Raw genomic sequence first — 72,089 nt, 5'->3', positions numbered from 1 at the left:
GCTCGGATGAGGGGGCCCTTCAGGTGGTGTCGAGGCCTTTGTGCGAGCGGGCACCGCCGGGGTTCCCGCTTCCATTGTACGCCCATGTCGAGGGCCCTGAAGGAGCTGATGCTGACCGCCACGGGCGGCGCCGCCGTTGGCGCCGGTGGGTCACGAAGGTGTGGGTCGTCCCCCCTGGGGTCCACGCCGAGGGCTCCTCCCGAGAGTTCGTGCTTCACGTCGCCATTCCTCTTCAGTCTTGGATCCGCCTTCCTCCCTTCTTCGCCTCCGTCATCCCGCAGGGGGAGCCCCTAGAGCTCTGGCTGCAGCACGCCGACTGCAGCACCCTCGCGACCGAGGCAGAGATCGCGGTTTTTGCCCCGGGAGAGGTCTACATGACTCGGGGCTGGAGAGAGATCGCCCGGGTTTGCAGGGTAAGGGGCGTCTTCGAGGTCCACTTGAATTACGATGGTGCTTCGGTGATGCTCTTCAAGGTCTTTGATGCGAGCGGGCGCCGGCTATAGTGCTGCCCCGGGGAAGGTGGCCAGGACCCTGCCGCGACGAGGACTGGGCCCGCCAACCGCTCCCTTGGCGGCTCCTCAGGTGGTGGAGGTGTCGGAGGTTCCAGCGACTCCGACGAGCTCTTCGCGACTCCGGAGACGAGCGACGATAGTTACGAGCCCCCGAGCCGGTGCCGCTCCTGGAGCAGGGCGGGCTCGTCAGGCTGCCGCCAACTCTAATCTGGATGGGGTTGGCGTCGGTGCTTGACGGCCCACTGTTGATGATGGCGTCTTTTGCAGGGACACGCGTAGTTTGTGTCCCTTTAGGATCTGTTCCCTTTAAGATGCCTGTGATCCTATTTTGTTAATATAACCCCTGTCATAGAATTGTGCGAGTTGCTCATTCCGTCTTAGCTCAGTCCTCCCTTTCGAACCTCACGAGGGCTTGGTGCTCTGCGCCGACCGGTCCCAGTCCCAAGGCGGCTTCAGCCGTCGCTGGTATGCTAGGTCGCGATGCCGTGGTCAAGGCCACGAGGTGAGCAACCTGGAGTCCGGTAAGAGCCCCTGAGTCGCGATGCTCAGGAGGTCCCCTTTGGCGCCCAAGCAGCTTTTGCTTGGTGAGAAAGGAGAGTGGCGTCGCTAACACAGGATGGCATTAGGTGTGGGGATGGTGCCACGGTAGCTGGCGCTTCCGGGTGATGACTTATCTCGAGGATCAGGGGCCGCTCTCTGGTGTGTCGCCGGGTCCGTGTATCGGCAGGCGCGAGGTTGCTCGGCGAGGTCCTCCTGTGTCTCTCCGCCCTCGCCTTTGCTCCCCTTTCTGCTCTACGTCCTCGGGTCCCGGCCCTCGAGCGAGTCTCAGCCGTCGTTGGTATGCCAGGTCGCGATGCCATGGTCAAGGCCAGAGGGTGAGGGCTGGAGAGCCAGTAGGAGCCCTGAGTCGTGATGCTCAGGCACCCCCCCTTTAACGTGCAAGCGGTTCGCGCGGACGAGAGCGAAGGAGACACCGCAAGGGCCTCGCCTGACGTAGCCCCTTCAGGAGGTCCTGTAGGTCCATCATAGAAAAAACAAGGGATTGCCATGACAATTGACAGTCAGCCGTTGGTTGCTTCCGAGGGGTAGTGAGGCACTGAAGGCTTGACGAGGTGACGCTATGCGGGGCTGCCGCAGCCAGAGCTCAGCCATCCAGGTTTGTCGGCGTTACAGCGACGGACCCATGCGCAAGCGTCATGCCGTTTGGGAGTAGCTCCGTTAGTTGGCGTCAGCTGAGCAGGCAACTGGGTAAAACACATTAGCCGCGAAGGAGTGGATTCGTTCAAATAGATGCTGGGAATGCGCACAACACTGGGTCAGGCCCGAGCAACTTGGGGATCATGCAGCCCGAGGGGCGCCCCCAACAAGGTAAGCTAACAACATGGAATAAAAAAGGGATACACGCCGCAGGGACGGACCCACGTGGCCTGGGAATAATGCAGCCCTGGGGGGGCGCTCCCAGCTGGAAGTAAAACTAGAAAGGTGTTACCCGATGATGTTGAGGACGAAGGAGCGTTGATGTAGTAGGCTCGGTGGGCTGCGGGAGCCGATCCTCACGAGCCCCCAGGCCCAGGGGCCTCGGGAGGCTCTGGAGGCGCTGGTGGCTCCTCGCGGGCCATCTCCATCCCTGCCAGGGCAGCGAAACGCCTGGCCTCTCGTGCCTCCGTGATGCCCCTCATGAGGCACTGGTACGCGTCAGCCGCGCTCGGCAAGCCGTAAGGCATGCGAATGTAGCTGTGGGGTGGGCCTCCGGAGCGCCCCACTCGCGAGGGCCAGAGGCGCTCCAGAGAGGCGACTCGGTTGAGCCCTGGTATGTCGATGCAGACGCGCAGCCCACCATCCTCGCCTAGATGGGGGGCCACTGCTGGTAGGCGGCGGCCGCCTTTCATGACTCTTGACTCCTGTAGCTCCTGAATGGCCTTGTTGACGAACTCCTGAGGGTCTGGATCTCCTTGCCTTGCTCCTTCCTGAGGGGAACGTGCTTCGAAAAACGCCTCCATGTGGTGCCCAAGCGCCTCCCTCGTGACCCTAGCTAGGTCGGTGGCCCTCCAGGGGAGAGCCCCCGAGCCCTGCCTGAGGAGGGCGCCGGGCGTGCTTTCCTATGCGATGGAAGGAGGCACCCCCTGGGCAGGCGCGGGCCCAGAGGGGCCTGCCTCCTGAGTGGTCGGGCTGGACGATGTCTTCTTCTTCTTAGGGGCTGTCTCGGGAGGCCTCCTGCTTCCACGATCCGGGTCTTCCAGTGACGCGGCCTGAAAGGCTCGTTCCAGGGAACACACCGCGTCCTTCTCTTCACAGGGCACCGTGATGACTCCGCCACTTCCTGGCATCTTGAGGACATTGTAGCCGTGGTGAGTTACGGCCATGAACTTGGCCAGCGCTGGGTACCCAAGGATGGCATTGTACGGCAGGCGAATGTGAGCGACGTCGAAGTCGATGAGCTCGGTGCGGTAGTTGTCGCGTGCCCCGAAGGTGACAGGGAGGCGGACCTGCCCAATCGGGACCGTGGAGCCGTCGGTGATATCGGAGAAAGGCTTGGTTGGCTGAAGCTGGCTATAGGGCACTTGGAGGTTGTTGAATGTTTCCACGGACAGGACGTTGAGCCCTGCCCCGCCATCGATGAGGGTCTTGGTGACCACCACGTTGCTGATGATTGGGGAACAAAGCATCGGGAGGACTCCGGCTATAGCCGCACACTTGAGCTGATCTGCCGAGCTGAACGTGATGGCGCATGCCGACCACCTGAGAGGGCGCGTGGCTTCGAGCCTGGGGAGGACTGCGTTCACTTCGCGGGCGAACTGCTTGAAGATGCGCTGAGAGGCTGGGGCTTGTGCCCCGCCTAGGATGCAGGCGATCATGCGCGGCTCCTGGAAGCCCCCAGCCCCCTCGTCCTGGTGGCGGTCCTCGTTCCTCCTTGGCTGCGGCGGCAGCGGTGGGAGGCCTGCGTTGCCTTGCGGGCGATCCTCGCGAGGCTGATCCCTCCAGTCCCCTCGCGAGGCTGATCTCTCCAGCCTCCCTCGCGAGGCGGGTCTTGCCAGCGATCCTCGCGTGGTTGGTCGCGCCACCCTTGGCGCGGGCCACAGTCTTCCCAGCGTCGTGCGTTCCTTCCTCCTCTTCGGCCGTAGCCCCGGTCACTGCAGTCAGGGCGACGGCTGATCCTTCCTTCTCGCACGGCTCGGAGCTCTTGACATTCGTTCGTGTTGTGGGTGCGGAGGTCATGGTACACACAGTACCGGCCGCCCTTGGAAGGTTCGGGCTGATCTCTGCCTCGCTTGGTGTCTGGTTCTGCCGCGAGCACGGCAGCCCCCTTGCGCTTCACATCCTTGGCCTTGGGCTTCTTCTCTTCTAGGTCCGCGGCAAGCAGCTCGAGGAGGGAGAGACGCCCTTCCTCGGCCCTGGCGCACTTGGTTGCCAGGTTGAACAGCTCCAAGGAAGTGCACAGGTCTTCATGCATCGCCAGCTCCTCCTTCATCTTGACGTCGCGCACGCCGTTGGAGAAGGCCGAGATGATGGCCTCCTCGGTCACCTTGGGAATCTTGAGGCGCGCGTTGTTGAAGCGCCTGATGTACTTCTGCAGGGTCTCCCCGGGCTATTGCTTGATGCGGCGCATGTCGCTTACGGCGGGTAGCCGGTCGCGAGTGCCTTGGAAGTTGGCGATGAAGCGGGTGCGCATCTCGTCCCAGGAGGAGATTGTGCCTGGAGCCAGGTTCAAGAGCCAGGTGCAGGCCCCGTCCTTGAGTGCCATGGGGAACCAGTTCGCCATGACCTTCTCGTCTCCGTTGGCAGCTTCGATGCCCAACTCGTAGAGCTAGAGGAACTCCGCAGGGTTAGCCGTGCCGTCGTAGCGAGGAGGCAAGTCCGACTTGAACTTGCCGGGCCACGCGACGCTGCGCAGCTCGGCAGTGAAGGCGCGGCAGCCTGCTGTGGCCACGGGAGGTCTTGGATGCCGGGGAGCTTGGTCTTGCATGTCCCCACGCGCTGCAGCCGGGAGCAGTGTGGGGTCTTGACGCGCGGGAGCAGGAGCATGGTCGCGACGTGCAGGAGCAGGGAGCGCCCGAGCAGCGTCTTGCGGGCGAGGGACTTCTTGACAGCTCTGCTCTTGCCGCACAGGCACCTGATGGAGCGGGTTCCGCCCAGGGGCCATGCGCCTTAGAGCCATGGCGCCTTCCTGAGGAGGAGGCGGTCGGGGCACCGCCGGAGCTTCATTGCCCGCGCGGGGTGGGGTGCGGTGCAGCGAAACGGACGGTGCAGGAGAGCCCCCTGCGGCGCGGACGAGCTCGGCGACGCGGTCGAGCCATTCTTCGTTGACGTCGTCGACGGGGCGGTAGCGCAGGAGCTCATTCGCCGTGATGAGTGCAGCTCGAGCCTCCATGGGCGCGTGGAGCGCGCGGGACGAAGAACCAGCTGGGGTGAGCGAGGGAGTTGCGGTGCGTCCGTCTTGCCGCACAGAGGGATGCTGGGACGATGCTTGCTGCTCGTCCCCCGCCGGGCCGGTGGCGGCATTGACGGCAGGTGACGGGGAACGGCGAGGACGCCCGCCGACAGGGGCCGTCTGGGCGATGCGGGAAGCGAGCGCGGCCGGGCGCTCGGCGCGCGCCCGACGAGCGTCAGACATGGGCATGATGGTCAGAGGAGAACGGGGTGGTGGAAGACGAATCCCGGCGCACCCCTACCTGGCATGCCAAATGTCGGATTTCGGGTTCCGGCAGACCCTTGAGGTTCGAACACTGGGGTGCGCGCGGAGATTTCGCCTCCTACCTGCCTGCACCCCTCCGCCTTGCTAGGATCTAAATTAAGGAAAGAACAACACAAGAGACACAGGATTTATACTGGTTCGGGCCACCGTTGTGGTGTAATACCCTACTCCAGTGTGTGGTGTGGTGGATTGCCTCTTGGGCTGATGATGATGAACAATACAAGGAAGAACAGCCTCGCGAGGGTCTGTTCTTGGCTGGGGCGATGAACTGCTGGGAGGAGCTCAGTCACCTTTCTCTCTCTCTCTATCTGATCTAAACCTCTCTCTCAAGAGCCTCCTTCTCTGAACCCTTCAGCTCTCTGTCCCTGTGTGTCTGTGTGGTCGTCGTCGTCCGTGTGTCTTGCGGGTGGCTGATCCTATTTATAGAGGCCCTGGTCCTCTTCCCAAATATCGAGCGGGAAGGGAGCCAACAATGGCGGGCTAATTTGAAAGGGGACAACTAGTACTAGCTACCCTGACAAAAGTAGTCTTCGCCTGCGCAAAGCTCTGGTGATGACGCCGTCTTGGGCTCCACGGTGACCTCCATCTCGTAGTCCTCCTGGTCTTGGTCTCGCTGCACTGAAATGGCAACCTTTGCCTGATGCCTCGGTACTCCGCGGCTGCGCTTGCCCCCTTTGCACCAAAGAGGAAAGGAGGACACTACGCGGGCTGGCACCCGCCTGGTGCCCTTGGCCGTCATGGCTTGTGTCACGGGCACCTCGCGAGGTACCCCGCCTTGATCTCTCCGCCTCTTCATGAGCTAGCCTGACGAGGCCGTGCCTGAGGAAGCTCCGCGTCATCCGCCCCGCGAGTCTTGGCCCCTCGCGAGGGTCTTGGGTTTGTGTTGGTGAAGATGGGCCGCGCTGGGCCCCCCTTTTGAGCCACGCCGCAGGCCACAGGCAGGCAAGTCTAGGGACCCCCGTTCCCAGAACACCGACAGAATGTGCCCTCGCAGTTGAGGAGGTGCTGCTAGTCCTTGTTGCCGAGCCCTAGGCTCCAACTTGGGCAAGGCACATAGTCCACTTCCTCCAAACCGGAGAACTTCCCGGCGACCAAGATGAAGCTAAAAGAGTAGCCCGGAGGGCTAGTATGTATCAGTTTGTCGATGACACTCTGTACAGAAGGAGGCTCAACGGTGTAAACTTGAAGTGCATCTGCCAGGAAGAAGGAAAGGAACTGCTGGCTGAGATACACAAAGGCATGTGCGGCTCCCACATTGGATCGAGGGCATTGGTTGGGAAAGCATTCCGACAAGGATTCTATTGGCCCACAGCCCACCAAGATGCGGTTGAGCAAGTCACCAGATGTGAAGCCTTCCAGTTCCATTCCAAGAATATCCACCTGACTACCCAAGCTCTTCACACAATCCCTTTATCATGGCCATGTTTGGTGTGGGGGCTCGATATCCTCGGCCCTTTCCCCTGATCAATCGGGGGCTTTGAATTCTTGTTTGTTGCTATCGACAAGTTTACAAAGTGGCCGGAAGTGACTGTCATCAGAAATGTGACTGCTCAGTCAGCTATCAAATTCTTGAAAGAATTGGTGTGTCATTTTAAAGTCCCGACAAGGATCATTACTGATAACAACACCCAGTTCATGAGCCGTGCCTTCATGCAATACGTTCATACCATTGGAAGCAAGATCACATTTGCCTTTGTTGCACATCCCAGAAGCAATGGACAAGCTGAGAGGGCGAATGCTAAAGTACTGTGGGGACTCAAACAAGAACCTTTGATATGTTGCAGAAGCACGGCAGGCGGTGGATCATTGAGCTGCTGGTGGTTTTGTGATCCCTCAGAACGACACCAAATCAAGCTACCAAGCAGACTCCCTTCTTCCAAGTCTATGGGGCAGAAGCAGTTATCCCCGCGGAACTCATTTACAGGTCGTCTCAGGTGGTTGCCTAAGATGACGTAGCGCAAGATCAGCACCGGCGTGATGAAACTGTGCTAGTCGAGGAGAACCGTCTTCGTGCTGCTATGCGTGTTGCACGCTATCAGCGGGCCCTGCGTCGCTACCATAGCGGCAGGGTTCATACGCGGTGTTTTGAGGAAGGTGATCTTGTCCTAGGCGCGTTCAGTCCGCCAAGGGTACAAACAAGTTAACACCAAAGTGGGAAGGCCCTTACCGGTAGTACGAGTCACCAGACCTGGCACAGTCCGTCTGGAGACCGAAGATGGCATTAAACTGCAAAACTCATGGAATATTGAGCATCTCCGCAAGTTCTACCCATAAGGCGTGGTTGTTGGGCCCTGCCCGGCAGCCACCCTTTTGTATAGGCCTTGCCTCAGTTGCATGTAACCCCTTGTACAAAGCCAGGCGATGACCCTGAGCACTAGAGAAATAAAGGAAGTGCCGGGGAGCCCCAACCAAGTTGCATGCATGCATAAGCATTCCAAGAGCATTGCATAAGCATTTCATAAGCATTTGCATATTCATATAGATAGGATCGCATCTTGCATCATTCCCATCTGCAGGAAGCTGCATGTTCCTGCCGTGAACTTGGCCTCTACAAGGAGTTGGGAAGATGGACCAGCACTACGATCCCCGGCAAGCCAAATAGATAAGTTCTACCTCCTGTCCATAAAATGTTCTGTAAACTGAAACTTGTGCATGGGAAAACCTTGACGCTCTTTAAAACTTAGGTGCTCCCATCCTTGACTCGAACATTGCTTCGGTCAGGATGGTCGCAAGGGCCTTTGGTGAAAAGAGGTTAGCGGGGGCTGGTCCCTTTATTTTCTGCCCGGTAGGCTCAGTTCTCCGGCAAACAAAATCAAAAGCGTAGTAGCAGGATAGCATGTCGGGGGAAGACTCCTTTATTTAACTAAAGAGGCACCCCACCTCTGCATGGACATATACATGCACGAGTTCCCCGCAAGGTTCATCTTTTTCATTAATATGCTTATATTACAAGTACAAATCTTACACAACACAAACATGGACTTGAGGGATTGCATTATTTGAATCAAGATTTAGCAAGTGCCGACAAGTTTAAGATTGAAAAAAGATAGGCACCCCGTAATGCCTTTGCCCTTGTCCATCTCCTTTAGGAAGAGGTCAAGGAGGCAGGAGGTGGACCTGGCTAGGATTCGGCGTCTCCCTAGGATCAGGATGGCGCCACTCCTCGGCAAGGAGGAAGAAACCATACGGCAGGCACAGATGGTGATGCTGCCGAATGACCAAATGGGTGACGCAAACTCACCGGCAAACATGACTCGTCGGAATGGTCACCCTTGTTCTTGGCGTGTCATGGGTTGCCGCCGCCGTCCACATCACTACCACCCGAAGACCTCAGCACGACAGCCGCGCTGGATGCCATGCGCTCTGGTACATCCCACAAAGAGCATCGTCGCCCCCGACTGTCCTAACATCAGAAGCCATCGCATGTTCCAAGGACGTGTATGAGAGCAAGAATCCCTCCCACATGGCGAGGGGACGACACCCATGGGGAATCAGGTTCACCTTTGCTAGCGGCGACCCTCTTTCATGACCCCTCCCCAGCATCGTGAAAGTAAGAAGAATGGGGAGTGACCGACTACCGCGCGCCATGCCTACCACGGGCTTCGACCCGATGTCGGTCGCGTCCCCTCCCACTAGAGTCATGGCCACGGGCGGCCCGGCGATGAGCGCGCCGGAGTCGCCATCTCCGGCGTTGTTGACACACCGCCTAAGTACCCCCATCGGGTCCGCATGAAGCTTTGAACTAGAGCCCGGGGCCTGGCCCCAGGCCCTCCTCTCTAACATGACCAGGAGAAGTAGAAAGCGGAAGAAAGGGGATGCAAGGGTGAATGACTCCACCCTCCCTACACCCCTCCTTTTATAGGCGGGCCAAGGAGGGGAGCCGCTCCCTCAACAGCGACCACTGTCCTCCTCCCCCAGTTCAAGAAGACCGAGCCCTCGCCTTGACGCTCTCCCGCGCCACGCGCCTCCGTTACCTACCCTGCACAATGCAAGCTACATACGTGGCTAAGAATAAGGGCATGGTGGGAAGAGTGAATTGGTAGTTTCTACCCTATGCACACACAAGTCATTCACGAGCCATTACAAGGACGGCCCCACCACTATTGGCTTTACATGACATGCGGAGAAACCAGAAACTGTCCAAGATTCAAGATTAATGAAGAAGCAAAGAAGACCTCAAGAAGACGAGTCTCTTCCGCGCCCTGCCTGTGCACTTATTAGGACCTACCCCGACGATGCTCGGCAACACGTTCGGAGTAGGCCCGAGGGCTTCTGTCAGTGCAACAAACCCTGGGTCTGTTGCCCAGACTGTGCACATGCACGGGAATGAGATTACGGCACCAGGCCATACTAGTGTACCAGAGACCAAGATTTTCAAAGGACCAACATGCAGATCAAGAGGACCAAGTTCAAGCCAGAGAAATAAGATGTCACCAGGAGAAAGCCTCCCTTGCTGGGTAGACGGGCTCGGCGAGGGCGGGGTTGACCCCGGAAGAGAATGTCTAAGGCATCCTGGCAGCGCCTGCTGGGACTCGCGGAGGCAAAACCATCCCACCCAACTACTCCGCCATGACCCATGTCGTCAATCGATATGGTGTCAAGCCGCAAAGTGACTAAGTGGCAGCCATTCGCCACATGGCAGCCTCTTCCTACAGGGGATACCTACAAGCGACACCCGTCCTGCGACGTGTCATGTAGACAGGTGTGAAGCTGGCAAGATAGCCCGACAAGGCATGCCGGGCAAGCGACGATATGACATTGAGCGGTGCATTTAATGCACCCTGTCAGCCTGCAGGGTTAGGTATGGTAACACTGTTGCTATCTTATCAGTGCATAATGACTACTTTGCCATTGTGGTGACCCCTTAACCTATAAAAGGAGGCCCATGGCAACCATAACAGGGGTTAGAAGGTTCAATCCCCACACATTCATACGCGCGTAGCCACTTCTGCCCCGAGGCAACCCTGCCGGGTAAGTGTACTACGCTCTACCACCATTCTTCCACCATCAATCCAACAAAGTGGGAGTAGGGTTTTACGCCTCACAGTGGGCCAAACCTGGGTAAAATTGCCCGTGTGACCTCTTCCGTGCTACCCCACACTCTTCTGTTCATTGTGCAATGTGGCATCCCCCCTGCCGAACCAGCAAGGGACCCTTAGTCCCATAGGTGGCCGTGGTTCCCCATGAGACGAGAACTTCATCATCATCTACTCCAACCTATGAGACCGACAAGACAAGTTCCATCAAGTGTTTTACTTGCCAAGGCCGAGGACACAAGACATACCAATGTCCCACCAGGCGCACCATGATCGCCAACGATGATGGAACCTATGACTCAACGAGTGAGGAAGAAATGGGAGCCCTTGAGCACGTGGCCTTGCAGCAACACGTGAATGACGATGACCAATTCTTTTGTGACCATGATTCGAGCCTCGCTTTCATTGTCTCCAAGGTCTTGACATTTGAACACGAGCAAGACGAAGACCAACGATGCAACATCTTCCACACCCAAGCGGGCATAAATGGGCGTTCCATGAAGGTCATCTTTGACGGAGGAAGTTGCCACAATCTGGCAAGTGAATAGCTATGTTCCAAGCTACAATTGATTAAGATGAAGCATCCTAGTCCTTACAAGGTCCAATGGCTTAGCGACTCTAGCACAATTCAAGTGGAGCACACCATGCAAGTTTATTTTAGGATTGGCGCCTACGAGGACACCATGTAGTGTGATGTGGTTCCTATGTCGGCGTGCCATCTCCTTTTAGGGATACCTTGGCAATTTGATCGCGGCATCATCCACAACAGAAGAACAAACCACTATGGCTTCAAGATGAAGGGAAAGGAGTACATGCCATGACCTATGTCACCAAGCAAGCATCCACCCATAGTGGAGAGAATAGTGAGAGAGTAAACCACCAAAGCGAGAGTGAGCGCCACAAGCCAAAAATGAGTGCCTCCACGATGAGTGACAAGAAAAACTTAGTGCGTTTAGCTACCAAAAGAGACATGAGAGAAGTGTGTGAGAACCCATCTAGTGTCACACACTATGCCCTAGTGTGCAAAGACGAAGTGGCAAGGCCTAACACCTCTAACCATCTTACTCTAGTGTTGCCTAATTTGTTGCAGGAATTCAGGGACGTCTTCCCCAACTAGCTACCTCCCGGCCTTCCCCAACTATGAGGCATCGAGCACCGGATCGACCTCATCCTCAGTGCACCCATACCAAACAAGGGTCTGTATCGCATTAACCCCGAAGAAACTAAGGAGACACAAAGGCAAGTAAAACAACTCATCAACAACGGCCATGTACGTGAAAGCTTAAGCCCTTGTGCCATTCCGATTATACTTGTGCCTAAGAAAGATGGTAGTTTTCGCATGTGCTTAGATTGTAGACCCATAAATGCTATCACCGTTCACTATAGGCATCCCATTCCTCGCCTAGATGATATGTTAGATGAGCTTAGCGGTGCCACCATTTTCTCAAAAATTGATCTTAAAAGTGGCTATTAGCAAATTCGCATTCAAGAAGGTATTGTGTGGAAAACCGCTTTTAAAAACCAAATTTGGCTTGTACGAGTAGTTAGTTATGCCTATGGGTTTATCGGAAGCACCCAGTACTTTCATGCGTGTCATGCATTATGTTCTTCGCCCATACATTGGCGTATTTGTTGTGGTCTACTTCATGATATAGTCGTGTTTAGCAAATCTCTAGCTCATGTCACTCATCTTAGGACCGTTTTGCAAACTCTTAGAAACGAGCGTCTTTATGCTAATATGGAGAAATTTACATTTGGTGTTGATAAGCTTGTTTTCTTGGGTCTTGTTGTGTCTTCTAAGAGCGTTCATGTAGATGAAGGTAAAATTGATGCTATTAAAACTTGTCCACAACCAACCAACTTGCAACAAGGGCATAGTTTCCTTGGGTTAGCCAGATTCTATCATCTATTCGTTAAGGACTTTAGCGCTATTGCATCACCTTTGCATGCCTTGAGTAAGAAGAATGCACCTTTTGTTTGGGGACCATCCCAAGATACCCATTTCATGAGCTTAAGAATTTGCTTACTCGTGCCCCGTTGCTTGCCTTACCCAATTTTGATAAAACTTTTGAAGTCCATTGTGATGCTAGTGGTAATGGTATTAGTGGGGTTTTAATGCAAGAAAAGCAACCCATTGCATACTTTAGTGAAAACAAATTCGGCGCTCAACTTAACTATCCCATATATGACAAAGAATTATATGCATTAGTGCAAGTATTGCATGTTTGGGAGCATTACCTTCGCCCACATGAAATTTTCATACACACCGATCATGAAACACTTAAATACCTTAAAGGTCAAACCAAGTTAAACAAACGACATGTTAAATGATGTGAATTTATTGAATCTTTTCCTTATGTGATCAAGTACATTAAGGGTAAATAAAATATTGTGGCGGATGATCTTTCCCGCAAGTGCATGTTAGTTACTCAACTTGAATTGATTGTTATTGGCTTTGAGCATGTTAAAGATATTTATGCACATGATTCTTCATTTGCACTTCCTTATGCCAATTGTATTGCTAATACTTGTTGGGAGAACTATTATCTCAATAATGGCTATCTAATGCATGCTAACAAACTTTGTATACCCGAGTCTTCGCTTCGTTTGTTACTTTTGCAACAGGCTCACGGCGGAGGCCTTATGGGAAATTTCGGGCGTGACAAGACCTTCCCCACACTCTCATTCAATTCCCTTTGGTCAAACATGTTCCATGACATTGCACGCTTCACCACTCGATGCTCTACATGCCGCAAAGCTAAGTCAAAAGCTCAATCTCATGGTTTACATATGCCACTTCCTATTCCGTATCAACCATGGGAAGATATTATCATGGATTTCATACTTGGATTGCCTAGGACTCAAAATGGAAAAGATTATGTATTTGTTGTCGTGGACCGATTCTCTAAAATGGCACATTTCATCCCATGCAATAAGATAGACGATGCTTCACATGTTGAAAATCTTTTTTCTAGGGAAATCTTGAGGTTACATGGTGTGCCATGGACAATTATGTCGGACCAAGATGTCAAGTTCCTAAGCTACATTTAGAAGACAGTATGCACCAAGCTCAGCATCAAGGTACTATTCTTGATGGCCTATGACCATCAAACTGATGGCCAAATGGAAGTCACCAACCGGACACTATGTAATGTCCTACATGTATTGAGCAAGAAGAATATCAAGGAGTGGGAGGAGCGCTTACCCATCGCCGAGTACGCCTACAACCGCGCAAGGCACTCTACTACCAGCAATTCCCCCTTCAAGGTCGTCTACGACTTCAACCCTTTGTTTACCATGGACATCCTCGCTCTATCGCTTCAAGCATGAGCAAACATGGACGCAAGTGCAAGAGCAAGTTATCTCAAAAAGGTGCATGAAGATACAAGGGCCACAATCAAGCGTCAAGTACACCGCCCCGCCACCAAGGTCAACATCAATAAGACACCCATGGTGTTCCAACTTGGAGATGTTGTATGGCTACATCTTTGCATGGACCGTTTGCCCAACGAGCGCAAGTCCAAGTTACTCCCACAAGCTGATGTCCCATTCAAGGTGCTTGTCGGCGTCCTAGGAACGGGGGTACCTATACTTGCCTGCCTACGGCCCAGGGCATGGCTCCACCAACGGACTGGTACAACTCGTCTTCACCAGCAACCACTCAAGACCCTCGCGAGGGGCCAAGCCTCGCGAGGCAAACGACACCAAGACCTCCTCCGGGGCGACCTCGCTAGGCTGGCTCCTGAGGAGAGGAGATATCTATGCAAGGTGCACCTCGCGAGGTCCGCGTGACATGAGCCATGACGACCAAGGCCAGGTGGGCGCGGAGTACTTCTTTCCTCTTTGATGCTAAAGGGGCAAGCACAGGCAAGGAGTCCTGAGGCAGTAGGCAAAGGTTTCCATATCAGTGCAACAAGACCAAGACCAGCAGGACGGCAGGACGGAGGTCATCATGGAGCCCACGACGGCGTCACCACTAGAGCCTTTGGAAGGCGAAGACCACCTTTTGTCAGGATAGCTTGTACTAGTTGCCCCCCTTTGAAATTGGCCGTTGTGGGATCCCTTCCGGCCTAAACATTTGGGAAGAGGACCAGGGACTCTATAAATAGGACTATCCACCACCTTAGCAAAGGACGGATCATTGAGACCATTCTCACACACACACAAGCTCACAGAGCTAAACAACACCTCTCCTCAGGAGGTTGTTCATCCCTCGTACTAGTTCATCCTCATCCTATGAGGAAATTGATGACCCACAAGTATAGGGGATCTATCGTAGTCCTTCGATAAGTAAGAGTGTCGAACCCAATGAGGAGCAGAACAAAATGGTAAGCGGTTTTCAGCAAGGTATTCTCTTCAAGCACTGAAGTAATAGGTAACAGATAGTTTTGTGATAAGATAATTGGTAACGAGCAACAAGTAACAAAAGTAAATAAAGTGCAGCAAGGTGGCCCAATCCTTTTTGTAGCAAAGGACAAGCCTGGACAAACTCTTATATGATGTAAAGTGCCCCCGAGGACACATGGGAATATCGTCAAGCTAGTTTTCATCACGTTCATATGATTTGTGTTCGGTACTTTGATAATTTGGTATGTGGGTGGACCGGTGCTTGGGTGCTGCCCTTACTTGGACAAGCATGCCACTTATGATTAACCTCTATTGCAAGCATCCTAAACTACAAAAAAGTATTAAGGTAAACCTAACCATAGCATGAAACATATGGATCCAAATCAGCCCCTTACAAAGCAACGCACAAACTAGGGTTTAAGCTTCTGTCACTCTAGCAACCCATCATCTACTTATTACTTCCCAATGCCTGCCTCTAGGCGCAAATAATGGTGAAGTGTCAGGTAGTCGACATTCACATAACACCACTAGAGGAGAGACAACATACATCTCATCAAAATATCGAACGAATACCAAATTCACATGACTACTAATAGCAAGACTTCTCACATGTCCTGAGGAACAAACGTAACTACTCACAAAGCATATTCATGTTCATAATCAGAGGGGTATTAATGTGCATATAGGATCTGAACATATAATCTTCCACCACATAAACCAACTAGCATTAACTACAAGGAGTAATCAACACTACTAGCAACCCACAGGTACCAATCCCGGACTTGGAGACAAGAATTGGATACAAGAGATGAACTAGGGTTTTGAGAGGAGATGGTGCTGGTGAAGATGTTGATGGAGATTGCCCTCTCCCGATGAGAGGAGCGTTGGTGATGACGATGGCGATGATTTCCCCCTCCCGGAGGGAAGTTTCCCTGACAGAACAGCTCCGCCAGAGCCCTAGATTGGTTCCGCCAAGGTTACGCCTCGTGGCGGCGGAGTCTCGTCCGGAAAGATGGCTTATGATTTTTTCCTCATCGAAAGACTCCATATAGCAGAAGATGGCCATTGGAGGGCCACCAGGGGGCCCATGAGGTAGGGGGGCAAGCCCATGGGGGTAGGGCGCGCCCCCCACCCTCGTGGGTAGGGTGTGTCCCCCCTGGTGAACTTCTTGCGCTCGGTATTTTTTATATATTTTGAAAATGACTTCCGTGAAGTTTCAGGACTTTTGGAGCTGTGCAGAATACATCTCTAATATTGCTCCTTTTCCAGCCCAGAATCCCAGTTGCCGGCATTCTCCCTCTTTATGTAAACCTTGTAAAGTAAAAGAGAATAGGCATAAGTTTTGTGGCATAATGTGTAATAACAGCCCATAATGCAATCTATATCAATATAAAAGAATGATGCAAAATGGACGTATCAACTCCCCCAAGCTTAGACCTCGCTTGTCTTCAAGCGAAAGCCAAAATCGAAAAATATGTCCACACGTTTAGAGATAGAGGTGTCGATAAAAATGAAATACGGACATGAGGGCATCATGATCATTCTTAGAACAACAACTTATATAATTCTTCTCATATGATCTCTTATGCTAGAGTAACAATTAAATCACAATTTCAAGTATGAATCATAAACTTCATTGAAAACTAACAAACTATAATCTCAGTCATTGGAGCAATTGCAATTTATCATATCATAGGAAAGAGTCAATATAAGAGCTTTTCAGCAAGTCCACATACTCAACTATCATATAGTCTTCCACAATTGCTAACACTCACGCAATACTTATGGGTATGGAGTTTTAATCGGACACAGAGAAAGATAGGGGCTTATAGTTTTGCCTCCCAACATTTTACCTCAAGGGTAATGTCAACAATACTAGTTCATGAAAACTCACATCTGATTAGACATATATACCAGGATCTTTCCAACATGTTGTGCTTGCCAAAAGATAAAATTTAAAAAGGAAAGGTGAAGATCACCATGACTCATATGTAAGGTAGGAGATAAAAGTAAAAGATAGGCCCTTCCCAGAGGGAAGCAGAGGTTGTCATGCGCTTTTATTGTTGGATGCACAAAATCTTAATGCGAAAGAACGTCACTTTATATTGCCACTTGTGATATGGACCTTTATTATGCAGTCCATCGCTTTTATTTCTTCCATATCACACGATCGTATAAAGCTTATTTTCTCCCACACTAATAAGTCATACATATTTAGAGAGACATTTTTATTGCTTGCACCAATGACAACTTACTTGAAGGATCTTAGTCAATCCATAGGTAGATATGGTGGACTCTCATGGCAAAACTGGTTTAAGGGTATTTGGAAGCACAAGTAGTATCTCTACTTGGTGCAAAGAATTTGGCTAGCATGAGGGGGAAAGGCAAGCTCAACCATGTTGGGTGATCCATGACAATATAATTTATCTCAGATGTAAGAAAACATAGCCCATTACGTTGTCTACCTTGTCCAACGTCAACTCTTTAGCATGTCATATTCTAATGAGTGCTCACAATCATAAAAGATGTCCAAGATAGTGTATTTATATGTGAAGACCTCTCTTTATTTATTACTTCCTATTAATTGCAACGATGACCAAAACTATGTTTGTCAACTCTCCACAACTTTTATTCATCATACTCTTTCTATGTGAGCTCATTACTCTCCATAAGATCCATATGATCTCTTTTATTCTTTCTCTTTTCTTTTATTCACTCAAGATCATGGCAAAATAATCAAGCCCTTGACTCAACACTAATATTTATTATATAGCTCATGGACTCGATTACATAGAAGGATCATAAAGCAAAAATCACAACTAGATCATACTAAAAACTTTATGCTACTAGATCAAGATATTATCAAAAGGATCGAACTAAGAAAAATGGTGAAGATAAAAGTGATGGTGATACGATACCGGGGCACTCCCCCAAGCTTGGTAGTTGCCAAGGGGAGTGCCCATACCCATGTGATTATATCTCTCTTTTTGGGGATGGTGATGTGATATTCTGGGCGATGATGCCCCTCAGGATACAATTTTCCTCCTCGAGCTTATTGACTTGCTGCTTGAGGTCCATTATTTACTTTCGAAGCTTTCCTGTAACAGCCAAAGCTCCCTGCACCCAAGGGTGCTGCATAGCTGCGGGAGATCCAGTGACACTCTTTTTCATATTCTCATAAGAAAGAAATCTAACATTGGAAGGGCTAACTGAGTTTGGAATAGCCGAGCTCTGCAGTTCTCCCATTCTGAATCCACCTCGGAAGCGAGAAGTGACTTCTTGATTCTCCTCCATGGCATCTATTCTCTTCAAATCAGCCTCCATCTCTTCCTCCGTTGCTGGCCCAAAGTGGTCAACATTGTTGTTTGTCATTGATCTAGGTGCCGGATGAGACACCCGGCTCTCCCCGACTGACTCTTGCGAAGACATCTTGCTCTAATCTGCAGCAGCAATAGCTCGAAACACAAACAGAGGATAATTGCGTGATACGGGAGTCAAAACCTCCGGGAGATTATATAATGAATTTTTACCGACCAAAATACGTGTCGTGTAAGAAAAATGAGTTCGGAGAGCACACGAGGTGCCCACAAGGTAGGGGGTGCGCCCTCCACCCTCGTGGAGCCCTCGTGTCCTTACCGGACTACTTCTTATTTTTCTATTTTTCTAAATATTCCAAAACGGAGAAATATTGCCATAAAAACTGTTTTGTAGTCGGTTTACTTACCGTACCACATACCTATTCCTTTTCGGAGTCTGAGACGTTCCGGAAAGTGTCCCTTATGTATTCCTCCGGGGTTATGGTTTCAATAACATAGGTTTCAACATTTATGGGATTACCTGAGATATAATGTTTTGATTCTTTGACCGATCACCACCTTCGGATTTGTGCCTTCAAAATTGTTGATTTTTATGGCACCGGAACGGTAGACCTCCTCGATAATGTAAGGACCTTCCCATTTAGAGAGAAGTTTTCCTGCAAAAAATCTTAAACGAGAGTTGTATATCAGTACATAATCACCTACATTAAACTCACGCTTTTGTATCCTTTTGTCATGCCATCTTTTAACTTTTTCTTTAAACAACTTGGCATTTTCGTAGGCTTGGGTTCTCCATTCATCAATTGAGCTAATGTCAAATAACCTTTTATCACCAGCAAGTTTGAAACCATAGTTGAGCTCTTTAATAGCCCAATAAGCCTTATGTTCTAGTTCGAGAGGTAAGTGACATGCTTTTCCATAAACCATTTTATACGGAGACATACCGATAGGATTTTTATATGCAGTTCTATAGGCCCATAATGCATCATCAAGTTTCTTGGACCAATTCTTTCTAGATCTATTAACAGTCTTTTGCAAAATTAATTTGAGTTCTCTATTACTCAATTCTACTTGACCACTAGACTGTGGGTGATAAGGAGATGCAATTCTATGATTAACATCATACTTAGCAAGCATTTTATGGAAAGGACCATGAATAAAATGTGAACCACCATCAGTCATTAGATATCTAGGGAATCCAAACCTTGGAAAAATAACTTCTTTAAGAATCTTAATAGAGGTGTTATGATCAGCACTACTAGTTGGAATAGCTTCTACCCACTTAGTAATGTAATCAACATCAACGAAAATATGTGTATATCCATTAGAAGCAGGAAAAGGTTCCATATAATCAAAGCCCCAAACATCAAATGGTTCAATTACAAGTGAATAATTCATAGGCATTTCCCGACGTCTACTAATATTACCAATTCTTTGACATTCATCACAAGACAAGACAAACTTATGGGCATCCTTCAAGAGAGTAGGCCAATAAAAACCGGATTGCAATACCTTATGTGCAGTTCTATCTCCAGCGTGGTGTCCTCCATACGCCTCGGAGTGACACTTGCGTAGGATCTGTTCCTGTTCATGCTTAGGTACACAACGTCTAATAACACCATCTACTCCTTCTTTATAAAGATGTGGGTCATCCCAAAAGTAATGTCTCAAATCATAGAAGAACCTTTTCTTTTGCTGGTATGTGAAACTAGGTGGTATTAATTTAGCAACAATGTAATTAGCAAAATCAGCATACCATGGAGCAGTATGATAAGCATTTATGACATTTAATTGTTCATCAGGAAAGCTATCATCAATAGGTAGTGGGTCATCAGGAACATTCTCTAGCCTAGACAAGTTGTCTACAACTGGGTTCTCAGCTCCCATTCTATCAACAATATGCAAATCAAATTCTTGTAGCAGGAGAACCCATCTAATAAGTCTAGGTTTAGAATCTTTCTTTTCCATAAGATATTTAATAGCAGCATGATCAGTGTGAATAGTTACTTTAGAATCAACAATATAAGGTCTGAACTTATCACAAGCAAATACAACTGTTAGGAATTCCTTTTCAGTAGTAGCATAATTTCTCTAAGCATTGTCTAGAGTTTTACTAGCATATTGAATAACATTTAATTTCTTATCAACTCTTTGCCCTAGAACAACACCTACAGCATAATCACTAGCATCACACATAATTTCAAAGGGTAAATTCCAATCAGGTGGCTGAACAATAGGTGCAAAGATTAATGCTTTCTTAAGTATTTCAAATGCTTCTACAGAATCGTCATCAAAGACAAATTATTTTTGTAATAAATTAGTCAGAGGCCGAGAAATCTTTTAGAAGTCCTTAATGAACCTCCTATAAAAACCGGCATGACCAAGGAAACTTCTTATACCTTTGATGTCCTTGGGACATGGCATCTTTTCAATAGCATCAACCTTGGCTTTATCAACTTCAATACCTCTTTCAGAAACTTTATGCCCAAGACAATACCTTCATTAACCATAAAGTGGCACTTTTCCCAATTCAAGACAAGATTAGTTTCTTCACATCTCTGAAAAACTCGATCAAGGTTCCTCAAGAAATCATCAAAAGAGGATCCATAAACGAAGAAATCGTCCATGAAAACCTTACAAATCTGTTCACAAAAGTCAGAGAATATAGCCATCATGCATCTTTGAAAGGTAGCAGGTGCATTACATAAACCAAAAGGCATACGTCTATAAGCAAAAGTACCAAAAGGGCAAGTAAAAGTAGTCTTTGATTGATCATTGGCTGACACAGGTATTTGAGAGAAACCAGAATAACCATCTAGAAAGCAAAAATGTGTATGTTTGGATGATCTTTCTAGCATTTGATCGATAAAAGGTAAGGGGTAATGATCTTTTTTAGTAGCTTTATTTAATTTGCGGAAATAAATTACCATCCTATAACCTGTAATAATTCTTTGCGGGATCAACTCATATTTATGATTAGGAACGAAAGTAATACCTCCCTTCTTAGGGACACAATGGATAGGACTTACCCACTGACTATCAGCAACGGGATAAATTATACCTGCCTCATGAAGCTTTACTATTTCCTTGCTACCTCTTGAGCACTACGTTGGTTTTCCCCGAAGAGGAAGGGATGATGCAGCAAAGTAGCGTAAGTATTTCCCTTAGTTTTTGAGAACCAATGTATCAATCCAGTAGGAGGCTACGCACGAGTCCCTCGCACCTGCACAAAACAAATAAATCCTCGCAACCAACGCAAATAGGGGTTGTCAATCCCTATAGGGCCACTTACGAGAGTGAGATCTGATAGATATGATAAGATAATATTTTTGGTATTTTTATGATAAAGATGCAAAGTAAAATAAAGGCAAAGTAAATAGCAAAGGAAATAACTAAGTAGTAGGAGATTCATATGATGAAGATAGACCAGGGGGCCATAGGTTTCACTAGTGGCTTCTATCGAGAGCATAAGTATTCTACGGTGCGTGAACAAATTACTGTTGAGCAATTGACAGAATTGAGCATAGATATGAGAATATCTAGGTATGATCATGTATATAGGCATCACGTCCGAGACAAGTAGACCGACTCCTGCCTGCATCTACTACTATTACTCCACTCATCGACCCCTATCCAGCATGCATCTGGAGTATTAGGTTAAAAACAGAGTAATGCCTTAAGCAAGATGACATGATGTAGAGGGATAGACTCATGCAATATGAGGAAAACCCCATCTTGTTATCCTCGATGGCAACAATACAATATGTGCCTTGCTGCCCTTACTATCACCGGGAAAGGACACCGCAAGATTGAACCCAAAGCTAAGCACTTCTCCCATTGCAAGAAAGATCAATATAGTAGGCCAAACCAAACTGATAATTCAAAGAAACTTGCAAAGATAACCAATCATACATAAAAGAATTCAGAGAAGATTCAAATATTATTCATAGATAGACTTGATCATAAACCCACAATTCATCGGTCTCAACAAACACACCGCAAAAAGAAGATCACATGAAATAGATCTCCACAAAAGAGGGGGAGAACATTGTATTGAGATCCAAAAAGAGAGAAGAAGCCATCTACCTACTAACTATGGACCCGTAGGTCTGAGGTAAACTACTCACACTTCATCGGAGAGGCTATGGTGTTGATGTAGAAGCCCTCCGTGATCGATGCCCCCTCCGGCGGAGCTCCGGAACAGGCCCCAATATGGGATCTCGTGGATAATGAAAGTTACAGTGGTGGAATTAGGGTTTTGGCTCTGTATCTGATCATTTGGGGGTACGTAGGTATATATAGGAGGAAGGAGTACATCGGTGGAGCAACAGGGGCCCCACGAGGGCGGAGGGCGCGCCTGGTGGGGGTGGGCGTGCCCCCCTACCTCGTGCCCTCCTATTTTCTTTCTTGACGTAGGGTCCAACTCTCCCGGATCATAATCTTCCTAAAAATCACGTTCCCGAAGGTTTCATTCTGTTTGGACTCCGTTTGACATTCCTTTTCTTTGATACCCTAAAACAAGCAAAAAACAACAATTCTGGGCTGGGCCTCCGGTTAATAGGTTAGTCCCAAAAATAATATAAAAGTGGATAATAATGCCCAATAATGTCCAAAACAGTAGATAATATAGCATGGAGCAATCAAAAGTTATAGATACGTTGGAGACGTATCATTCCTTTCTTACCACTTCATTCATCTTAGGATTCAGCCGTCGTTGATGATCACGAACTGGTTTGGCATCTTCCTCCAAATTTATTTTGTGTTGACACAGAGTGGGACTAATGCCCTTAAGATCATCAAGAGTATATACAATAGCAGCACGGTGCTTCTTCAGAGTTTTCAATAATCTCTCTTCTTCATGCTCTGAAAGGTTAGCACTAATAATAACAGGATATATCTTTTTCTCATCAAGATAAGCATATTTAAGAGTATCAGGTAACGGTTTGAGCTCAAACACGGGATCACCCTTGGGTGGAGGAGGACCCCCTAGGATCTCAATAGGCAAACTGTCTTTCAAGATGTGCTCCTATTTAAAGAATACTTCATCTATTTCCCTTCTTTCATTCATAAACATATCATTTTCATGGTCTAGCAAATATTGTTCTAAAGGATCACTAGGAGGTACGACAATAGAAGCAAGACCAATAATTTCATCTTTACTAGGCAATTCCTCTTCACGGTGTTGTCTACGAAATTTAGAGAAATTAAATTCATGAGACACATCACCTAAACCAATAGTAACAACATCCTTTTTCCAATCTATCTTAGCATTAACTTTGTTTAAGAAGGGTCTACCAAAAATAATGGGACAAAAGCTATCTTGTGGGGAGCCAAGAACAAGAAAATCACCAGGATATTTAGTTTTCCCACACAAGACTTCAACATCTCTAACAATTCCCATTGGTGAAATAGTATCTCTATTGGCAACTTTAATTGTGACATCAATATCTTCTAACTCAGCAGGTGGAATATCCTGCATAATTTCTTTGTATAAGTCAAAAGGTATTGCACTAGCACTAGCACCCATATCACATAAGCCATGATAACAATGATCTCCTATTTTAACAGAAATAACAGTCATGCCTACCAAAGTTCTAGGTTTATCTTTAGCACAAGGTTTAGCAATTCTAGCAGTTTCATCACAGAAATAAATAACATGCCCATCAATATTATCAGACAAGAGATCTTTAACAATAGCAATATTAGGTTCAACTTTAATTTTCTCATGAGGTGTATAGGTTCTAATATTGCTTTCACAAACCACAGTTGAAGCTTCAGCATGATCTTTTATCCTAACAGGAAAAGGTGGTTTCTCAACATAAGAAGTAGGAATAATAGGATCATTATTATGACACTCCAAAATTTTTATTTGGTTTTTCAGCAAAAACTTTGTTGGTTTTTGAAAAGAGGCCATTTAATTTTTTTTTTCAGAAAACCTTCCTCTTAAAAACTTCTTTGGCAAGGGTTTTTATTTTTGTATCTTCTTCAAACTATGGTGTTTGATCATTTAAAACTCTTTCTCTGATGGTTCCCTTCTCAAAGTATATTTTTGGAAATTATTCTTTTTCTTATAAAAAGAACTCTATGAATTTTGAGGTTTTTCTTATCTTGAAAACAACCCATGGTTTTACCATGTCTCCTATAGTAAATCTTCTCAAAATCCCTCCCTCCACCTTTGAACAATCTAAATTCTCTGTCTCAACAAGTCCAAACAAGTTTTGGATTTTATTTCAATTATTTTATCTCTCAAATCATTTCGGCCAATTATTTTGAGCCTGAGTGATTTTCAAAGCAAGTACCAAGATACAATTGATTTTTGACCTCAAACCAACTTCTCTGGATTGTCCTTAGCATCCACAACCTAGAACCATCCTGATCCACTCTTCTTCTTTTCAAAAATTTCAAATTTCACTCTCTGCAAGTTTGGACCAGATTTGCCAAATTTGGTGAAATTCATATCTCCTATTCTCCAAAAATTCTACCAAAATTCAGGCAGCCTCCTAGTGCAATGAGAGGCCACCCCACCAAGTTTTAGCTCAAGGAAAAATCCCTACATGCCTAGATCATTTTGTCGAACACCTTGCATGCACTGTTTCTGTTCATCTTCAGTTAAGTTCAGAGTTTCAGCGTCGATCTTCGTCAGAAATTCAGTCACATGCTCACAGTGCACTTGGCACGTTGCTCACGGCCTAGCTTGCTTGTCCGGAGCCTCACACGCGCGCTTGGTGCCTTCCTGGCGTCGGTGGCACCCTGGCCCGCCTGCGCCGGCGTGTCTTGCGGTGGCCGAACCATCGTAGCGGCCGACAGGGAGCAGAACGGCGGCTCAACGCCGTTCGGCGCCGCCCAAACCCCCTGGTGGCTCCGCGTGGCCATTTCCTCGCCAGCGCACGCATGCAACACCGTCACCATGGCGCGGCACGCACAAAGCGCGCTCCCTGCCGCCGACGGGCCTGCGCCGCCCCGTTCCGTCAAGCTCCCCCTAAGCAACCAAATCCCGCTGCGGTTAGCACCTAAATGGAACCAAGGAACATCCACGACGACGCTCAACCTCTGAACCTTCCCGACCAAGCACTGCACCGCCGTAATCCATCGCCGGAGAACTCCGTTCTCGGCCACCGCCTCGGATCGCCTATAAAAGGGGACCCCGAGCTCACCCTCGAGCACGCACCACCACTGCACCTCACCAACGCCCGCCAGGCCACTAGGAGGACCTCGAGGAGGTCTCCTCCCCCGACTCCAGCCGCCCCGTTCCGCCTCGGCCTCCGTTTCGATTCGCTCCGGTGAGGCCGTCCCCGGCGCCCAAACTTCGTCAGTACCCTCCTCGAGCAACCAGAGAGCTAACCCCCACTTCAATTCGATCCTTGCAGCCCTTCTCGGTGAGCTCCATCAACGCCCGAACCACCGTCCGCCGGAGCAAGGGCCGCCGGCGACCACCACCACCACCAACCGATGCGGAATGACGCCCTGAACACGGAGGTACCCTCCGATCCCCCTGCCTCGCCGTGGATCGCCGCCGGCGACCACCGCGGCTCTCGGGCACCGTCGAGCTCTGCCGCCCCGTTTGAAAATTCAAACCTGACGGGTGGGACCCGCCCGTCAGCCTCCTAGTTCTTTTTAAACGAACCGTTTTCTGAAGGCGTCTTCTGCCAAATGCGTTTTCCCGCTGGGCCGGCATATTCTTTATCGAATCGTTTTCTGTTTTTATAAGTTAGCCCCTGGGAACTTTCTCTTTCATTATAGATGAGTCCCTGGACTAAAACCCTTATAACTTTTTAACATAAAAGTATTTTTGATTGATTCTTTTTCTGTTCTCCTTAAAATTTTGTCTAGTTTTTTATCAGATTTATTTGAAAAATATTTGGAATAATTTTGTGCACCTCACGGTATTTACGTTAGCGCGTATGTTTCTTTATACCATAGATACTGAAGGAGGTGACGGGACCGCGAACTTCACCGAGCTAGGCTCCGACTACTCTGAACCAGGCAAGCATGTTTGAACTTTTGATATGATGATTGTTTTGGCATGTTTGCATTAAGTAGTTTCATGGCATGTTGATGAGCATACCGACGAGTGTCATGTTACATGCAATGATGAGGCAAGTGAGTTTCGAAAATCCATAAGTGGATGGATGTGAGTATGCATGGCCATGTGTTGGCATGAGGATGGGTAAGATGGCAGTGTTGCAGCATGCCAGTCTTATGCCAGACTATATGACTTCAGTGTCAACCCGTATCGATCCAGTTCCTTCCATTTTTCCTTCCCTGTACTACCACATGTTTTCCGCAAGGAGTATGGCTTAGTAAGTTGCAAACCGCTTTCTTGGTACACACCAAAAGGAGAGGCCGTGATGATGGTTCCATGGCCCTGGATTAAAGCCAGTCATCCGGTCAGGGGGCATGGGTGTTTCCGGTTGGGACCGAGAGGGGGCACCCCTTAGAGCGCGCGTATATAAATTTTATCCCATGCTATTCGAGATTGTGATCTCCCCGTCTCAAAAGTTTTTCTTGGACGATGTCTAGGGTGATTCCTGGCATCAAGAGGTAGGATGGGTGTGTACTGGTTAGCTGTGTTTTCTTCCGAAATACCGTAAACGGAACTAGTCCTTCGTGACTACGGAAATCCGTTGGCTGTGGGAAAAAATTTCGTACAAACTCTGCAGAGTCATATATTCCTTTGAATCATCTATTCCATGTCCAAGTTCGGTATTATCTTATCCTGACAAATGTCAGTTTTGATGACAGAGACTCCGGTGAATCACATGAGTGCTAAGTCCGGTTAAATGTTTATTCCTGTGGATGGACTAACCCGTTTATTTTCATGAATTGAATATTTATTATGAGTATTATTTACTTGTGAATAAAAGCCCCTTCTGTGATGTCGCTCAGACGTCCGACTGTGGCATTGTTATTATTTACTTTCAATAAAAGCCCTTTCTGTGATGTCGCTCAGACGTCCGACTGTGGCATTGTTATATTTTACTTTCAATAAAAGCCCTTTCTGCGATGTCGCTCAGACGTCCGACTGTGGCATTTCTTTTAAAGCCCTTTATGTGGTGTCGCTCAGACGCCCGACTGTGGCACTTCTTTTAAAGCCCTTTATGTGGCGTCGCTCAGACGCCCGACTGTGGCATTTCTTTAAAAAGCCCTTTATGTGGCGTCGCTCAGACACCCGACTGTGGCATTTCTTTTAAAGCCCTTTATGTGGTGTCGCCTAGATGCCCGACTGCGGCGTGCTTTATTTATTTATCTTCCTATCAAGGTGTCGCTTCAGACACCCGATTGGGTTTATAGTTATTTTGTTGGGTTTTCGAGCGGACCACCGCCGACCCCCTTTTTACCTGTCTTGTTTTTATGAATTAATGTGACACTGTTAAAATACTCATGACGTATCCATGCATGCATTTGTTATATCTTACGTCCGAACTGTCTTGCGAGTACTTTCAAAGTACTCACCTGGCTTGTTCATTTGGCCAGATGCTGACGAAGGCGATCTCATGGATGAAGAATTTGATAGCGAGTCCGACGCCTAGAGGAGTCCCAGTCAGCCTCGTGCGACCCTGGATTTGGTCCTGTATTATATCCGCTTCCGCTACCAAATAAATTCATCGAGCCTCGCCTCGACGCTCGATGAGGTGCCAGTTTTAGAGTCATGTATCACACTCCCCACTGTGATTTTTCACCACCACCCTATCCTCGAGTCAGTAGTATGCCTCCACACCACTGTGTCATTTCCGCCATTATGTATAATTATTGGCGTGCTTGTAATAATTTGGTTGAGCAACCGTAGCTCGACCCTGTAATATATTTTATGCTACTGGCTTAATGTATCAAGGATTTGTCTACCAGTGAGGAGGATTTTACTCATCCTGGACTCAAAAGATTGGTTTCTCAATAAACATTTTTATTGGAAAACCGGTCGTGACAAGCTTGGTACCAGAGCCAGGCTGACTGTAGGAAGCCACTAGATGCGATCGCTAATTGGTTATTAGCATGCTAGAGCTAAATCATATTTTTGCAATTGCAGTCATTTTCTGACAGTCAGCATAAATTTTATGATCTGACCATTCAGAATTTTTGCCTACTTTTGTAGATGGCCGATAACAGCTGCGAGTCTCAGACCTTCGCCAACGTGCCCGATGGGTTCGTCAAGCTTCTCTCCTTCATCGTTCAGGTCGCGATGGGGCCATCTGTGCGCCCAGTCTTCACACTCTGCCAGCACAAAGTCAACGACAGTCTGACCATGCACCAGGCCGCGGTGCAGTTCAAGGGAGGGCGTGGTGAGTTACGCCGCTTCCGGTTCTTGGGAAGAGCCATGCCTACGGAGAGGCATGCTATGCAGATGGCAGCCCGCGAGGCGATAGCTCGTCTCAGGGATGTCCTCCCTGTGATGAAGACTCGTCATTACCGTTATCTTCCATGCCATGTGCCTTACACCTATCACTACGCATTCTCCTGCCCCAGAGGAGAACAAGACGAGGCTTTTGAGATGCTTATTGAGTATCTCCGGGCCCTGGAGGCAGCCTTCGACAACCTGGTGGACGACTTCGTGGCTGCCCGCATGGACTCAGTCCATGGCTGTGCCGCCAACAGGAGGGAACTCCTGCCCACCGCACTGCCACTGACTTTTATCTCGTCCTCAGCATCTTATGCACCTACTCATCGCCTGCCTTCTACCGAAGAGTTCAACGAAGTCATTGCGCCCACTCCAGAGCGCACTGCACCACCCTTCGCGCCCACTCCTATTCGTGTTGTTCCGCCCCTGGCGCCTGCTCCGTCCAACCAGCGCAGCTCTACACGTATGGAGCCTATCAGTGAGGAGGAAGTCGATTCCCCAGCCTCACTACGCCTCACCCTCGGCAGGGCAAAGGAGATCGTCAACATCTCCGCCTGAGTACGCTTAGCTGCCATGCAATGTACCGCTTTGTACGATATGTTTATATGTACATAGGTTGTGAGAAGTATCCTGTTTGCGCATCATGTAGGAACTGGGAGAAGTGCACTAGCCTAAATAACATGTTAGGATTATGTACGCATATCCTGAGTGATGTATTGTATAATTACCGCCTACGTGTAAGATATGTAATGAGCAGTCCTTCTCCGTGCGCAAATCGATTTGTTTTTCTTAAGTAAGCTTGGTTATTTAATTTATTTGCCAGCTTTGTGCATTTATGGAATTGTTTTTGCGACCCTTTTCGCTTTTCTTATGGGTTTTACAAAATATATCCCCAGAGTGAAAAATGTCTCGTCCTTGGACTCACTCCATGCCAACTCCGCCAGAGGAAAATTATGATACACAACCCAGCAACAAGTTCACACAGGAACAGTCGAGCCAACAGGGCAGTGAAATGGCACTTTCCCAAATGTGCCGCCTTTATGAGCAGAGTCAGCAACAACATCGGGAAATGATGAACCAAGTCATCAACATGGGAAATCACCATGGACAGTATCAGCAGCATTCCAAGTTATCTGAGCTACAGAAGACACGTCCCCAAACATTTTCTCATACTGACAAGCCACTTGAAGCCGAGGATTGGCTTCGAGATATGGAGAGAAAATTAGTTATTGCAAAATGTTCAGACCCCGAGAAGGTACTATATGCCCTGCACTATCTCACAGGAGCAGCTGCATCATGGTGGGAGAATTTTCTGCACATGCACCCCAATGAAAGTGATATAACTTGGGACAATTTCAAGGAAGGTTTTCGTGGGGCGCATATTCCTAAAAGCCTTATGAAAATCAAGAAGAGAGAGTTCGATGATCTCAAACAAAGGACCATGACAGTGTCAGAATACAACGGACAATTTACACTGTTATCTCACTACGCCAATGAGGAGCGTATGACTGAAAGCAAGAAGATGGAGAAATTCCTTGACGGTCTGGCGCCTGCGCTTAAATGCCAACTGGTTGTACACACTTTTCCAGATTTCAAGACACTAGTGGATAAGGCCATTACCTTGGAAAATGAAAGGCGCAGCCTGGAAGATTTCTGCAAGCGAAAAAGGGACCAGAAAAATCATGCTCGCAATCCCCGAAGTAGGGCGGATTTTCAGAAAGGTGGCACACACAAAACCCCGAAAAATGTCTCACGACCAGTCAAGAATTTCCATGCCAGAGACAAGGAGTTCACATATCACCCAGGCGTGACCTGCTACGCTTGTGGAGAAGAAGGGCACTATGCCAAACAGTGCCTCAAGCCAAGGAACTTGACCCCGAAGCCAAACAACGGTGGAAATAATTCAGCGCCCAAGCGCAATAATTTCAATCCCAACAACAACCACAGGAAGGGTCATCTGAACCACGTGACCAAAGAAGAAGCACAGAACGCCCCGGATATCGTACTCGGTACGTTTCCTGTCAACACAATACCTGCCATGGTTTTGATTGATTCTGGAGCTTCTCACTCATTCATCTCGAAAAGTTTTGCTTTGCAAAATAATTTTTCAATGTTCCCCTTGGAAAAATCCATGATCATCAAGTCCCCTAGGATTGAGCAAGTTACTCAGAGTTACTGTCAAGATGTGGTTACTGAGTTCGAAGAATTGGAGTTTCACGCAAATCTTATTGTATTGGAAAATAAAGGACTGGATGTCATCCTAGGGATGGACTGGTTAACCACCAACAAAGGTTTTATTGACTGTTTCAACCGGACCGTAATTCTCACACACCACCACGGGAAGACAATAAGAGTGTCAGCCAAAGAAAGAAAAATACCTCGGCAACCGAGATTGAATAAGGTGGACGTTTCTGAGCTAAACAAGGTTCCAGTAGTGTGTGAATTTCCAGACATATTCCCCGAAGAACTACCAGGCATGCCACCAGACCGAGAGATAGAATTTAGCATTGAGCTAGCCCCAGGAACCACCCCCATATACAAGAAACCATACCGAATGGCACCATCCGAATTGATTGAGTTGAAGAAACAAATAAAGGAATTGCTGGACAAGGGATACATTCGAGCCAGCTCCTCACCTTGGGGATCACCAATTTTATTTGCCAAAAAGAAGGATGGAACACTGAGATTGTGCATAGACTACCGAGCACTTAACATGGTCACAGTCAAGAACAAATACCCGATGCCACAGATAAATGATTTATTTGATCAGCTCGCTCAGGCCAAGGTATTCTCAAAGATTAACTTAAGGTCGGGATACCATCAATTAAAAGTGCGAACAGAAGATATCGCCAAAACAGCCTTCACCTCCAGATATGGACTATATGAGTTCACAGTAATGCCTTTTGGATTAACGAACGCCCCCGCATATTTTGTTCACCTCATGAACAAAGTATTTATGAAGTTTATGGACAAATTCGTTGTGGTATTCATCGACGATATTCTGGTATACTCCAAGACAGCTAAAGAGCACGCGGAACATCTCAGGATTGTGCTAGGAGAACTCAGGAAACACCAATTGTATGCCAAGTTCAGCAAGTGCGAATTTTGGCTAAGACAAGTAGGTTTTCTAGGCCACGTGCTGACCCAAGACGGTATCGCAGTGGACCCGGAGAAAGTCAAGGCCGTACTTGGCTGGAAGTCACCAGCCAGCATAACGGACATACGAAGCTTCTTGGGAATGGCAGGATATTACCGCAGATTTATTGAAGGATTCCCCACCATAGCCAAGCCAATGACGCAGTTACTCAAGAAGGACAAGAAGTTTGAATGGACAGAAGCCTGCGAGAAAAGTTTCCAAGAGCTAAAACGGAAATTAACGACAGCACCGGTATTAATTGTGCCAGACATACACAAGAATTTTGAAGTGTATTGTGACGCATCCTGAAAGGGCCTCGGGTGCGTGTTGATGCAAGAAGGCAAGGTTGTCGCATACGCTTCAAGGCAACTTCGCAAGCATGAGGAAAATTATCCCACTCATGACTTAGAAATGGCAGCAGTCATTCATGCACTCAAGGAATGGAGGCATTTCTTACTTGGAAATCGATGTGAAATATACACGGACCATAAAAGTCTCAAATATATTTTCACACAGCCAGAACTAAACTTACGGCAACGACGCTGGTTGGAATTGGTAAAGGATTATGATGTTGGTATCCACTATCATCCAGGAAAAGCCAATGTAGTGGCCGATGCTCTTAGTCGGAACCCCAGCTCTGACGAAAACAGTCTGCAAAGCTTGAGACCGGAATTCCAACAAGAATTTGCCAAACTCAACTTGTTAATGATCGCGGAAGGCACCATGTCAAACTTGGAAATACAGCCCGACCTTGTGGAGAGAATTAAAGAAGCTCAGCCGGGTCACCCCAGCATCGAAGGAATTAAAAGAAAGGTGAATATGGGCAAGGCCTCGGAGTTCATCATAGACGATGGAGGAATATTATGGTACGGAGAAAGACTCTGCGTGCCAAATATAGAGGACCTCAAACAGCAAATTCTAGCTGAAGCCCACACCGCCCCATATTCGATCCACCCTGGAGGAACCAAAATGTATAAGGATATTCAGGAAAGATTTTGGTGGCACGGAATGAAGAGGGACATAGCCACATTCGTTGCATGTTGCGATTCTTGTCAACGCATAAAAGTTGAGCATCAAAGACCAGCCGGACTGCTGCAACCAAACAAAATACCTGAGTGGAAATGGGATGAAATAGGGATGGATTTCATTGTCGGACTACCTCGGTCACGACACGGGAATGATGCCATATGGGTCATCACCGATAGATTAACTAAGGTGGCACATTTCATTCCAGTGAAGACAACCTACAACACTCAGAGGCTTTCCAGGATTTACCTCTCCCGTATAGTTTGTCTGCATGGAGTCCCGAAGACTATAGTATCCGACAGAGGCACTCAGTTCGTCTCGAGATTCTGGGATCATTTACAACAGGCTCTGGGAACTCAACTGGCCTTCAGTATAGCCTACCATCCCCAGACTGATGGACAGACTGAACGCGTAAACCAAATTTTAGAAGACATGCTGAGAGCATGTGTCCTCACCTATGGAACCAGTTGGGAAGAAAGCCTGCCATATGCCGAGTTCGCATACAACAACAGTTACCAGGCCAGCCTGCAGATGGCACCTTTTGAAGCCCTATACGGACGAAGATGTCGTACCCCGCTAAATTGGTCAGAGACCGGAGATAGCCGCATCTTCGGCCCAGACATGCTCAAAGAGGCCGAGGAAAAGGTCAAGCTAATCAGGGACCGACTTAAGACAGCTCAGAGCCGACAGAAAAGTTATTACGATCAAAAACATCGTGGGGTCAATTTTGAACCCGGTGAATTTGTGTACCTACGAGTATCACCTATGAGGGGACTGCAACGGTTTAAGATTAAAGGAAAGCTAGCGCCAAGATTCATTGGACCATTCTGTATAGTGGCACGAAGAGGCACGGTAGCCTACCAGCTAGACTTACCCAAAGAATTATCCGATGTCCACGACGTGTTCCACGTCTCGCAATTGAGGAAGTGCGTAAGCAACCCAGAGAAACAAGTACCCCATGAGAACATTGACGTGCAGCCAGACCTCACCTATCGGGAACGTCCAGTAAAAATATTAGAGGAGTCTGAAAGGAGGACCCGACAGAAAACCATCAAGTTTTTCAAAGTTCAGTGGAGCAATCACGCCGAAAGTGAAGCAACTTGGGAAAGAGAGGATTTTCTTCGGACAGAGCACCCACACTTATTTAAGGATCAGCTGAAATCTCGGGGACGAGATTTTTCCTAAGGGGGTAGGTGTTGTGACACTCCAAAATTTTTATTTGGTTTTTCAGCAAAAACTTTGTTGGTTTTTGAAAAGAGGCCATTTAATTTTTTTTTCAGAAAACCTTCCTCTTAAAAACTTCTTTGGCAAGGGTTTTTATTTTTGTATCTTCTTCAAACTATGGTGTTTGATCATTTAAAACTCTTTCTCTGATGGTTCCCTTCTCAAAGTATATTTTTGGAAATTATTATTTTTCTTATAAAAAGAACTTTATGAATTTTGAGGTTTTTCTTATCTTGAAAACAACCCATGGTTTTACCATGTCTCCTATAGTAAATCTTCTCAAAATCCCTCCCTCCACCTTTGAACAATCTAAATTCTCTGTCTCAACAAGTCCAAACAAGTTTTGGATTTTATTTCAATTATTTTATCTCTCAAATCATTTTTGCCAATTATTTTGAGCCTGAGTGATTTTCAAAGCAAGTACCAAGATACAATTGATTTTTGACCTCAAACCAACTTCTCTGGATTGTCCTTAGCATCCACAACCTAGAACCATCCTGATCCACTCTTCTTCTTTTCAAAAATTTCAAATTTCACTCTCTGCAAGTTTGGACCAGATTTGCCAAATTTGGTGAAATTCATATCTCCTATTCTCCAAAAATTCTACCAAAATTCAGGCAGCCTCCTGGTGTAATGAGAGGCGACCCCACCAAGTTTCAGCTCAAGGAAAAATCCCTACATGCCTAGATCATTCTGTCGAACACCTTGCATGCACTGTTTCTGTTCATCTTTAGTTAAGTTCAGAGTTTCAGCGTCGATCTTCATCAGAAATTCAGTCACATGCTCATAGTGCACTTGGCACGTTGCTCACGGCCTAGCTTGCTTGTCCGGAGCCTCACACGCGCGCTTGGCGCCTTCCTGGCGTCGGTGGCACCCTGGCCCGCCTACGCCGGCGTGTCTTGCGGCGGCCGAACCACCATAGCGGCCGACAGGGAGCAGAACGGCGGCTCAACGCCGTTCGGCGCCGCCCAAACCCCCTGGTGGCTCCGCGTGGCCATTTCCTCGCCAGCGCACGCATGCAGCACCGTCGCCGTGGCACGGCACGCACAGAGCGTGCTCCCTGCCGCCGACGGGCCTGCGCCGCCCCGTTCCGTCGAGCTCCCCCTAAGCAACCAAATCCCACTGCGGTTAGCACCTAAATGGAACCAGGGAACATCCACGACGACGCTCAACCTCTGAACCTTCCCGACCAAGCACTGCACCGCCGTAATCCATCGCCGGAGAACTCCGTTCTCGGCCACCGCCTCGGATCGCCTATAAAAGGGGACCCCGAGCTCACCCTCGAGCACACACCACCACTGCACCTCACCGATGCCCCGCCAGGCCACTAGGAGGACCTCGAGGAGGTCTCCTCCCCCGACTCCGGCCGCCCCGTTCTGCCTCGGCCTCCATCTCGATTTGCTCCGGAGAGGCCGTCCCCGGCGCCCAAACTTCGTCAGTACCCTCCTCGAGCAACCAGAGAGCTAACCCCCACTTCAATTCGATCCTTGCAGCCCTCCTCGGCGAGCTCCATCAACGCCCGAACCACCGTCCGCCGGAGCAAGGGCCGCCGTCGACGTAGTGCTCGCCGGCGACCACCACCACCACCAACCGACACGGAATGACGCCCTGAACACGGAGGTACCCTACGATCCCCCTGCCTCGCCGTGGATCGCCGCCGGCGACCACCGCGGCTCTCGAGCACCGTCGAGCTCTGCCGCCCCGTTTGAAAATTCAAACCTGACGGGTGGGACCCACCCGTCAGCCTCCCAGTTCTTTTTAAACGAACCGTTTTCTGAAGGCGTCTTCTGCCAAATGCGTTTTCCCGCTGGGCCGGTGTATTATTTGTCGAATCGTTTTCTATTTTTATAAGTTAGCCCCTGGGAACTTTCTGTTTCATTACAGATGAGTCCCTGGACTAAAACCCTTATAACTTTTTAACAAAAAAGTATTTTTGATTGATTCTTTTTCTGTTCTCCTTAAAATTTTGTCTAGTTTTTTATCAGATTTATTTGAAAAATATTTGGAATAATTTTGTGCACCTCACGGTATTTACGTTAGCGCGTATGTTTCTTTATACCGTAGATACCGAAGGAGGTGACGGGACCGCGAACTTCACCGAGCTAGGCTCCGACTACTCTGAACCAGGCAAGCATGTTTGAACTTTTGATATGATGATTGTTTTGGCATGTTTGCATTAAGTAGTTTCATGGCATGTTGACGAGCATACCGACGAGTGTCATGTTACATGCAATGATGAGGCAAGTGAGTTTCGAAAATCCATAAGTGGATGGATGTGAGTATGCATGGCCATGTGTTGGCATGAGGATGGGTAATATGGCACTGTTGCAGCATGCCAGTCTTATGCCAGACTATATGACTTCAGTGTCAACCCGTATCGATCCAGTTCCTTCCACTTTTCCTTCCCTGTACTACCACATGTTTTCCGCAAGGAGTATGGCTTAGTAAGTTGCAAACCGCTTTCTTGGTACACACCAAAAGGAGAGGCCGTGATGATGGTTCCATGGCCCTGGATTAAAGCCAGTCATCCGGTCAGGGGGCATGGGTGTTTCCGGTTGGGACCGAGAGGGGGGCACCCCTTAGAGCGCGCGTATATAAATTTGATCCCATGCTATTCGAGATTGTGATCTCCCCGTCTCAAAAGTTTTTCTTGGACGATGTCTAGGGTGATTCCTGGCATCAAGAGGTAGGATGGGTGTGTACTGGTTAGCTGTGTTTTCTTCCGAAATACCGTAAACGGAACTAGTCCTTCGTGACTACGGAAATCCATTGGCTGTGGGAAAAAATTTCGTACAAACTCTGCAGAGTCATATATTCCTTTGAATCATCTATTCCATGTCCATGTTCAGTATTATCTTATCCTGACAAATGTCAGTTTTGATGACAGAGACTCCAGTGAATCACATGAGTGCTAAGTCCGGTTAAATGTTTATTCCTGTGGATGGACTAACCCATTTATTTTCATGAATTGAATATTTATTATGAGTATTATTTACTTGTGAATAAAAGCCCCTTCTGTGATGTTGCTCAGACGTCCGACTGTGGCATTGTTATTATTTACTTTCAATAAAAGCCCTTTCTGTGATGTCGCTCAGATGTCCGACTGTGGCATTGTTATATTTTACTTTCAATGAAAGCCCTTTCTGCGATGTCGCTCAGATGTCCGACTGTGGCATTTCTTTTAAAGCCCTTTATGTGGCGTCGCTCAGACGCCCGACTGTGGCACTTCTTTTAAAGCCCTTTATGTGGCGTCGCTCAGACGCCCGACTATGGCATTTCTTTAAAAAGCCCTTTATGTGGCGTCGCTCAGACGCCCGACTGTGGCATTTCTTTTAAAGCCCTTTATGTGGTGTCGCCTAGACGCCCGACTGCGGCGTGCTTTATTTATTTATCTTCCTATCGAGGTGTCGCTTCAGACACCCGATTGGGTTTACATTTATTTTGTTGGGTTTTCGAGCGGACCACCTCTGACCCCCTTTTTACCTGTCTTGTTTTTACGAATTAATGTGACACTGTTAAAATACTCATGATGTATCCATGCATGCATTTGTTATATCTTACGTCCGAACTGTCTTGCGAGTACTTTCAAAGTACTCACCTGGCTTGTTGATTTGGCCAGATGCTGACGAAGGCGATCTGATGGATGAAGAATTTGATAGCGAGTCCGACGCCTAGAGGAGTCCCAGTCAGTCTCGTGCGACCCTGGATTTGGTCACTGTATTATATCCGCTTCTGCTACCAAATAAATTCATCGAGCCTCGCCTCGACGCTCGATGAGGTGCCAGTTTTAGAGTCATGTATCACACTCCCCACTGTGATTTTTCACCACCACCCTATCCTCGAGTCAGTAGTATGCCTCCACACCACTGTGTCATTTTCGCCATTATGTATAATTATTGGCGTGCTTGTAATAATTTGGTTGAGCAACCGCAGCTCGACCCTATAATATATTTTATGCTACTGGCTTAATGTATCAAGGATTTGTCTACCAGTGAGGAGGATTTTACTCATCCTGGACTCAAAAGATTGGTTTCTCAATAAACATTTTTATTGGAAAACCGGTCGTGACAATTATAAGTGATAGTCCTTTCTTCAACTTCAATAGGTGCAGCTACTTTTACTTCTATGGGAGGATGATATTTAAACCACTTCTCCCTAGGGAGATCAACATGAGTAGCAAAAGATTCACAAAAAGAAGCTACTATCTCAGAGTCAAGTCCATACTTAGTGCTAAATTTACGGAAAACATCGGTATCCATAAAAGATTTAACACAATCATACTTAGGTGTCATACCTGACTCCTTACCTTTGTCGAGGTCCCACTCTTCAGAGTTGCGTTTAACCCTTTCCAATAAATCCCATTTGAATTCAATAGTCTTCATCATAAAAGAGCCAGCACAAGAAGTATCGAGCATGGTGCGATTGTTATCAGAAAGCCAAGCATATTTTTTTTGAATAATCATTTCTCTTGAGAGCTAATGATTGGAGCATGAATATAACATTTATTTAAGACACCCCCCCCCAAGATTGAGCGATGCTTTCTCCTTCGCGAGGCCAGAAATTATATATATAATTGCGATCATGATAAACAAGATGCATAGGATAAAACTTCTGATGAAATTCCAATTTCAATCGTCTGTAGTTCCATGACCCCGTATCACCACATAGCCTATACCATGTCGATGCATCTCCCTTCAAAGATAAAGGGAAGACCTTCTTCTTAATAACATCTCCGGGCACACCTGTAAGCTTAAATAATCCACAAACTTCATCCACATATATTAGGTGCTCATCAGGATGCATTGTTCTCCTGCAAAAGGATTAGCTAGCAGTTTTTCTATCATACCCGAAGGAATTTCAAAGCAGACATTTTCATTTTCAGTAGGTTGAGGAGAAACTCTTTGCTCTACTTGTCGGGGTGAAGATACCCCGAACAAGCCCCTCAGAGGATTACTTTCCATAGTAACAAGTGACAGAAAATTTCAGCACACTATATAAATTTTTCCTTACCAAATTCCACCTACCAAAGGCGCTTCACTCCTCGGCAACGGCGCCATAAAAGAGTCTTGATGAACCACAAGTATAGGGGATCTATCATAGTCCTTTCGATAAGTAAGAGTGTCGATCCCAACGAGGAGCATAAGGAAATGATAAGCGGTTTTCAGCAAGGTATTCTCTGCAAGCACTTAAATAATAGGTAACAAATAGTTTTGTGATAAGATAATTGGTAACAAGCAAGAAGTAACAAAAGTAAATAAAGTGCAGCAACATGGCCCAGTCCTTTTTGTAGCAAAGGAAAAGCCTGGACAAACTCTTATATGATGTAAAGCGCTCCCTAGGACACATGGGAATATCGTCAAGCTAGTTTTCATCACGTTCATATGATTCACGTTCGGTACTTTGATAATTTGGTATGTGGGTGGACCGGTGCTTGGGTGCTGCCCTTACTTGGACAAGCATCCCACTTATGATTAACCTCTATTGCAAGCATCCGCAACTACAAAAAAGTATTAAGGTAAACCTAACCATAGCATGAAACATATGGATCCAAATCAGCCCCTTACAAAGCAACACATAAACTAGGGTTTAAGCTTCTGTCACTCTAGCAACCCATCATCTACTTATTACATCCCAATGCCTTCCTCTAGGCCCAAATAATGGTGAAGTTTCATGTAGTCGACATTCACATAACACCACTAGAGGAGAGACAACATACATCTCATCAAAATATCGAACGAATACCAAATTAACATCACTACTAATAGCAAGACTTCTCCCATGTCCTCAGGAACAAACGTAACTACTCACAAAAGATATTCATGTTCATAATTAGAGGGGTATTAATGTGCATATAGGATCTGAACATATAATATTCCACCAAATAAACCTACTAGCATCAACTACAAGGAGTAATCAACACTACTAGCAACCCAGAGGTACCAATCCTGGACTTGGAGACAAGAATTGGATACAAGAGATGAACTAGGGTTTTGAGAGGAGATAGTGCTGGTGAAGATGTTGATGGAGATTGCCCTCTCCCGATGAGAGGAGCGTTGTTGATGACGATGGCGATGATTTCCCCCTCCCAGAGGGAAGTTTCCCCGGCAGAACAGCTCCGCCAGAGCCCTAGATTGGTTCCGCCAAGGTTCCGCCTCGTGGTGGCGGAGTCTCGTCCGGAAAGATGGCTTATGATTTTTATCCTCATCGAAAGATTCCATATACCAGAAGTTGGCCATCGGAGGGCCACCAGGGGGCCCACAAGGTAGGGGGCGCGCCCAGGGGGTAGGTCGCGCCCCCACCCTCGTGGGCAGGGTGTGCCCCCCTGGTGAACTTCTTGCGCTCGGTATTTTTTTTATATTCTGAAAATGATTTCCGTGAAGTTTCAGGACTTTTGAAGCTGTGCAGAATAGGTCTCTAATATTGCTCCTTTTCTAGCCCAGAATCCCAGCTGCCGGCATTCTCCCTCTTTATGTAAACCTTGTAAAATAAGAGAGAATAGGCATAAGTATTGTGACATAATGTGTAATAACAACCCATAATGCAATAAATATCGATATAAAAGCATGATGCAAAATGGACGTATCAGCAATCCACCACACCACAATGGACTAGGGTATTACAGCACAATGGTGGCCCGAACCAGTATAAACTCTCGTGTCACTTGTTCCTCGGGTTCAGTGAGCAAGGCCTAGAGATCATTGCGAGAGTGAGCGAGGAAGAGAGAGATCTTCATGCGCACCCCATTGCTCGAACCGCAAGGGTTTATCGGAACCCACAATCCGACATTTAGCGCGATAGGTAGGGGTGCGCTAAAGCTGGTCTTCTGTTGATTCGCGCTCCACTGCTCCACTTCATCCATGTTTGATGCTCGCCCAGCCTGTGCTGAGCGCCCCGAGGCTCTCACGACCCATGTCGCTCAGACAGCGCCCATTGCAGGACCTCCCCATCGTTGTCCATCACCTGCTGCCAACACTGCCACCGGCCCGGCAGCAAATGAGTAGAAGGCCTCACCGTTGCACCCCTCAGTGCGGCGGGACAGATGCACTGCCACCCCATCGCCGATTCCAGCCGGCTTCTCATCCCATGCTTGTCGCGCTCCCACAAATGCGCAGGATGCGCCGCTCATGGCACATGAGCTCCTGCGTTACCGCCCAGTCGACGACCTCTACGACTACTGGCTGGACCGCATCACCGAGCTTGTTAGCACTGTCGGGGGCTCTCCCGCGCCATCCCTCTTGCTGCATCGCCCACCTCCAGCCGCAGGCGACGTAGCTCATGGAGCGCCTCCGCCGCCTCTGCATCAAGACGGCGCCCTTGCACCGAAACGCATAACTCACAGAGCGCCCCAGCTGCCTCCGCATCAAGATGGTGTCCTTGCCCCAAGACGCGCAGTCCCAGGAGGTGAACCGCCACGCCGAGCTCCCGCGCATGAAGAAGGAAGCTGCCAAGAAGTCGCGAGGCCACAGGAAAACGCTCCTGCACTCCCTGCGCCACCACGTCAAGGCCGTGCGCTGCGCGTGGTGGTAGCGCACGGGTACCAAGACCAGGCTCCACCACCACGACGAGCTCCGGCGACTATTGCAGGCTGCCGTGCCTTCACTCCTGAGCTGCACAGCGTCGTCTGGCCATGCAAGTTCAAGCTGGACCTGCCTCCACGCTAGGACGGCACCCCCGACCCTGTGGAGTTCTTGGAGCTCTACGAGCTGAGCATCGAGGTAGCCAACGGAGACCAGAAGGTCATGGAAAACTGGTTTGCCATGGCCCTCAAGGATGGCGCGCGCTCGTGGCTCCAGAACCTGCCCACAGAATTGATCTCCTCCTGGGGTGAGATGCGTGAGCGCTTCGTCACCAACTTCCAGGGCACTCACGACCGACCGCCAGCCACAGGCGACCTGCGGCGCATCAAGCAGCATCCAGGGGAAACCCTGCAAAAGTACATCCAGTGCTTCAACAACATCCGCCTCAAGATCCCCAAGGTGACGGACGAGGCTATCATCTTCGCGTTCTCCGATGGCGTCCGCGACATCAAGATGAAAGAGGAGCTTGCCATCCATGAGGAGCTATGCTCGGCCCTGGAGATGTTCAACATGGCAACCAAGTGCGCAAGGGCTGAGGAAGGGTGCCCCGCCCTCCTCGAGCTCCCAACTGCTGACCAGGAGGACAAGAAGGCAAAGATCAAGGACGTGAAGTGCAAGGGGGATGCCATGGTCGCGGCGGAGCCAGAGATGATGGACAACCGCGACCACCCCGAATCGTCCAGGGCCAACCGCCCCTTCTACGGCTTCCACAATGTTCACAGCCACAACACCAACGATTCTCAGGAGCTCAGGGCCATCCGAGGTGGGTGCTTTGGTCGACGCCACGAGTGCGGCGACTGGGGCTACGGCCGAGGAGGAGGACGAATTGGAGGACGCTAGGACAACCGCGGCCCTCACCAGGAGTGGCACGACCGGCCTCGTGAGGACTGCTGGCAGGACCCGCCTCGAGAGGGCGCCTGGAGGATCAGCCTCGGGAGGATCGTCCTCAGGGAAACACAGGCCTCCCTCCGCTGCCACCACCGCCAAGGAGAAATGACGACCACCATCAGGACGAGGAGGCTAGGGGCTTCCAAGAACCACGTGCCATCGCCTGTATCTTGGGTGGTGCTCAGGCCCTAGCCTCTCAGCGCGTCTTCAAGCAGTTTTCTCGGGAAGTGAATGCGGTCCTTCCCAGGCTCAAGGCCACGCGCCCACTCCGGTGGTCCAAGGGCGCCATCACCTTTAGCTCGGTGGATCAGCTCAAGTGCAAAGTGACGACTGGCACTCTCCCAATGCTCTGCTCACCCGTCATCAGCAACGTTCAAGTCACCAAGACCCTCATCAACGGCAGCGTAGGGCTCAATGTCCTGTTCGTCGAGACATTCGACAACCTTCAGGTGCCATATGATCAGCTACAACCTACAAAGCTTTTCTCAGGAGTGACCAACGGCTCCACCACCAGGATAGGGCAGGTCCGCCCCCTGTCACCTTCGGCCAGCGTGACAACTACCACACTGAGCTCATTGACTTCGATGTCGCCCACATCCGCCTCCCGTACAATGCTATCCTTGGATATCCAGCCTTGGCCAAGTTCATGGCAGTGACTCACCACGGCTACAACGTCCTCAAGATGCCAGGGAGTGGCGGCATCATCTCGATCGCCTGCGAGGAAAGAGATGCAGTGTGCTCCCTCGAGCACGCTTACCAGGCTGCAGCGACTGAAGACCCCGACAACAGAGGCACCCCACACCCTCCTGAGGCCAACCCCAAGAAGAAGAAGTAGCTACTCCGCCAAGGACCTCAGGAGGGCGGCGTCTCCAGCAAGACCACCTCAGGACCTGCACCCGCAGATGGGGCGCCTCCTTCCCTCGCATAGGAAGGCGCGCCTGGCGCCCTCCTTAGGCTGGGCTCGGGGGCTCTCTTCTGGAGGGCCTCTAACCTAGCCAACGTCACGAGGGAGGCGCTCGGGCACCACGTGGAGGCGTTCTTCGCTGCATGTTTCCCTCAAGAGGGCATGAGGCGTGGAGCACCTTGTGCTCAGGAATTCATCACCAAGTCGATCCAGGAGCTTCAAGAGGCAGGGACCATACGTGGCGGACATCGCCCGCCATCCAGTGTAGCTCTCCACCTTGGCAAGGGCGGCGGGCTGCGCGTCTGTGTCGACATTCCAGGGCTCAGCAGGGCCGCATCTCAGCGACGATTCTGGCCATCACGCGTTGGGCGGTGCGAGGGTCCCCCTCACAGCTACGTTTGCATGCCTCTCGGCCTGCCGAACGTGGTTGTCACCTTCCAGCGCCACCTGCGGAGCATTCTGGCGGCTAAGGAGACCAGGCATCATGTTGTCCTGGCGGAGGTTGCCTCAGTTCCTTAGGAGCCATCAGGGCCTGCGGAACCCCCCTGAGGCTCAGGACCCTGGCGGCTCATGAGGGGCAACCACTCCAACGCGTGTCTTTAGCTACCCCGACACCACTCCAGCACGGTATCACCTGAATCTTTCCAGTTCATTCAGTAAGGGGCGCCCATCGGGCAGCATTATCCCCAAGTTGCATGGGCATGTCCCTGTGGCGTGTATCCTTTTGCATCTTTAGCTTACTCTGTTGGGGGAGCCTCACGTGCCGCATCATCCCCAGGACGCTCGGGTCTGTCCCAGTGGCATGTATCGTTCTCGCATCTATCTGAACTAATTTGCCTTCTCGCATGAATTGCTCCATAATCACTGCTCACCTAGTGCATGCTCTCCGCGTCCCCCTGCGCTGCCGATCGGTCATTTGCTTATCCCGCAACGGGAGACTCACATGCTGGCATGGTGCTTGTGCTCCGGTCCATCCCTGCAAGACTGATAAACTGTGCGATCGAGCTCTGGCTCACGGCCCGCTTCGCGTATGGCACCTCACTGGATCCTCAGTGCCTTCATCTTCTCGCGGAAGTAGCAATGGCAGGATGCAAGCACAGCTATGGGCCACTCTCTCTTACACTAAGCCACAGGAACCTCTGGAGCCTAGCCGCGGGATGTCCCCAAAAGCTGCTCCCTTTCATGCTTTTCGCTTGGGCGTTAAAGGGAGGGCTCCTGAGCATCGCGCCTCAGGAGCTCTTACTGGCTCTCTAGCCCTCGCCCTGGCCTTGACCATGGCATTGTGACCTGGCATACCCATAGCGGCCGAGCTCGCTCGGGGGCCGGGACCCGAGGACGCAGAGCAATCAGGGAAGTATGAAGGGTGGGAGCTGGCGTGGACACAACTTGGCAGCGTCGCCATTAGCGGCCGCGAACCGGACGCCAAGCAAGGAACCAATCCAAGATCGCTAAGATAAGTCGCGTATGCAAGGTAGCTCAGCTCGCAACTTACGATTTTCTACTCCTGTAGACTCGCTCTGGCAATGCCGGCTGCATTTTCTACCTTCAAGGAGCTGCTTGCACGCTAAGGGGGACCTCTTGAGCATCGCGCCTTAGGAGCTCTTACGGGACCTCGGGCCGCTCACCTCCTGGCCTTGACCACGACATCGCGACCTGGCCTAACAGCGATGGCTGAAGCCTGCCTGGGGACTGGGACCTGTCGGTGTAGAGCACTATGCTACCCTGAGGATGAAAAGGGGGACAATCCAGAGGTAGACGTGCAATCACGGATTCCGCAGTGAAGATAATATTGATGCAAAGCATTATAGATTCTTTACATGCCCCCACAGGGTTCGTCTTGATGCCTCGCAGGGAACAAAAGAAGGAAGTTTTTAGGAGCACTATCTACCAGTATCGCCGCTGGCACAACCATCAACAGTGGGCCACGAGGGACCGGTGCCAACCCCATCCAAATCAGCGACGACGACGAGCACACACCGCCGCAACGCTCCGGGCACGACCGGAGCTCGGGGCACGTAGTTGTCGTCGCTTGTCTCCGGAGTCTCGTCAGGCTCGGGAGAGTCGATGTACTCCCAAGAGCCGCCGCTACTGCTGGAGGAGCTGTCGCCAGGTCCAAGGGCGGGCTGAGCGCCTGCCGCCGCACCGCCCTGACGGCCCCCTCTAGGGCAGCACTCTAGGCGACTGCCCTCCTCATCAAAGACCTTGAAGAACAGCATGGAGGCGCCGTCATACTCGAAATGGATGGCGAGGGCCCCCTCCGTGCGGCAGACGCGGGCGACCTCACCCCATGTGCGGGTCATGAAGATCTTGCCTGGGGAGGCGACCTCGACCTCTGCTCCCGTCGTTGGGGTGTCGCACCCGGCGTGCTGCAGAGACAACTCGAGCTGTCCCCTTGGCGGCATCACTTTGGCAAAGAATGGAGGGAATCGGATCCATGTGCATGGTGGCATCGCCACCCACACCATGAGTTCTCACGAGGAGCCCTCGACATGGGTTCGCAGGGCGGCGGCACGTGCCACCACTGCACGGCCATCGCGGCCATGGCACGAGAGGCGTCGGTCGCTGCCTCCTCCTCCGGAGCCTTTTGCTTGAGTGTACAAGGGAAATGGGTAGCCCGGGGGAGGCCGCTCATACCAAGGCCTTGTCACCTCCGGCCTCACGATGATGTCGCGGGAGCGGACCGGCCTCTTGTTCGGCGGGAGTGCCCCAAGTTCTTCATGAGGGGTTTTCCCCTTCTCGGCAGCGGAGAACCTCCGTATTAGCGCCATGAATGTCGTAGCAAGAAGGAGGAATAAGAAGAAAGCGGAACGGAGGAGGAAATGAGCAATGGGGGCACCGCCCCTTCCTCATTTATAGCCAGAGGGAGGCCAATCACCGGCCTCCATGATCTAAGGTAATGATGATTTTCTTCTGCATGCAGCAGGGTCTCGTCAAGTCGGGTAGTTGCTGAGGCAGCATGGGGAATCGGAGACGCACACGACCTACCAATCACCACGCATCAATCGAGGCCGCAGGCTATAGGGGCCTGCGGCGCTCTGCACTTGCCCTTTGGCTTCGCCTCAAAGCCAAGTCCGAGCGCGCCTTGGGCCCGGGGGCTACTGTCGGCGTCCTGGGAATGGGGGTACCAAGACTTGTCTGCCTGTGGCCTAGGGCATGGCTCCTCCAACGGCCTGGTATGACCCATCTTCACCAGCAACCACTCAAGACCCTCGCGAGGGGCCAAGCCTCGCAAGGCGGACGACACCAAGACCTCCTCCGGGGCGGCCTCGCTAGGCTGGCTCCTGAGGAGCGGAGATATATATGCAAGGTGCACCTCGCAAGGACCGCGTGACATGAGCCATGACGACCAAGGCCAGGCGGGTGCCAGCGGGTGCAGAGTACTTGTTTCCTCTTTGGTGCTAAAGAGGCAAGCGTAGGCGAGGAGTCCTGAGGCAACACACAAAGGTTTCCATATCGGTGCAACAAGACCAAGACCGGCAGGACGGAGTTCACCACGGAGCCCACGGCGGTGTCACCACTAGAGCCTTTGGAAGGAAAAGACCACCTTTTGTCAGGATAGCTTGTACTAGTTGTCCCCCTTTGAAATTGGCCGTTGTGGGATCCCTTCCCGCCTAAGCATTTGGGAAGAGGACCATGGCCTCTATAAATAGGACTAGCCACCACCTTAGAAAAGGATGGATCATTGAGACCATCCTCACACACACAAGCTCACCGAGCTCAAGAACACCCCTCCTTAGGAGGATGTTCATCCTCAGCCTACGAGGCAATCCACCACACCACACTGGAGTAGGGTATTACACCACAATGGTGGCCTGAACCAGTATAAACTCTTGTGTCACTTGTTCCTTGGGTTCGGCGAGCTAGGCCTAGAGATCATTGCGAGAGTGAGCGAGGAAGAGAGAGATCTTCGTGTGCACCCCAGTGCTCGAACCTCAAGGGTTTGCCGGAACCTGTAATCTGACAGTGCTAGCATGATAAAACGACAACACCTACAAGATCGACATCCCACGTGACAAGTATAGAGTAAGCGACATCTTCAACATCAAGGATTTGGCCCCATACCATGGTGATGAATATCATGATCCGAGTACGGATCTCTCCCAAGGGGGGAGATGATGCGGAGCATCCTTCCATCATACCCATGGACCCTACACCAACACATCAAGCACCACGTGGACCCATGGCAAGAGCTCGAGCACGCGCCATTGAAACCGAGGTGAACTGACTCCTACTTAAGAGCAATATAGATATAGGTGGAACTTGGATGCTACCTCACAAAAACATGTTATGTGTCATTAGGTATGAAGACCAAAACCACCAAGAGGCTAAAGGACACCCCAAATAAGCAGGAGAAGCACCCCAAGGCCTCGATGAAGGAAAAGGAGTTGAACAAGATGAAGGTAACACCTCCTAGGTGACCTCATGCGCACCGGTCCTCCAGCCCCCGTGCCCACGAGCTACCAAGAGAGTTGTTGGAACTGAGACACGCACCCTACTGCGCACGGCCTTAGGACCCCGTGCGCATGGGCCCTAGCCGCTATAGCACCCCATGCGCACAAGCTTATAACGTTCCCACGGGACCCACGTGCACACTGAAAGCACAAGAGCTCCCTGGGTGATTTGGCTAATTAATGTCAACACATCTCTTGTTGGACTGATGTTTTCATCTAGTGTATTTCAGACAAGTTCAACAATGGCGTGGAAAGGTGATGACGACATCAATACAATTGTTACACCCACAGCCCCTGCTGCTATACATACTGGACCAATTACTAGAGCTCGTGCACGCCAACTAAATTACCAGGTACTTTCGTTTCTTGGTAATGATTCTAATGTTCATGAGAATATGATGCTGCCTAAATTGGATACATTTGTTTTGCTTACAAATGAAGGGCCTAGCTTGGAGAAGGATGAACATTGGAGCAAGAACAAGCATGGAGATGATGGCATGCGCAAGGGGAACAAGAACGGAGTTACAAGTGATGATTTCAGGACTTTGAAGCCACCATAATGGGTGCATGAAGCCTTGGACGAAATATACAAGATGCCACTTCATAAATTTCGTCCCGAGGCTATTTTAGGTGCTGCGTCACCTTATTATTGGGCCAGGCCCATGTAATTTCGAAATACATAAGTATAGGCTATTTTTAGAGTCCGTATGTGTGGGGAAACAAGAGATAAGGGTTGATTTCGGACCCCTCCACCAAGGGCCACGAAATTCCCCCCCTCTTCCTCCATATATACAGCCCTTAGGGCATCGTTTAGACTTTGGGTTTTGTTTAGATTAAAAGTTCGCCATAGCTGCAACTTCGCGTACTTCGTTTGTGTTCAACGACCAGACAAAGGCGTCACAGAACCCCACCTTGATCAATAAAGCTTTCATCTTATATTCGCAATATCCAGATTGCAATCTTAGTTTCTTGCTTCTTCTTCGTTTGCTCGCAGGAAACAGACCCTCGTGGTCAGGTTGATCGTGCTCCGGCGTGGTCAATAACCTCTCGGAGTTGGTTTAGCGATTGCTAAGGCGCGACGTCCTCGCACGTTCGTAGTCGGATCGTCAAAGTCGACTTCCACCAAAGCGAAATCCACCATCTCATCGAAAGACGGGACACCTTTGCCTCTATCATAATATCACTCGTTTATTCCATCTTGCTTGTAAAGCTGAACGTGAAGTGCAGGATCGACAAGCATTGGGGCGAACTAACTTTTCTGCAGGCCGACCTTCATCATGGACACCACGTGCATCTTCTACTTCAACTGCACCAGCACCTCCATCCGGTGCCACCTCCAGCCGTGATACAAAAAAACAGGCACAACCACCATTATCTGCCAAGAGCGCACCTGCGGGGCCTGCACAGCGTTCTTCTTCTTCCATGGCATCAACAGGGCACACAAGTGATATTATTTGTCGTCGTTGTAAGGGAGGAGGTCATTATGCGAGGGAATGCAAATCTCCGCGTGTGATGATTGCTACCGCGGATGGTGGATATGAGTCCGCTAGTGACTATGATGAGGAGACATTGGCTCTTATTACACGTGAAGAACATGGTGGAGATGATTCTGATCATGAGACGCAATACATGGCTCCTGAAGACGCTGACAGGTATGAATGTTTAGTTGCTCAACGTGTTTTGAGTGTGCAGGTCACACAAGCTGAGCAAAATCAGAGGCACAATTTGTTCCATACCAAGGGAGTTGTGCAGGAACGTTCTGTGCGCGTCATAATAGACGGAGGGAGCTGCAACAACTTGGCTAGCATGGAGATGGTGGAGAAGCTTTCTCTCACCACAAGACCACATCCACATCCTTACTACATCCACTGGTTCAACAACAGCGCCAAGGTTAAGGTAACACGTACTGTTCGTGTGCATTTTAGTATCTCTACATATGCTGATTATGTTGATTGTGATGTGGTACCTATGCAAGCATGTTCCTTATTACTTGGTAGACCATGGCAATTTGATAAAAATTCTGTACACCATGGTAGAAACAATCACTATACTCTTGTTCATAAGGATAATATTACTTTGCTTCCTATGACTCCTGATTCCATTTTGAAAGATGATATTAATAGAGCTAATAAAGCACAACAGGAGAAGAATAAGAGTGAAAATCAGATTGTGGCAAAAGAATTTGAGCAACAAATGAAGCCTAATAATAAACCATCTAGTGTTGCTTCTGAAATTAAATTGAAAAGTGCATGTTTATTTGCCACCAAATCTGATATTGATGAGCTAGATTTCAGCAAATCTGTTTGCTATGCTTTTGTGTGCAAAGAGGCATTATTTTCATTCGAGGACGTGCCTTCCTCTTTGCCTCCTGCTGTCACTAACATTTTGCAGGAGTTCGCTGACGTTTTTCCACAAGACGTGCCACCGGGATTACCGCCTATTCGAGGGATTGAGCATCAGATTGACTTAATTCCCGGTGCTTCACTGCCAAACCGTGCACCATACCGTACCAATCCAGAGGTGACGAAGGAGATTATGCGTCAAGTACAAGAGCTTCTCGACAAAGGTTATATACGCGAATCCCTTAGTCCTTGTGCTGTTCCTATTATTCTAGTGCCGAAAAAGGATGGTACATCACGTATGTGTGTTGATTGTAGAGGCATTAATAATATTACTATTCGTTATCGTCATCCTATTCCTAGGCTAGATGATATGCTTGATGAATTGAGTGGCTCTACAATATTCTCCAAAGTTGATTTGCGTAGTGGCTACCATCAAATTCGTATGAAATTGGGAGATGAATGGAAAACAGCATTTAAAACTAAGTTTGGATTATATGAGTGGTTAGTCATGCCTTTTGGGTTAACTAATGCACCTAGTACTTTCATGAGATTAATGAACGAAGTTTTACGTGCTTTCATTGGACGATTTGTGGTAGTCTATTTTGATGATATACTGATTTATAGCAGATCTTTGGAAGAACATTTGGAACATTTACGTGTTGTTTTTATTGCTCTACGTGATGCACGTTTGTTTGGTAACCTTGGGAAGTGCACCTTTTGCACCGACCGAGTATCTTTTCTTGGCTATGTTGTTACTCCACAGGGAATTGAAGTTGACAAAGCCAAGATTGAAGCTATTGAGAGTTGGCCGCAGCCCAAAACGGTCACACAAGTGAGGAGTTTTCTTGGCCTCGCTGGATTCTATAGGCGTTTTGTGAGAGATTTCAGCACCATTGCTGCACCTCTCAACGAGCTTACAAAGAAGGATGTGCCTTTTGTTTGGGGTACCGCACAGGAAGAAGCCTTCACGGTATTGAAAGATAAGTTGACACATGCTCCTTTACTCCAACTTCCTGATTTTAATAAGACTTTTGAGCTTGAATGTGATGCTAGTGGAATTGGATTAGGAGGTGTGTTATTACAAGATGGCAAACCTGTTGCATACTTTTCTCCATGCTTGTTCTTGCTCCAATGTTCATCCTTCTCCAAGCTAGGCCCTTCATTTGTAAGCAAAACAAATGTATCCAATTTAGGCAGCATCATATTCTCATGAACATTAGAATCATTACCAAGAAACGAAAGTACCTGGTAATTTAGTTGGCGTGCACGAGCTCTAGTAATTGGTCCAGTATGTATAGCAGCAGGGGCTGTGGGTGTAACAATTGTATTGATGTCCTCATCATCCTCCCCTTCTTGAAATGAAGTCGTCCTCGACGGAAGTTCATCTTCGTCACCCAAATAAGGCTTCAAATCTGCAATGTTAAAAGTGGGACTAACCCCAAAATCCGAAGATGGAAGAGGCAACAAATCAATAGGTGCACGAGGTAGGAAACCATACACAACTTCAAAAGGGCACATCTTAGTAGTAGAATGCAATGAACGATTATAAGCAAATTCAATATGAGGCAAGCATTCCTCCCACATTTTCTTATTATTCTTCAAAACAGCCCTAAGCATAGTAGACAACGTTCTATTGACTACTTCAGTTTGTCCATCAGTTTGGGGGTGACAAGTAGTACTAAAAAGCAGTTTAGTCCCCAACTTAGCCCATAAACATCTCCAAAAGTGGCTAAGAAATTTAGTATCACGATCTGGAACAATAGTATTTGGCACACCATGCAAGCGAATAATTTCACGAAAGAACAAATCAGCAACATTAACAGCATCATCGCTTTTATGACATGGTATAAAGTGTGCCATTTTCGAGAATCTATCCACGACAACAAATATGCTATCCCTCCCCTTCTTTGTTCGAGGTAAACCTAAAACAAAGTCCATAGATGATAGAGGCAAAGGTGTCCCGTCTTTCGATGAGATGATGGATATCGCTTTGGCGGAAGTCGACTTTGACGACCCGACTACAAACGTGCGAGGACGTCGCGCCTTAGCAATCGCTAAACCAACTCCGAGAGGTTATTGACCACGCCGGAGCACGATCAACCTGACCACGAGGGTCTGTTTCCTGCGAGCAAACGAAGAACAAGCAAGAAACTAAGATTGCAATCTGGATATTGCGAATATAAGATGAAAGCTTTATTGATCAAGGTGGGGTTCTGTGACGCCTTTGTCTGGTCGTTGAACACAAACGAAGTACGCGAAGTTGCAGCTGTGGCGAACTTTTAATCTAAACAAAACCCAAAGTCTAAACGATGCCCTAAGGGCTGTATATATGGAGGAAGAGGGGGGAATTTCGTGGCCCTTGGTGGAGGGGTCCGAAATCAACCCTATCTCTTGTTTCCCCACACATACGGACTCTAAAAATAGCCTATACTTATGTATTTCGAAATTACATGGGCCTGGCCCAATAATAAGGTGACGCAGCACCTAAAATAGCCTCGGGACGAAATTTATGAAGTGGCATATTGTATATTTCGTCCAAGGCTTCATGCACCCATTATGGTGGCTTCAAAGTCCTGAAATCATCACTTGTAACTCCGTTCTTGTTCCCCTTGCGCATGCCATCATCTCCATGCTTGTTCTTGCTCCAATGTTCATCCTTCTCCAAGCTAGGCCCTTCATTTGTAAGCAAAACAAATGTATCCAATTTAGGCAGCATCATATTCTCATGAACATTAGAATCATTACCAAGAAACGAAAGTACCTGGTAATTTAGTTGGCGTGCACGGGCTCTAGTAATTGGTCCAGTATGTATAGCAGCAGGGGCTGTGGGTGTAACAATTGTATTGATGTCCTCATCAGGCTAAGTTGGGGACTAAACTGCTTTTTAGTACTACTTGTCACCCCCAAACTGATGGACAAACTGAAGTAGTCAATAGAACGTTGTCTACTATGCTTAGGGCTGTTTTGAAGAATAATAAGAAAATGTGGGAGGAATGCTTGCCTCATATTGAATTTGCTTATAATCGTTCATTGCATTCTACTACAAAGATGTGCCCTTTTGAAGTTGTGTATGGTTTCCTACCTCGTGCACCTATTGATTTGTTGCCTCTTCCATCTTCGGAGAAGGTTAATTTTGATGCTAAACAACGTGCTGAATTGATTTTAAAAATGCATGAGTTAACTAAGGAAAACATTGAGCGTATGAATGCTAAATATAAACTTGCTGGAGATAAGGGTAGAAAACATGTTGTGTTTGCACCTGGAGATCTTGTTTGGTTACATTTGCGTAAGGATAGATTTCCTGATTTGCGCAAATCAAAGCTAATGCCACGTGCTGATGGTCCCATTAAGGTGTTAGAGAAAATAAATGATAATGCATATAAACTTGAGCTGCCTGCAGATTTTGGGGTTAGTCCCACTTTTAACATTGCAGATTTGAAGCCTTATTTGGGTGAGGAAGATGAACTTCCGTCGAGGACGACTTCATTTCAAGAAGGGGAGGATGATGAGGACATCAATACAATTGTTACACCCACAGCCCCTGCTGCTATACATACTGGACCAATTACTAGAGCTCGTGCACGCCAACTAAATTACCAGGTACTATCGTTTCTTGGTAATGATTCTAATGTTCATGAGAATATGATGCTGCCTAAATTGGATACATTTGTTTTGCTTACAAATGAAGGGCCTAGCTTGGAGAAGGATGAACATTGGAGCAAGAACAAGCATGGAGATGATGGCATGCGCAAGGGGAACAAGAACGGAGTTACAAGTGATGATTTCAGGACTTTGAAGCCACCATAATGGGTGCATGAAGCCTTGGACGAAATATACAAGATGCCACTTCATAAATTTCGTCCCGAGGCTATTTTAGGTGCTGCGTCACCTTATTATTTGGCCAGGCCCATGTAATTTCGAAATACATAAGTATAGGCTATTTTTAGAGTCCGTATGTGTGGGGAAACAAGAGATAGGGTTGATTTCGGACCCCTCCACCAAGGGCCACGAAATTCCCCCCCTCTTCCTCCATATATACAGCCCTTAGGGCATCGTTTAGACTTTGGGTTTTGTTTAGATTAAAAGTTCGCCATAGCTGCAACTTCGCGTACTTCGTTTGTGTTCAACGACCAGACAAAGGCGTCACAGAACCCCACCTTGATCAATAAAGCTTTCATCTTATATTCGCAATATCCAGATTGCAATCTCAGTTTCTTGCTTGTTCTTCGTTTGCTCGCAGGTAACAGACCCTCGTGGTCAGGTTGATCGTGCTCCGGCGTGGTCAATAACCTCTCGGAGTTGGTTTAGCGATTGCTAAGGCGCGACGTCCTCGCACGTTCGTAGTCGGATCGTCAAAGTCGACTTCCACCAAAGCGATATCCATCATCTCATCGAAAGACGGGACACCTTTGCCTCTATCATGCTTGCACGTTTTCTGGGTGGATTAAATAGAGAGATTCAGACCATTCTAGACTATAAGGAGTATACTAATATCACTCGTTTATTCCATCTTGCTTGTAAAGCTGAACGTGAAGTGCAGGATCGACAAGCATTGGGGCGAACTAACTTTTCTGCAGGCCGACCTTCATCATGGACACCACGTGCATCTTCTACTTCAACTGCACCAGCACCTCCATCCGGTGCCACCTCCAACCGTGATACAAGAAAACAGGCACAACCACAATTATCTGCCAAGAGCGCACCTGCGGGGCCTGCACAGCGTTCTTCTTCTTCCATGGCATCAACAGGGCACACAAGTGATATTATTTGTCGTCGTTGTAAGGGAGGAGGTCATTATGCGAGAGAATGCAAATCTCCGCGTGTGATGATTGCTACCGCGGATGGTGGAGATGAGTCCGCTAGTGACTATGATGAGGAGACTTTGGCTCTTATTACACGTGAAGAACATGGTGGAGATGATTCTGATCATGAGACGCAATACATGGCTCCTGAAGACGCTGACAGGTATGAATGTTTAGTTGCTCAACGTGTTTTGAGTGTGCAGGTCACACAAGCTGAGCAAAATCAGAGGCACAATTTGTTCCATACCAAGGGAGTTGTGAAGGAACGTTCTGTGCGCGTCATCATAGACGGAGGGAGCTGCAACAACTTGGCTAGCATGGAGATGGTGGAGAAGCTTTCTCTCACCACAAGACCACATCCACATCCTTACTACATCCAATGGTTCAACAACAGCGGCAAGGTTAAGGTAACACGTACTGTTCGTGTGCATTTTAGTATCTCTACATATGCTGATTATGTTGATTGTGATGTGGTACCTATGCAAGCATGTTCCTTATTACTTGGTAGACCATGGCAATTTGATATAAATTCTGTACACCATGGTAGAAACAATCAATATACTCTTGTTCATAAGGATAAAAATATTACTTTGCTTCCTATGACTCCTGATTCCATTTTGAAAGATGATATTAATAGAGCTAATAAAGCAAAACAGGAGACGAATAAGAGTGAAAATCAGATTGTGGCAAAAGAATTTGAGCAACAAATGAAGCCTAATAATAAACCATCTAGTGTTGCTTCTGAAATTAAATTGAAAAGTGCATGTTTATTTGCCACCAAATCTGATATTGATGAGCTAGATTTCAGCAAATCTGTTTGCTATGCTTTTGTGTGCAAAGAGGCATTATTTTCATTCGAGGACGTGCCTTCCTCTTTGCCTCCTGCTGTCACTAACATTTTGCAGGAGTTCGCTGACGTCTTTCCACAAGACGTGCCACCGGGATTACCGCCTATTCGAGGGATTGAGCATCAAATTGACTTAATTCCCGGTGCTTCACTACCAAACCGTGCACCATACCGTACCAATCCAGAGGAGACGAAGGAGATTATGCGTCAAGTACAAGAGCTTCTCGACAAAGGTTATATACGCGAATCCCTTAGTCCTTGTGCTGTTCCTATTATTCTAGTGCCGAAAAAGGATGGTACATCACGTATGTGTGTTGATTGTAGAGGCATTAATAATATTACTATTCGTTATCGTCATCCTATTCCTAGGCTAGATGATATGCTTGATGAATTGAGTGGCTCTACAATATTCTCCAAAGTTGATTTGCGTAGTGGATACCATCAAATTCGTATGAAATTGGGAGATGAATGGAAAACAGCATTTAAAACTAAGTTTGGATTATATGAGTGGTTAGTCATGCCTTTTGGGTTAACTAATGCACCTAGTACTTTCATGAGACTAATGAACGAAGTTTTACGTGCTTTCATTGGACGATTTGTGGTAGTCTATTTTGATGATATACTGATTTATAGCAGATCTTTGGAAGAACATTTGGAACATTTACGTGCTGTTTTTATTGCTCTACGTGATGCACGTTTGTTTGGTAACCTTGGGAAGTGCACCTTTTGCACCGACCGAGTATCTTTTCTTGGCTATGTTGTTACTCCACAGGGAATTGAAGTTGACAAAGCCAAGATTGAAGCTATTGAGAGTTGGCCGCAGCCCAAAACGGTCACACAAGTGAGGAGTTTTCTTGGCCTCGCTGGATTCTATCGGTGTTTTGTGAGAGATTTCAGCACCATTGCTACACCTCTCAACGAGCTTACAAAGAAGGATGTGCCTTTTGTTTGGGGTTCCGCACAGGAAGAAGCCTTCACGGTATTGAAAGATAAGTTGACACATGCTCCTTTACTCCAACTTCCTGATTTTAATAAGACTTTTGAGCTTGAATGTGATGCTAGTGGAATTGGATTAGGAGGTGTGTTATTACAAGATGGCAAACCTGTTGCGTACTTTTCTGAAAAATTGAGTGGGCCTAGTCTGAATTATTCTACTTATGATAAAGAATTATATGCTCTTGTTCGGACTTTAGAAACATGGCAACATTATTTATGGCCCAAAGAATTTGTTATACATTCTGATCATGAATCTTTGAAACATATTAAAAGTCAAGCTAAACTGAATCGTAGACATGCTAAATGGGTTGAATTCATTGAGACTTTCCCTTATGTCATTAAACACAAGAAGGGAAAAGAAAATGTTATTGCTGATGCATTGTCTCGTCGCTATACTATGCTTTCACAACTTGACTTCAAAATATTTGGTTTGGAGACCATCAAAGATCAATATGTGCATGATGCTGATTTTAAAGATGTAATGTAGAATTGTAAAGAAGGAAGAATGTGGAACAAGTTTGTCGTTAACGATGGATTTGTGTTTCGTGCTAACAAGCTATGCATTCCAGCTAGCTCCGTTCGTCTTTTGTTGTTGCAGGAGGCGCATTGATAGAGGCGGAGGTGTCCCGTCTTTGGATGAGATGATGGATTTCGCTTTGGTGGAAATTGATTTTGACGATCCGACTACGAACGTGCGAGGACGTCGCGCCTTAGCAATCGCTAAACCAACTCCGAGAGGTTATTGACCACGCCGGAGCACGATCAACCTGACCACGAGGGTCTGTTTCCTGCGAGCAAACGAAGAACAAGCAAGAAACTGAGATTGCAATCTGGATATTGCAAATATAAGATGAAAGCTTTATTGATCAAGGTGGGGTTCTGTGACGCCTTTGTCTGGTCGTTGAACACAAACGAAGTACGCGAAGTTGCAGCTATGGCGAACTTTTAATCTAAACAAAACCCAAAGTCTAAACGATGCCCTAAGGGCTGTATATATGGAGGAAGAGGGGGGAATTTCGTGGCCCTTGGTGGAGGGGTCCGAAATCAACCCTATCTCTTGTTTCCCCACACATACGGACTCTAAAAATAGCCTATACTTATGTATTTCGAAATTACATGGGCCTGGCCCAATAATAAGGTGACGCAGCACCTAAAATAGCCTCGGGACGAAATTTATGAAGTGGCATCTTGTATATTTCGTCCAAGGCTTCATGCACCCATTATGGTGGCTTCAAAGTCCTGAAATCATCACTTGTAACTCCGTTCTTGTTCCCCTTGCGCATGCGATCATCTCCATGCTTGTTCTTGCTCCAATGTTCATCCTTCTCCAAGCTAGGCCCTTCATTTGTAAGCAAAACAAATGTATCCAATTTAGGCAGCATCATATTCTCATGAACATTAGAATCATTACCAAGAAACGAAAGTACCTGGTAATTTAGTTGGCGTGCACGGGCTCTAGTAATTGGTCCAGTATGTATAGCAGCAGGGGCTGTGGGTGTAACAATTGTATTGATGTCCTCATCATCCTCCCCTTCTTGAAATGAAGTCGTCCTCGACGGAAGTTCATCTTCCTCACCCAAATAAGGCTTCAAATCTGCAATGTTAAAAGTGGGACTAACCCCAAAATCTGCAGGCAACTCAAGTTTATATGCATTATCATTTATTTTCTCTAACACCTTAAAGGGACCATCAGCACGTGGCATTAGCTTTGATTTGCGCAAATCAGGAAATCTATCCTTACGCAAATGTAACCAAACAAGATCTCCAGGTGCAAACACAACATGTTTTCTACCCTTATCTCCAGCAAGTTTATATTTAGCATTCATACGCTCAATGTTTTCCTTAGTTAACTCATGCATTTTTAAAATCAATTCAGCACGTTGTTTAGCATCAAAATTAACCTTCTCCGAAGATGGAAGAGGCAACAAATCAATAGGTGCACGAGGTAGGAAACCATACACAACTTCAAAAGGGCACATCTTAGTAGTAGAATGCAATGAACGATTATAAGCAAATTCAATATGAGGCAAGCATTCCTCCCACATTTTCTTATTATTCTTCAAAACTTTCCTAAGCATAGTAGACAACGTTCTATTGACTACTTCAGTTTGTCCATCAGTTTGGGGGTGACAAGTAGTACTAAAAAGCAGTTTAGTCCCCAACTTAGCCCATAAACATCTCCAAAAGTGGCTAAGAAATTTAGTATCACGATCTGAAACAATAGTATTTGGCACACCATGCAAGCGAATAATTTCACGAAAGAACAAATCAGCAACATTAACAGCATCATCGCTTTTATGACATGGTATAAAGTGTGCCATTTTCGAGAATCTATCCACGACAACAAATATGCTATCCCTCCCCTTCTTTGTTCGAGGTAAACCTAAAACAAAGTCCATAGATATATCCTCCCAAGGAACACTAGGTACAGGCAAAGGCATATATAAACCATGAGGATTGAGTCGTGACTTAGCTTTTTGACATGTAGTGCATCGAGCAATAAAACGCTCAACATCCCGTCTCATCTTTGGCCAAAAGAAATGTGTAGCAAGTACGTCCTCCGTCTTCTTCACGCCAAAATGTCACATTAATCCTCCTCCATGCGCTTCCTGCAACAACAAAAGACGAACGGAGCTAGCTGGAATGCATAGCTTGTTAGCACGAAACACAAATCCATCGTTAACGACAAACTTGTTCCACATTCTTCCTTCTTTACAATTCTGCATTACATCTTTAAAATCAGCATCATGCACATATTGATCTTTGATGGTCTCCAAACCAAATATTTTGAAGTCAAGTTGTGAAAGCATAGTATAGCGACGAGACAATGCATCAACAATAACATTTTCTTTTCCCTTCTTGTGTTTAATGACATAAGGGAAAGTCTCAATGAATTCAACCCATTTAGCATGTCTACGATTCAGTTTAGCTTGACTTTTAATATGTTTCAAAGATTCATGATCAGAATGTATAACAAATTCTTTGGGCCATAAATAATGTTGCCATGTTTCTAAAGTCCGAACAAGAGCATATAATTCTTTATCATAAGTAGAATAATTCAGACTAGGCCCACTCAATTTTTCAGAAAATTATGCAACAGGTTTGCCATCTTGTAATAACACACCTCCTAATCCAATTCCACTAGCATCACATTCAAGCTCAAAAGTCTTATTAAAATCAGGAAGTTGGAGTAAAGGAGCATGTGTCAACTTATCTTTCAATACCGTGAAGGCTTCTTCCTGTGCGGTACCCCAAACAAAAGGCACATCTTTCTTTGTAAGCTCATTGAGAGGTGCAGCAATGGTGCTGAAATCTCTCACAAAACGCCTATAGAATCCAGCGAGGCCAAGAAAACTCCTCACTTGTGTGACCGTTTTGGGCTGCGGCCAACTCTCAATAGCTTCAATCTTGGCTTTATCAACTTCAATTCACTATGGAGTAACAACATAGCCAAGAAAAGATACTCGGTCGGTGCAAAAGGTGCACTTCCCAAGGTTACCAAACAAACGTGCATCACGTAGAGCAATAAAAACAGCACGTAAATGTTCCAAATGTTCTTCCAAAGATCTGCTATAAATCAATATGTCATCAAAGTAAACTACCACAAATCGTCCAATGAAAGCACGTAAAACTTCGTTCATTAATCTCATGAAAGTACTAGGTGCATTAGTTAACCCAAAAGGCATGACTAACCACTCATATAATCCAAACTTAGTTTTAAATGCTGTTTTCCATTCATCTCCCAATTTCATACGAATTTGATGGTAGCCACTACGCAAATCAACTTTGGAGAATATTGTAGAGCCACTCAATTCATCAAGCATATCATCTAGCCTAGGAATAGGATGACGATAACGAATAGTAATATTATTAATGCCTCTGAAATCAACACACATACGTGATGTACCATCCTTTTTCGGCACTAGAATAATAGGAACAGCACAAGGACTAAGGGATTCGCGTATATAACCTTTGTCGAGAAGCTCTTGTACTTGACGCATAATCTCCTTCGTCTCCTCTGGATTGGTACGGTATGGTGCACGGTTTGGCAGTGAAGCACCGGGAATTAAGTCAATCGGATGCTCAATCCCTCGAATAGGCGGTAATCCCAGTGGCACGTCTTGTGGAAAAACGTCAGCGAACTCCTGCAAAATGTTAGTGACAGCAGGAGGCAAAGAGGAAGGCTCGTCCTCGAATGAAAATAATGCCTCTTTGCACAAAAAAGCATAGCAAACAGATTTGCTGAAATCTAGCTCATCAATATCAGATTTGGTGGCAAATAAACATGCACTTTTCAATTTAATTTCAGAAGCAACACTAGATGGTTTATTATTAGGCTTCATTTGTTGCTCAAATTCTTTTGCCACAATCTGATTTTCACTCTTATTCTTCTCCTGTTGTGCTTTATTAGCTCTATTAATATCATCTTTCAAAATGGAATCAGGAGTCATAGTGATGAGGACATCAATACAATTGTTACACCCACAGCCCCTGCTGCTATACATACTGGACCAATTACTAGAGCTCGTGCACGCGAACTAAATTACCAGGTACTTTCGTTTCTTGGTAATGATTCTAATGTTCATGAGAATATGATGCTGCCTAAATTGGATACATTTGTTTTGCTTACAAATGAAGGGCCTAGCTTGGAGAAGGATGAACATTGGAGCAAGAACAAGCATGGAGATGATGGCATGCGCAAGGGGAACAAGAACGGAGTTACAAGTGATGATTTCAGGACTTTGAAGCCACCATAATGGGTGCATGAAGCCTTGGACGAAATATACAAGATGCCACTTCATAAATTTCGTCCCGAGGCTATTTTAGGTGCTGCGTCACCTTATTATTGGGCCAGGCCCATGTAATTTCGAAATACATAAGTATAGGATATTTTTAGAGTCCGTATGTGTGGGGAAACAAGAGATAGGGTTGATTTCGGACTCCTCCACCAAGGGCCACGAAATTCCCCCCCTCTTCCTCCATATATACAGCCCTTAGGGCATCGTTTAGACTTTGGGTTTTGTTTAGATTAAAAGTTCGCCATAGCTGCAACTTCGCGTACTTCGTTTGTGTTCAACGACCAGACAAAGGCGTCACAGAACCCCACCTTGATCAATAAAGCTTTCATCTTATATTCGCAATATCCAGATTGCAATCTTAGTTTCTTGCTTGTTCTTCGTTTGCTCGCAGGAAACAGACCCTCGTGGTCAGGTTGATCGTGCTCCGGCGTGGTCAATAACCTCTCGGAGTTGGTTTAGCGATTGCTAAGGCGCGACGTCCTAGCACGTTCGTAGTCGGATCGTCAAAGTCGACTTCCACCAAAGCGAAATCCACCATCTCATCGAAAGACGGGACACCTTTGCCTCTATCAAAAGGACAAGAGGATATGGAACCCCTTCATGGTGCTAAGGACATGCATTGGCTAAAGCTCAAGACTCTTCATTTCTATTTTAGTGATCCAAGACCACATCGAGTCCATAGGAAAGCCCATAATATTAAAGGGGATGAGGTGTTGCTTAATGGCTTGCTTGCTCAAATGCTTAGTGATATTGCTCCAAAACCCTCAACCACTTTCTCCATCCAAATATGTCAAAACCCTAAACTCCAACTCAGCCCCACCGATTCTTTCTATCTGGCGCCACTGAGTTCGTATGACATAGCCACAGCCAGAAACCCTAACAGTTCGGTCACACTAATACGGGTCTCGGTCTCACCAAGATGGCCTTGCCAACTCCCTGTTATTATTTGCAATTATTTTGGTCTCACCGAAATAGCAATCGGTCTCACCGAGATGGCTTGACCAATTCTCTGTTGCCTTATTGCTTCCCTTTGGTCTCTCCGAGTTGATGCAATCAGTCCCATCGAGATTAGGTTTGCCCTAAGCCCTAGCTATCGGTCCCACCGAGTTGTTCCAGTTGGTCCCACCGAGATTCCTAACGTTCACATTTTTGAACTAATCGATCCCACAAAGTTTACCTATTCGGTCGCACCAAGATTAGTCAAATGTGTGTAACGGTTGGATTTTGTGTGGAGCCTATATATACCCCTCCACCCCTTCTTCGTATGTGAGAGAGCCATCAGAACGTCCCTACACTGCCACCTTACATATTCTAAGAGAGAACCACCAACTCATGTGTTGAGATCAAGATATTCCAATCCTACCACAAGAATCTTGATTTCTAGCCTTCCCCAAGTTGCTTTCCACTCAAATCATCTTTCCACCATATCTAAATCTGTGAGAGAGATTTGAGTGTTGGGGAGACTATAATTTGAAGCACAAGAGTAAGGAGTTCGTCATCAACACACCATCTATTACCTTTTGGAGAGTGTTGTCTCCTTGATTGCATAGGTGTCTCTTGGGATCCTCTGTCAAGTTGTGGAGTTGAACCAAGAAGTTTGTAAGGGTAAGGAGATCGCCTACTTCTAAAGATCTACCCGAGCGAGGCAAGTCCTTCGTGGGAAACGGCCATGGTGGGATAGACAAGGTTGCTTCTTTGTGGGTGGAGTCCTTCATGGACTCGCGCAACCGTTACCCTTCATGGGTTGAAGTCTCCATCAACGTGGATGTATGATAGCAACACCTATGGAAGCCATGCCAAAAATCTTCGTGTCTTCATTGCATTTGTAGACTCCAATCCCATCCCTTTACTTTCTTGAATTTTCATGGTTTACTCTTTCCGCTACATATACTCTTGTCATGCTTGCTTGAAATGTATTGTGAATGCTTAAACTTCTGCTAAATCTCAACCTTAACTTGAAGAATCTAAAAACTGCTGCTTTTGCTTGTAAAGGGTCTAATCACCCCCCTCTAGACCCCTCTTCTCAATCCTTTCAATTGGTATCAAAGATTTGGTCTTCATTGCCTTGGTTTAATCACCATTGGAGGAAGATGGATGAGTCTATGATCGGGAGTATTAGATGTAGAGTGCTTGTGCTTTATGGAGAGTTCCATGGTTCTTGGAAGAATGAGATTCTTGAGATTTTCAATAAATATGATTTCAACAAGTATATTACTAGCCCTTATGTGCCTCCTATTGATCCTTTGCATCCTACCCCCAATGAGTATCTTAACATGATTCGCAATCTTAGAACTATTGATCTTATCATTAGAGGATTACCTAGAAATTTGCATGTATGCTTGCCTACCCTTGAATGTGCTTATACTATATGGAAATATCTTAAGGATCACTTTCCAAATTACTCCTTGAAAAATCTATATGAGATTCTTCAAAAGTCAATTGCTTTTCAAAATATGAACCCTAGTGATCCTATGTTTGATGAATGTCTATTTGAGCTCTGTGACCTTATGCGTGCCAAAGGAATTGTTGGAGTATTAGTAGCATCATTTCACAAACTATTATAATTCATAAACATGCACATTGTCATGGTCATAAATCTAATGAATCACTTTCCCTAGGTGATGATCAATTACATGATGATATTGAGCATGGATATTATGATGAAGATGAAGAAAGTGACTTTGACCTTGAGGAGTCGATGAGACATTTTGGTCTTATGGCTAACCTTCGTGGTTACATGGCCGGAGGGAAAGAATGGATTCTCGATAGTGGATGTATTGATCATATGACCGGAGACAAGGACATGTTCTATGAGCTTGCTAAGAATGACGGCCCATGCAAGTATGTAACTTTTGGAGATAACTCCAAGGGTAAGGTACTTGGCCTTGGTAAGGTGGCCATTTCCAATGATAGCTCTATCCAAAACGTTGTGCTTGTTGAATCACTTGGCTAGAATCTCCTTTCTGTATCTAGACTAGTTGACTTTGGTTTCAATGTTCTATTTACTGAAGTAGATTGCCAAGTGTTTTGTAGAGATAACCATAATATGGTCTTTACCGGTATTTGTAGAGGTGATCTATACATTGTTGATTTCACTAAGAGAGCCCAACCTCGTACTTGCTTAATTGCTAAATCTAAAGGTTGGTTATGACATAGAAGGTTAGGTCATGTGGGCATGCGAAATGTTGATAAGCTTATTAAAGGTATCATATCCTTGGTGTTAAAGATGTCATATTTGACAAGGATAGACATTGTAGTGCTTGTCAAGAAGGAAAACAGGTTGGATGAAAGTCATCCCATGAAGAACATCATGACCACGAGAAGACCGCTTGAGCTACTTGATATGGATATTTTCGGTCCCAACGCCTACAAGAGTCTTAGTGGTAACTCGTTCGGTTTGGTCATTGTTGACGACTTTTCAAGATTTTTACGTGGGTGTTCTTTCTTGATGACAAATCGTAGGTACCAAAGATCTTCAAGAACTTCGCTAAGAAGGCCCAAAACCAATTTGAAGTGAAGATCAAAAAGGTTTGAAGCGACAATGGAACGGAGTTCAAGAATGCCAATGTCGATACCTTTCTTGATGAAGGGATTTCACATGAGTTCTCAGCTATGTACACGCCTCAACAAAATGGAGTTGTTGAGAGGAAGAACCGGAAACTTATCGAGATGGCAAGAATGATGCTTGATGAATACAAGATGCTAAGATACTTTTGCGCGGAAGCGGTTGAGATAGCTTGTCATGCTACAAATCGACTATACACTACAAAAAAATACACTTCCGTGATGATACGTGTTTGTCACAGTAGCTCACATTTTCTGTCATGCATGTACATCCATGACAATTTTATGACAGAATCAAGATAGTCATACGTGTGCTTTCATAGAAGTGTTACATGACATTACCAAAATTATCATCATGAAAGTGTCCACTTCCATGACGATAAACCGCGTGTCAGAGAAGTGCTTTCGTCAAAGGTGACCAACATGTGGCATCCACCATAACTGAACGTCGTTAAGCTATCGGGTCCGGTTTTGGATCTGATAACCCGTTAACATCCTGGACCAATGGGGATTTTCCACGTGTAAAATTCTGATTGGCTGACGGAAACACGTGTCAGCTCCGCGTTGGCACAGATGTCACTCATCCAATGGGCGAGATGCGCCTATGATATGTTGACATGTGGACCGGCCCAAAAGTGGCCCATAAAGTTTAAATGGGCCGGCCCACCTAAAGGCCCGCAAGATTTTGAGGACCATAATGGGCCTTCCTAGCTAAAGGCCTGCGATATTTTGCGAACCATAATGGGCTGGCCCAGCTAAAGGCACACAAGATTTTTCGGGCCATAATGGGCCGGCCCAGGTAAAGGCCCACAAGATTTTTGCGGGCCATAATGGGCCGGCCCAGGTGAAGGCCCACAAGATTTTTGTGGACCATAATGGGCCGGCCCAGCTAAAGGCCCACGAGATTTCACCGACATTAATGGGTCGGCCCATTAAATGGCTGCCATGTTTTGGGCCAAATGCCGGCCCATATTTGATCCGGTACATTAATGGCCTGCCACGTTCCGGGCCTAACAATGGCCCATATGGGATCCGGCCCGTTAAAAGCCTACCACGTTCTGGGCCAAATTACGGCCCAGATCAGGTCCGACCCTTTAAGAGGCTTTGGGCTAAATTATGGCCCGTCAACTGGATGCTACGCTTTTGGGCCCACTTGCTAAAGGCCCATTTAGTAATTCGGCCTGATATTAGTTTCGGCCTGTTAAGGGCCCGTTTAACAATTTGGCCCTATATTAATTTTGGTCTGTTAAAAGCACGTCATATAGTTGGGCCTAACTACGACCTGGTTTGCGTCCGGCCTGCTCGCAGCTGATAATCTGATTGGGCCAAACAAGGACCGAGAAAATTTTGGCCTATTAAAAGCTCGTGATTTGATTGGCACAATCATGGGCCGGGGTCCATTTCGGGCTGCTACCAGCCCATGAGCTGTTCAGCACCTTTCAGGCCTTCTAACGGACCAAGATGACGGGGCCCATGATGTGGATCGTACATCGTGATTGCATGACGGCCCGATTATGTACCATAATTTTACGGTTTGGCCGGTTTACTGCGAAGACATGATATATATACAGTAAAATAACTATGGCATCGTGAATAAGAAAAAACCTAGACTATGCAATAAAGAAATTACGGCATATTACATCCACTGGGCTTCAAAGTTCGCCACTATGATAATAAAGCACAAGCAGACAACAGATTACATACACGGGGCATCAAAGATCGCCACCAATGCAACTAAACATGCCGACAAAATAATATACAAAACCGACAACACTTCAATAGAGTTCAAGAAAGGTTAGCTATGCTGGGGAGCTGCAGCGCAAGCAGCTGAGCAAGCTGATGAGACTACGTTTAACACTTATATCCTCCTCACTCTGAAAGATAAACAAGCACACAGATGACAAGTTTTGCACATAAAAGTATCAGTGCTGACAATTCATCACATTTCTTACTGGCCAATAAAGTGACACAGTTTAAAATTGCATTAACACAATATGGTATTGTTCAGGTCAAGACATGGCAAGAAATGACATTGTGAAGGAGTTGGCAGCTTTACGACACCACTCTATTACAGATCAATAACTCATAAGTATCAATGGCTAGTGTGCTGTCAATTTATCCCATTTCAGATTGGCAAATAAAGAGACAATTTAAATAATAGTAGAATGATATGACATTGTTCATAGTTAAGACATTGCAGAATATGACATTGTGCTATAGTGGGTAGGTTCACCACACCACTGCATTACGGATCAAGAACAAAAGTATACATGTAGTGCAAAAGAAAAGCACTTGCTCTGTATAGTTTAATTTACATGGTATGAAGAAGGAACTTGGTTGTACAACTGAAGACTTAACTTGAGAAGGACAAACTTTTGTTTATGAACTACATAATAAACTTTAAACATGAAATTTAATGCAAACACCAAAAATAAACAGTTGTTGCAGTCATGCCTAACCAAATATACACAACAAAGTTTGAAGGCTTGAGAAGGACAAACTTACATTATTGGTGAAGGCAGGCTCTATAAAGCCCTTGTCCATGCTGATGGGGGAGCAATTCAAGAAGTTTACCACAAAATCTTCTTCATAAGCATTGCCTTCATTCTAGATTTTGTTAAGAGTAAATATAGATGTGACAATATAAGAAAAAATGGAGAATATTTAAGATAAAATGAAGAGTGATGCTACATAACCAAGTAGCTATAAATGTAAGTACAATGATACAGGCAAAAGGTACAGCCAAGAGCAATGCAGAGCTAAATTTCTTCAGTACCATCGGTGTTATCCAACCTTATGGTAAGAGTAAATATAGATCGTATGTGTAGAAAATGGAGGGCAAAGGAAAATAAGCTGCAGAGTGATGGTACATGAACAACTACCTGTCAATATAAGTACACTGATAAAGGACAACAGGTACTTACAAGAACAATGCAGAGCTAAAAAATTTCATTGGCATTGGATATATTCTACACTAATGTAACCATTCATACATATCAGATAATTTGGGGCGAACAATTGATAAGCAAGCTATCATGCATATTGTTGTCACATAATGAACCAGGTATGTATGCAAGTACAGAGATACAGTACAACAGGTACTAACAAGAGAAAAGCAGCGGGCAGCATATTTGCGATATCCTGTCGTTCTTTTCAAACCGAAATTCTTTTTCGAGCAGATTTCCTGCAAAAAAGATTCGTAAGGCACATGCGGATAAGTAGAAGTTCAAATTGTCATGCGATATCATAGACAGTACCTCATCCTCGGAATGAGACCAGTGCATAACAAGGTTTTTCCATTCAATGTCTTCTAAATTTAGCACAGGAGATTTCACCATAAATTCGTTTATAGACTTGCCATCAAAGTGTGATTTCCTCAGGTAACACTAATACTGCTACAATGCTTCTTTGAAAAGCGCAAGCAAGCTTTGCTCGTCATGACTATCCAGATTGATCCTCGCCTACTTACAACAATGTAATGTAAATCATTGATGTGTTCAATCAGCAGAAAACAGGAAAATAATCACCATGAATAATAGCACTTACACGTAAATGGGACAGGAAGGTGTGAAAATGGTGTTTATCTTCACTATAATCTTCCCATGATGGTAATATATGCACATAGTCCCTAACAACATTGAAATCATTGTCTTTTTAAACTGGGAATAACTGGAATGGGGTTCCAATCTGCCGGAATTGGCCGTCTCTGCAGTTGGGATAGGTCTTTGGCCGGTGGACTTGTTGTACTTTTTGCTGGAGTGGGATTTTTCTATGGTATGGCTGGTGCTATGGCAACTGAAATCGGCATACCTTTTGCTGGAGTGCAGGTCCTGTGTGGTGCGGCAAGTGGTGTGGCCAGTGAAGTATGGGTACAGTCTGCTGGAGTCGGTCCTATGTTTTGTGTCACTAGTTGTACAGCCAATATAAGTGGTGTGTTGTCTGATTTCTCCGGCACAACCACGTTTTTCAAGGACTTTGCTGGTGGTCCTTCAAGTTTGGCAATCACCCTCTTCCTTTTTGATGTTTGATGCATAAGAACAGCATTTGAGTGGAAAAACATGGTATGATGACAGATGGAAAATGTATTGATAATGGATGGGCATGGCATCTCGACATATATGATGACTAAACTAAGCAGATGGCGGTGCAACAAGGTAGAAGAAATGCAAGACAACATATGCAAGATACATGAAATCAATACAACCTTGCCAAATTAGAACGTGCACCTTGATGGGTGAACAGGACATGCCATCTGCCTTTGACTCCTCGAGGTTAGAATAGTCATTAGGATCATATTCTGAACAAGAATCAACAGGTGGGGAGCGTATGAGTTTCATTGTATCCAGAATGGCACTCAATGCATTGGTGCCAATTCAAAGTAAACTCTGCATACTAGGTTTAACCGAAGTCAAACTTCCTAAAGTTTGACCAAGTTTATAGAAAAATATAAAGATTTACCATAATAGATATGTATGATGTGAAAGTACATTCAGTAATGAATCTAACGGTATTTATTTGTTATTGTATATGTTAATAGTTTTGTTATAAACATTCTGAGAGTTTACAAAACTTGACTTTGACCAATGCTAATACGTGGACTTAAATAAAAATGGAGGGTGTACACATTTGTTTTCTTAGTATGTAGTGAATTAATCATTTGTTGAAATTGTGAAATAAATATATTAGGCTACTGACTTCGAATGTAATGGTCTATACAATTCAATAGTTACAATCATTATCGAATTCCAAGATGCATACGAGGTCTATATACTTCACAACATGCTCAAACGTGCATAATCCCAGTCAAATGACAATCAAAATGCATTTCATAGTTGTTACTTTGTAGGATGCAAGAAAACCAACAATAAATCTACATCAGCCATTATAAAACCAACATTTTGAACATATCCCAATGTGTAAATGAAATGGCAGAGAGGGCTTGCGAAGATGGAGCAGATAGGGCGGGAAAGATTGTATGTATGTGGATGAGAGAGTAGGAGACAAACCTAACGAAACAAAGAGAGGGAGATAGAGAGAGAAAGAGAGAGGAAGAAGTTAGGTCTGTGAGAAAGATGGAGACATGTAATATACTTGAGATGCGTGTGCATCCGGATTCTTTACACGTGGAAGGAGAAGAGACAACAGGTTTGATGAGAGAGCTGGAAAAACATGGACGAGAGGGGAAGGATCTCATGGGTTGAGGGATTGATAAATTTGTGTGGGGGAGAGAGGGATTGGTAATTTTGTGCGAGAGAGAGAGGGTGGGGGAGGAGTCAGTCAGCCGTCGTCACATCATCCTGCTTCCAAATGGCCCCGCATTATCTAGCATAGTGTGGTCAACGTATTCGATATCCTCGATGCCCTCTTTGAATATTGAGGTGTTGTGCATGCTGGGGTGCAGAGAAGCACAAGCGAGAGTGGTCGCCATATAACCTTGGATGGGGATGAATTGTGTGCTCGGGGGAGGGGTGTGTGTGTGTGCTGTGTGCTATGTGTGTGTGTGTGTGTGTCTGATACTGGGAGAAAACAAACCTAAGGAGAGAAATGTGTGTGTATGTGATGGAAAGCTACATGCTAAACAGGGTATTCATGAAGAGATTGTGCATGCGAGATAGAGAGCGATGTGCGGGCCTTGAGGTGGGCAGGGGCCAGGTGAGGGTGTCAAAATGTGCGCGTTGATGCATGTGTTACATGCGATCGTGCGAGGGATGGACGACTCGAGAGAGATGGTTGTTGTGTTACGGATGCTCCTCTCTCACTCTCTCACACACACACAAGTAAAATAGAAGACTGTTCTCTCATGTATACACAAGTACACAACGTATCGGCATCTGTCTATGTCTCACTCATGCATGATCATTTGCACATTCACACCTCTCTATGTCTCCATCACATGCACACCGTCTCCACATTGCCCTTCTGCCACAACACACATATGGACACATACACATGTTCTCTCCCAGTCACACACACAAAATCAGTATTAAAAAAACTAGGGCACACCTAAAACGTCCAAATCCAAATAAACACGAACTAGAGCTAAATTAAAATATATGGAAATATTGTAGTGTCAAGAACTTCTCCAGGAAGAAAAGTTGAGTAATATTCAGGGATTGTTTTCACACACACAAAAAGGTTTGGTGGTTGTCCTTCGAGCGCGACACAGTGACGCACCATTCGATCGACCGTGCGACCGTGATTCACGCGCTTGCATAGGATTCTGTATCGTGGTTGTGGTAACTAATAGAAGCGCTGCCTAAGTCTAATGTTTACGTGTACTAGTACGGTTTTCTTTTAAGTTTGATCAACCCTATATAAAACTAAACTAAGCTCCCATACGCGCACTCATCAATATGCCGCCGCCGTTGCGCATGACGGCGCCCACCTGCTCCGGCCAACAATTTCTCGCCCATCATCGCCGTGTCGCCGCCAAGCCGAAGGCTCGCCCGCTCACGTCGTCTGCAGTCCCTCCTCATGATGCCGCCGCGCTGCCAAGCACGCGAGCAGCTGGTGGAGCCGCGTATATGCACGTAGCATATGAAGAGGAGGACGAGCGCATGCTCCAGCACGCCGGCGAGGAGGAACTAGCATGTCATTTTCGTCTGCGCCCATGCCGAGGAGGCACGCATGGTGACTGTCACGGAGGAAGCCGGTCACGCGAGCATCGAGCCCGCAAACCGGGTGTGGACGCGGACTCTAACTTCGAGACCTTGAATGCCACGTGGATCCTGCAATCTGAAGGAGCAATTTGGGTCAGTCGACTCTTGTGAGCCGTTTGATGCAACCTGGATCGCTAGAAGGGCTTCTTCAACCTCCGAAATTGATGCACGGTTCATCTTCTCAGCTCGCCACATGCCTAACCGCCTGCCGCCGCTGCCGCGCCCTCCACTGAACCGCCTGCTACCGCCATGCTCCCCCACCCCTGCCATCCGTTTAACCCCGGGCATGATCCATTTTTTCGGGCAAACTGCATTCCACACCCAACACTCATAAGATAGATCATGGGCACCCTGCCACCCTAATATAGATACTGGGGTAGCTTCTCTACCATCTTCTTCCTTCGCTCCATCGAACTTCTTTCACAAATCGACTGACCCAAATTATACTACTAGTACGAACGTATTAAGTATAGTAGGAACATGAAGATACGAGCAGTAGTACCAACTGTAAGAAGAACAGTAGTAAGACATAGTACTAGTACTACTGTACGTACTAAAGAGTTCAAATAACAAGAAAGAACATAAACATAGTTCTGCTGGGGCCTCAGCACAACACACCCTTTAAAATAAACAAAG

The sequence above is a fragment of the Triticum aestivum genome, chromosome 5A, assembly GCF_018294505.1.
Source record: "Triticum aestivum cultivar Chinese Spring chromosome 5A, IWGSC CS RefSeq v2.1, whole genome shotgun sequence".
Lineage (NCBI taxonomy): Eukaryota > Viridiplantae > Streptophyta > Magnoliopsida > Poales > Poaceae > Triticum > Triticum aestivum.
Note: the sequence above shows the minus strand (reverse complement) of the source record.